Here is a 72,089-nt window from a genome sequence, read left to right as displayed (position 1 = left end):
GTCTAATTTAAGTAGTACCTTTCGCTCAAGTGAAAAAAAAACCACCCTCCAACCCCCCCTCCACCAATACCACCTCCTACTCCTCCTCCCTCCTACCTTCTCCCCTCCTCCCACCCTCCTCTCTTCTTAGTCATCCTTCGCTTCTCTCCTCATTAACCTTTGCATTATGTTGCCCCCTCCTCCTCGAAAAAAGGTGGGGTTAGGATAAAAAAGGATTTACTTAGGAGTCTCTCTCTCTCTCTTTATCTTTTATTCTCTCCTATTTTCTCTGTTTTAAATGGATCCTAATTCTAATGTACTGAGATTGTGTTGTGGTTCTTACTGTTTTTTTGTTTTTTTCATTATATCTTCCAGGGCCTGAAAAACGTGGGAGGGAGGAAGGGGGAGAGGAGGGGGAGGGAGGGGGGGAGGGAGGGAGAACACTTGTGAGATTGGAAGTCGGGAGATAAAGTATGAGAGATTGTCTTTGAATCTGTGTCTCTAGGAGAAAACTAAAGATGCCGTGTTAATTACTGTGGAGCTTATAATACTCTGATAAAAAGAGAGATAGAGAGAGAATTAAAAAGAGAGGATAAGTGAGAGAGATAGAGACACAGACAGGTATATAGAGCTGAGGAAAATATGTATCAGAAAGAGGTGCATCATTGTAGGGGGAAGGGGTGAGTGCGTCTTAGGAAGGGATCAGGAAGATGATGCGAGTGTATTATAGTCAAGAGAAAAACAATGTCATGATCTTTTACCTGTTCTTCAGACGAGATGGTGAGGGCCGGAAGGTAAGTAGACTACACCCATCGCCTCATCATATCTCTGGTAATGACGGTAACTCTTGAAGGAATAGATAGTTTACCTTGACACTTGATAGGGACATCTATATCACCTTTAGGTATAGCGTGATCCGATTAGTATGGATAAGAGGGTGTGAGAATCTTTCGTGAATGTATTTTTTTGTTTCGATTGATTTATCCTCCATCCATAACCCCCCCACCTCTCACCCCCACCCCCCACCCACCCATCCCCACCTCCCCCACCTCCACCAGTCTATAGTCGCCTCCTCCTCCATCCCCCTTACCCATTTATCCTAGTACATTCCTCTCCCCCTGTACATTCCTCTCCCCCTGTACATTCCTCTTCCCCCCCCATGTACATTCCTCTTCTCCCCCTGTACATTCCTCTCCCCCCTGCACATTCCCTTTCCTCAACTATGTCTCGCTCCCCACACATCCCCCACACATCCCCCACACATCCCTCACACACACATCCCCCCTTACACCAACCCCTTACACACACACACACACACACACACATGTCCTACACACACACACACACACACATGCCCCTACACACACACACACACACACACACAATGCCCCTACACACACACACACACACACACACACACGCCCCTACACACACACACATGCACACACACACACGCCCCTACACACACACACACACATACACACACAGCTGCCCCACATACACAAACTCTATATCTTAAAGCCAAGTATTTATAAGCAACATATAAGAACATCTGACCTATAACCAAATGGTGTTGTTAGAATGTCCTTCAGCTCTTTAACAACCAAGATATTAAGAGGGATACATCTGTCTGTTTTTGTTTTTTGTTATTTTAACTTGACTAAGACGCGACAAATACACTGAAGTCATTCCTGAGACGCAACACTTGGGAGAAAAGTCGTCGGTTGTCTTTTTTTTCACTCTTCCGCTGCTTGTCTCGTCGTCCGATCGACACACAAACCCCCGGTGTTATTAATAAGTTCCCCCTCCCTCTCCCTCATCCCCCCTCCCTCCCTCCTCCCTCCCTCCCTCCCTCCTTTCCTCCTCCCTCCCTCCTCCCTCCCTCCCTCTTTCTCTCTCTCTCTCTCTGGTTCTGAAGTAATTTTGTTAATGGATGTTGCGTTATAATGATGGAGGGAATGGGGAGTGAGGGTCAGTGTTTTATCTCAGTGAAGGAAAGTGAGGTTTACATCACATTCATTACATTCTTTGGAGAAAATTTAGCGGAATTAGTCTGTGTTGAGTTTGTTGAGGGAGGGGAGGTGTGTGGGTGATGGTGGTGGGTGGGTGGAGATGTGTGGGTGGAGATGTGTGGGTGGAGATGTGTGGGTGGAGATGTGTGGGTGGAGATGTGTAAGTGGAAATGTGTGGGTGAGATGTGTGGGTGGAGATGTGTGGGTGGGGCATGTGTGGGTGGTGTGTGGAGTGATGGTATGTGTGAGTGGAGACAATGGAGGTGGAGATGTGTAGTGGAGATGTGTGGGTGGAGATAATGTGGTGGAGATGTGTGGGTGGAGATGTGTGTGAGTTGGAGGGGAATGTGTGGGTGGAGATGTGGTGGAGGTGCACAAGTGATGGAGGAGGAGGTGGGGAGGGAGGGGTGTATGTGGGTAGTTGTTATAAACTTGTCGAGAGGTTCAGTTAGTGTGGGAGGAAATATGTGGGTGTGGGTGTAGGGGTTGGTGGGGTGTGTGGGTGTAGAGTTGGTGGGGGTGTGTGGGTGTAGAGAGTTGGTGTGGGTGTAGGTGTAAGGGATTGGTGTGGGTGTGGGTGTAGAGTTGGTGGGGGTGTTGGACAGTGATATATGAATCAGTGTAAAAAGTGGATCAGCATCAATCACATCTATAGTTTGGATATAATGATAAAAATATAATATACCTTTTGTCAAGTGAACCCAGTCACATTAGCTTCGTTTTATGAGCAAGTTAACATAAAAAAACAAAACATGAATAAACAAAAACTATGTTAAACCAAACTAAAAAAAAATCCTTTACTAGTAGAAGCAAAAGACAATAGACAGGGTAGGAAAGGCAAGCATTGAGCTGACTAACGTGGTAATAAAAAAAACCTGTCTGGCTTGTGGTGAAGAAAGCAATTTACGGTGGAAACACAAGAAGGTAACCAGACACTTATATCTGTGGTGTGATCTGTGCTTGCCAACATGATCCTGTCTCTGTCTGTCTGTCTGTGTCTGTCTGTCTGTGTTTCTCTGTCTGTCTGTCTGTCTCTAATGGATGTCGCTTGTTGGCACAGTGTGTTTTTTTTGTGATGAGGAGGGAGATATTTTGTAGACAACAGGAGGTATGAAAGTTAGCTGTGGGGAGGGGGGAGTGTTGTGACGTAGAGAAGTGTTTTTTAATATTACACACACACACACACACACGCACACGCACACACACGCACACACACGCACACACACACAGAGTGATGAGAACACCTGATGAATGTAACGTGTGAGTTAAGCCTATTGTCACTCATCAGCCACTGGCCTGTAATCTATATCCAAACACTACCCCCACTTACACCTCTACACCCTTACACTACTCCAGGATAAGGTTTAGCATACCTTATACTACACCCACGACGCCCCTACACCCCATACATTACTACCAGAGGATGATCTACACTCACTACACCCTCACTACACCTTTCCATCTCTAAACTACACCCTGGGAAGAGGACCTGTTTCCATTACACTTCTACATCTCTACACTACTACACTCCCTTCTACACCTCTACACCACTATGCCACTACACCTCTCTTCCACTACACCCCCTCTACCACTACACCCCCTCTACCACTACACCCCCCTCTACCACTACACCCCCCTCTACCACTACACCCCCTCTACCACTACACCCCCCTCTACCACTACACCCCCCTCTACCACTACACCCCCCTCTACCACTACACCCCCTCTACCACTTTCATCCCCCTCTGCCACTACACCCCCCCTCTGCCACTACACCCCCCTCTACCACTACACCCCCCTCTACCACTACACCCCTTCTACCACTACACCCCTTCTACCACTACACCCCTTCCTGCACCCCCCTTCTCTCCCTTCACCCCCCTCTACCACCGCACCCTACATACCACCGCGCCCCTACGCCACCACCGCACCCTACGCCACCACCGCACCCCTACGCCACCACCACGCACCCCTACGCCACCACCGCACCCCTACGCCACCACACCCCTACACCACCACACCCCTACACCACCACACCACCGTCACAGGAAAATGTCTACACCCCTACACCAGACTCCAGAAGGCGGGTGTAGCAGGAAGTGGGTGTTGGGTCATTCATCTCTGCGCGTCAAACTTGTAGCAATTAGCAGAGCGTCAACGGGTGTGCCTTCAAAATACTGACATTTGGAGGGTAGTGGCTCAGCCGATGATAGATGACCGTATTTGGCTCAAGCTAAGATGAAGACGCTAGTGGTGGTAGTAGTGGTGGTAGTGGTGGTGATGATAGTGGTTGTTGTTGTCGTCGTCTGTGTTTTGTGGAGGTGGTGGTAGTGGTGGTGGTAGTAATCTGGAGTGGTGCTGATGATGGTGATAAGGGTGATGCTGGTGATAGTGATCTGTGGTGGTTGTTTAGTAACCACACTAACCCAACCTTAAGAAGAAATTTTGGTCTCATATTTCCGAAGTTGATATTTATAAACTCAAGAGTAACTTAATGTAATAATAACTATACGTCGGAGGTTTACATTGTCTTTCGTCTGTCATAAATTTTGGAGAAGGAACAAGTGTCACTCCTTGGCGTCTTGTGTATGTGTTTTTGTCTGACTGTGTTCAAGAGTCGTCTCAGAGGTTCTTGTTCTTTGTTGACAGCAGAGATAACAGCGGTTGTTATTAAAGCTAAAATATTTACATTGTATTTTTAGCGTTTGCTTACTTTAATCTGTCTCCTATTTCTCCTTTTCCTTACAGCTATTTAATTTTCCTCCTCCTCCTTCCTACTTTTACTTTTTCATTTTTTCCTCTTTCTCATTCTTCCCTTTTCGTGTGTTAATTGCTTAACGTTTCCCTTGTGTTCTTTTTACTGTTTGTGTACTTTCTTTAACTTTCTTCCTTTCTCCGTCTATTCTGCCTTCTCCTACTCTTTATTCCTTCTTTCTCTGTATCTATTGTGTTCCCCCCCTCTCTTTCACTTTCTTTTAACTTTCCTTCTCTCTCTCTCTCTCTCTCTCCTTCCTATGCGACCTTCCTCCAATCCTTTACGGAGAAGTATGACGTCACGTGTAACTTCCCCTGTAAGAGGAGAGCGGCGGCCTTGAGAGGGGAAGGGGGGTGAGAGGGGGGGTGAGATGGAGAGGGAAGTGAGGGGGCAGCTCATCTCTCTTCTGTCTCCTCTCCATGTTTTAGCAATTTTTCTTTGTTTATCTTTCATTAATTTTGTGTTTATCGTTTATATTCTTTTATCATGTTTTTTGTTTTTGATTTTTTTTTGCCCATTTCATTTCATGTTGATTTTGTTCTTGTTAGTAGTTCTCTTGATGGTTCTATTATATGCATAGCTCTAGAGAATATGACGTGCCCATTAAGCTGCCAGGGATCTAGAGACAGGGACGTGCCCAATAAGGTGGCATGGATCAAGAGAGAGGAACGTGCCCAATAAGCTGTCAGGGACGTGCCCAATATGGTGTCATGGATCTAGAGAGAGGAACGTGCCCAATATGGTGTCATGGATCTAGAGAGAGGAACGTGCCCAATATGGTGTCATGGATCTAGAGAACGTGCCCAATAAGCTGTCGAGACGTGCCCAATAAGGTGGCATGGATCTAGAGAGAGGAACGTGCCCAATAAGCTGTCAGGGACGTGCCCAATATGGTGTCATGGATCTAGAGAGAGGAACGTGCCCAATATGGTGTCGTGGATCTAGAGAGAGGAACGTGCCCAATATGGTGTCATGGATCTAGAGAGAGGAACGTGCCCAATATGGTGTCATGGATCTAGAGAGAGGAACATGCCCAATATGGTGTCATGTATCTAGAGAGAGGAACGTGCCCAATATGCTGTCAGGGATACAAGGAGCAGGAAGAGCTCAATAAACCAGAAATGTCTACAAGTGTTAAGTGTTGGGCGGCAGGTTATTGGACAGGCGAGGACATTTAGCTGATGGATGGTAGGCCGTCACACCCTTCCTACGATGTCACACTTTCTCCTGGTGGTGGTGGGCGTCTCTCAAGTAATACCCCCTCCCCCCACCTCCTTCTCACCCCCTCACCCCCTCCTCCCCTCCCCGTCCTCTGACCCTCCCCCCTCCCTGTCACCCCCCCTCCCTCTCACCCCCCTCCCTCTCCCCCTCGCGTTCATATATGAGTTTAAAATTGTTCATCCTTCACACAGGCTTCTTGTATACTTCACACTTAATTTTCCTCTCAATCATAATACTTAAGATGCTTCTGTGTATTTATCCATTCTTAATTTATTGTCCTTCCATTACCAATTTCGCTGAGCATTGACCTTCAAGTATAGCAATACACCTGAGGAGGAGGGGGGGCGGTGCCTTGAGGAGGTTCTACGGTATTATGACTAAGAGGGAATTTAGGTCGAGGGTTTGTTTACCTTCTTCAGTATACCGACGAGGATGTGCTGAGTGTCCCGATGACTCCTGAGTATAGTGGTCCCGATCAGGTTTCAATAAGAAGTATTGTGTTGGAAAATTAAGCAATGTATGAGCAGTTGTCTGTTGTCTAAATGAACAGTCAAGGATCGTGTGGTTTTTTTTTACTATGCAATTTTTGTTTATTTATATTTTCATTATTATAGTTTGATGTAACTGTGTTGGTGAAAATCATTTTATTTATTTTTTTTTAGTTTTCCAAGAGTGCGGTGGCTGAGTAAATACAATACTCGTCTCCTGTCCTAAAGGTTCACTAGTTCACGCCCGGTGCACCGCTAGTTTACCCAGCTGTGGATAGTTAATTACTTTTTATGGTTAAGGAGGTAAAGGTGGTTGAATACTTTGCTTGTCACTGTTTCATTGTGTACCGGAGGCTCAGTTTAGGTTAAGTGTGTTATACCTACGCTGTTCTTAAACGACTTCCACTAGTCATAAAGTCCACCTATATTCATTCTCAGTATTATTCCGTTTCACCTCTACATATTATTAATCTATTTCTCTGTTAACGAATTAAAATACCTTAATAAACTAATAGAAATAAATAATAGAAAGACTACAGATAATATACACAATGATTACTCCTTCGTCTACTAATTACAAGAATAATGATAACTAAGATAACACTACCTGGAGTTTGATGACGAATTATGTTGTGATAACCGTCTGGGAAGGTAATATCGCGAGCCATGATGACCTTCCCTAGTGAGTCTGTTGAGCACATAAGAAACCAGGTTGATGAGGCAGGTGAGCGGTTTAGCACAGGTATAGGGAGGCTCAGAGACTCATGTAAGTTAGTGTAAAGGAGGAATGGATGAGTATTAGTTGTCATAAAGGAGGACTAACGCAGTGTGGGAGTGAGAGTGTACCAGTAAACACGGGGATATACACGGCAGCCGTAATCCTCGTCCAACCCGTATATGCTTCCTCTACCTTACTGGCTGCTATACGCCATATTCGCCGCCACACCCAACTCGCTACACGTTATTCGCCGCCACATCTTACTCGTCACACGTTACTTGCCCCTCCTACCGAACACGCCCTCCTACCTTACATGCCCTCCTACCTCACACGCCCTCCTACCTCACACGCCCTCCTACCTTACACGCCTTCCTACCTCACACGCCCTCCTACCTTACACGCCCTCCTACCTCACACGCCCTCCTACCTTACACGCCCTCCTACCTCACACGCCCTCCTACCTCCACGCCCTCTACCTCACACGCCCTCCTACCACACGCCCTCCTACCTCACACGCCCTCCTACCTCACACGCCCTCCTACACTCACACGCCCTCCTACCTCACACGCACCTCCTACCGCACACGCCCTCCTACCTCACACGCCCTCCTACCTCACACGCCCTCTACCTTACACGCCCCCTACCTCACATCAGTAACAAAATTGTCCTCAAGTCCAATATTATTTCCAACAGAACAAGTACACTGTTTTTGTTTTCTTTTCATTATTTTTAAAGATTTTGTTATTATTAGTTCAGTGTTTTTGTATCCTGTAAATTGTAAAAAAAACATTAATAATAAAGAATACTAGAATGAGTTGTTGATACTGTATGATTTTTTTTTTTTTGGTGTTTTTGTCATTGGTTGGTTCCAAAAGGTCCATACATGGAATTTCAAGAATACAAATGATTCTCTCCTGCATTAATCCTTTCAAACTCCCTGAATCCCGAACTTCATTTGAATCCGACATCGGGAAGGTAATTTTCAGAGAGGGATGTCGTAAAGGGGAGGAGGGGTAGGGGTGAGGGAGGGTCAGGGGGTGAGGGTTAGAACAGGGGAGTGAGGGAGGGACGATCACCTGCAACTGCTCATAGAATTCCCATGGTATGACCAATCTTATCTTAGTGGTAATTGTAAATAGAATCAAAAGTATTTCTAAATATAACTCCGATAGCCGCCCCCTACCTGATGTCAAGTTAACCACAGGTGATGATGAAAGTCTCACCTGTACTCATTAGGTGATGATAAGTCTCACCTGTACTCATTAGTCTATGGTGAAAATATTGTGTTATAAAAAAAGTCTGATTATTTATTGGTGATGATCAGGTGGATTCTTTTATGGCTGGGGTCTATTAGGACTGGGGTCTATTAGGACTGGGGTCTATTGGGACTGGGGTCTATTGGGACTGGGGTCTATTTGGACTGGGGTCTATTAGGACTGGGGTCTATTAGGACTGGGGTCTATTAGGACTGGGTCTATTTGGTTCAAGAAGGGTCTATTAGGACTGGGTCTATTAGGACTGGGGTCTATTAGGACTGGGGTATATTAGGACTAGGGTCTATTTGGACTGGGGTCTATTAGGACTGGGGTCTATTAGGACTGGGGTCTATTAGGACTGGAGTTCTATTAGGACTGGGGTCTAATAGGACAGGGTCTGTGGGACTGGTTGGGGACAGGGGGTTTGGGTTGATCTTAGGACTGGGGTCTATTAGGACTGGGTTCTGTGGGACTGGGGTCTATTGGGACTGGGGTCTATTTGGACTGGGGTCTATTAGGACTGGGGTCTATTAGGACTGGGGTCTATTAGGACTGGGGTCTATTAGGACTGGGGTCTATTAGGACTGGGGTCTATTAATAATGGGGTTTATTTGACCTATAAACACAAGACTAACAATGTAGAGGAAATACAACATGGCGTTACATAACCACACTCTCTCTCTCTCTCTCTCTCTCTCTCTCTCTCTCTCTCTCTCTCTCTCTCTGTTCCACCTTTCATCCCTCCCTCCTTCATTTTGTCTCTTCCCTTTACTTGTGTCCTTCTCTTATCTTTTCCGTCTCTCATCTCTTCTCCCTCCTTCCCTCTCTTTCTCTCTTTTGTCCCTCTCTCTCTCCTTTTGTCTTACCCTCCCCTCCCTCCCTCCCTCCAATACAAAAAAATTAATCTATTCTCTACGTCAGAAGTCTTCGGATTAAAGTTGCCATTTATTCTTTAAGATTAAAAAAAAAACATCCTAATTCGCTCCTCCCCTTTGCCCGTCCACCTCTCTGTCGGTCCGTCTGTATCTGTCTCTCTGTCTGTCCGTCTGTCTATCCGTCAATACAAGGGGCGAGAAAATAAAAAAGAAAGTTAAGCCAAAGTAGAAAAATAAAAAGTATAACTGAATCCCTAAGGAAACGGAGATTATATTTTTCTACGCCGCTTCTGTGAATCAAGACACAGCTCCCTCAAGAAGTCCGGATGATGTACTTTTATGGCTCAGGATTCCCCAGATGTTGAGGGAATAAGAGGAGGAGGAGGAGGGGGAAGAAGAAGAAGAATGGTGGGAGGTGGTGGAGGAGGAGGAGGTGGAGAAATAGGTAGGTGTGAGTGGATGGAGGTGATGAGGTGGTAGGTGTGTGCGTAGAGGAGGGAGGTGTGTGTGTGTGGAGTAGGTGTGTGTGTGTGTATGAAGGTGTGTATATGTAGAGGAAGATATGTGTGGAGGGAGCTTATGTGGAAGAACCAAGTATGGAAGAATCAGAAGTATGTAGAGGCATGAGATGTGAAAGAGGCAGCAAGTGTGTGTAGAGACAGCAGGTGTGGAAGACGCATGACAGGTGGGAGAGGGACAGGTGGAGGCAGGAGGTACAGAGAGCTCTCAGATGCGTAATGTGGGGGAAGCAGGCGTGCATGACAGTCGTAATGAAAGAGAGGGGTGGACGGGAGAGGGTGGACGGTATGGGAGGGGATGGACGGTGGAGAGGGGGAAGGGGAGGAGGGGGGAGAAGGGGGGAAGTAAACATGGGTGTGCGTCTTCAAACATCTTTTTAATAGGGCGTCTCAGTATTGAGCCTTGCACGCTGGTATCGAGTGGTCGGGAGAGGCAATAAATGAGCAGGAGATAAAAAGATAACAAAGTTTGGACATTTGCCAATTAATTTTCCCTGCAAGAGTTGATTCTTAATTAATATTGGCGGTAAACAGTATATTTCAGTTAATATTTATTTACATATTAGCTAATTTCATTATTTTTCTCTTATTTTTAGTTTATTTTTATGTAAATTCAGTCTAATTGGGTTAGCGCCTCATGGTTCAGGTATCAAGGTATGTAATGGCTGGCTGGTCTCGTATATACTCCTATGGACTAATACGTAACATCTTTGTATCATACAGGAATTCTCAGTTCAATTTAATGGTTTGTCTGTCGTTCCCAACTCGAGTCACAGATACTGATAAGTCGTCCTTGAGGTTGTTGTTGGAGGGATAGTTAAGGTTATGAGGGTAAACTAAACACACCGTCTCTCTCAATGAATACCAGACTCATTCGTTAACTAAACACTAGATTAACTTATACTTTATACCTGATCTGACTTAATTAACATGGAAATTAATCTAGTTCATTATTTCTGAGTTATTTATTAGAGGTGTTTTTAAGCTAAGTTTCCTCCTCAAGGGTCGGGTAATTTCTCCTCTTACCTGGCGCATCATTACCTGTTGAGTGTAAAATTATCGCAGGTGAGTTTTCTTACAAGATTAAAGCTACAGTGTTTGGGAGTTGTCTTCGCTACCTTCTTCTTTCTTCCTTCCTTCTTCTTCTTGTTCTTCCTTCCTTCCTTCCTTCCTTCCTTCCTTCCTTCCTTCCTTTCTTTCTTCTTGTTCTTCTTGTTGTTCTTTCCACTGTACTTTGCCCCCTGTACTAGTTTTGTCTAAGAGCTACTATTGTCATCTCATGTGTGTGTGTGTGTGTGTGTGTGTGTGTGTGTGTATGTGTGTGTGTGTGTGTGTGTGTGTGTGTGTGTGTGTGTGTGTGTGTGTGTGTGTGTGTGTGTGTGTGTGTGTGTGTGTGTGTGTGTGTGTGTGTGTGTGTGTGTGTGTGTGTGTGTGTGTGTGTGTGTGTGTGTGTGTGTGTGTGTGTGTGTGTGTGTGTGTGTGTGTGTGTGTGTGTGTGTGTGTGTGTGTGTGTGTGTGTGTGTGTGTGTGTGTGTGTGTGTGTGTGTGTGTGTGTGTGTGTGTGTGTGTGTGTGTGTGTGTGTGTGTGTGTGTGTGTGTGTGTGTGTGTGTATGTGTGTGTGTGTGTGTATGTGTGTGTGTGTGTGTGTGTGTGTGTGTGTGTGTGTGTGTGTGTGTGTGTGTGTGTGTGTGTGTGTGTGTGTGTGTGTGTGTGTGTGTGTGTGTGTGTGTGTGTGTGTGTGTGTGTGTGTGTGTGTGTGTGTGTGTGTGTGTGTGTGTGTGTGTGTGTGTGTGTGTGTGTGTGTGTGTGTGTGTGTGTGTGTGTGTGTGTGTGTGTGTGTGTGTGTGTGTGTGTGTGTGTGTGTGTGTGTGTGTGTGTGTGTGTGTGTGTGTGTGTGTGTGTGTGTGTGTGTGTGTGTGTGTGTGTGTGTGTGTGTGTGTGTGTGTGTGTGTGTGTGTGTGTGTGTGTGTGTGTGTGTGTGTGTGTGTGTGTGTGTGTATGTGTGTGTGTGTGTGTGTGTGTGTGTGTGTGTGTGTGTGTGTGTGTGTGTGTGTGTGTGTGTGTGTGTGTGTGTGTGTGTGTGTGTGTGTGTGTGGCCATGTGTGTGTGTGTGTGTGTGTGTGTGTGTGTGTGTGTGTGTGTGTGTGTGTGTGTGTGTGTGTGTGTGTGTGTGTGTGTGTGGTTTTGAGAATATTGGCTGGAGTGATTTGAAACTTAAAAGTCATCATCATCATCATTTTAGATTGTAATGATATATGTATAATGGCTCAAGGTGTGTGTGTGTATAGGTAGTCGTATTACAAGATGGTAACAGGTGATCGGTACATAGAACATACATCATATATTATAGGGGATTAATTTAGGGGTATAACGAGATATATAATTAATCTACCATAACTGATAAGATTATAGAGATTATTATATAAATTTAATATATCATTGTGTTATATAAGGAGGTTGAATTATATATATTGATTTTTTTTTTTATAAAGGTAAGTGACCCAGATGTTATAATTTGTATTTTAAGAACATGATATGGCGTCACGGTATGTATAATCTGAACTTGATGTGATAAAAGGGATGATATTGTATTAGTTTCTGAAGGATAATTTTAAGCCAGGGTGTTTATAGCTGGGCGAGGCTCTCAGGTTGGTCTCGTTCGCTTGTATACAGGAAGTCCTCGCAGCCTTCCTCCTCGTTCTCCTCACCCTCCTCCTCGCCCTCCTCCTCGCCCTCTTCACCCTCCTCCTCGCCCACCTCCTCGCCCTCCTCCTCCTCGCCACCCTTGTAATGTATTCTGGACGGATGGATTACTGCACCTGGCTTATCTATCATACTGCCATAGTTATTGTTCTTTTGTTTTTAGTTATGTACAAATCACAATGCACACACATACACACACGCAAACACACACATACGCACCCGCAAACACACACACACATACGCAAACGCACATACATAAAACATTTACAAGCACACACACTCCCCCAATGCCCCTCCCCCCAATGCCCCTCACCTCAAGGTTTCTCATTGGGCATTTGTCATAGCAGCTTTGATTGTGTGACTTCAGGCATATTCCTCATTCAGGGAGTTATATGCCTTTATTATCAATTTATCTCATTGAAAGTTTCCTGTTGTATTATTCATTGTGGTTCGCCTTTATTTATTTGTTTATCCTTATTTTCTCTTATTCTTCCTTCGTCATTTTCTTGTTAGTTGTTATTATCCTGTTTTCCTTTTTGTTTCATTTTCTTAGTTTTATTTTTGTTCCTTCTCTCTGATTTGATTCCCTCTCGAACTTATGCTATTACTCTCTCTCTCTCTCTCTCTCATCTCATCATCTTCATCATCTTCTCTCTCTTCTTTCTCTCTCTCTTCACCATCTCTACCATCTTCTCATTCCATATCTTGTCGCTCTACGCTCCCTCCCTCTGCATCTCTATTTTTTACTTGTTCTTCTTCGCTTTCCCTCTCCTCCTCATCATCACCATTTCCTCTTATCATCCTTTTATATTATTTTTTTTAGTTCCTTCCGCCATGTCATAATTCCCCTCTTCTTTTATTCCTTATTCTCCTTTATTCGGTTCTTTCTTTTTTATTTGTTATCTCCTTGTTCCCTCTTTCTTCCCTCCTTCCTTCTCCCCCAAGAGGTAGATAGGTTATGTCTCCCCTTTCCCCTCTCCCTCCCCCTTCTTTCTCTCCATTAGGTAAGTTTAGATGTATTCCTCTTCTCCTTCGCCTCCCCTCCTCCTCTCTTTCTTCCCCACACTCTCTTACTTCCCTGTCTCCCTCTCCTTTCTCTTCCCCCCTTTTCTCTTCTCCCTTCCTCATCTCCTTCTCTTCTTCCCCTTTCTTCTTCTCCCCCCATTTCTCCTCTCCCCCCATTTCTCTTAGCCCTGCTTCTTCTCCCCTTTCTCTTCCCCCTCTTTCTCTTCCCCTCTCTCTCCTCCCCTCTCTCTCCCCCTTACTTCCTTACCCTTATCCCCACCCTTAGTGTAATGGGGTTTTTCACTTGTATTTCATCTTCCTATCCTATTTATTACTCCTTCTTCTTCCTCCATCCTCCTCCTCCCTCCCTCCCTCCCTCCTCCCTCCTCCCTCCTCCTCCTCCTACCTCCTCCTCCTCCTCCTCCTCCTCCCTCCTCCTCCTCCTCCTTCTCCTTCCTCCTCCTCCTCCTCCTTACACTTGTTCTTCTTCATTTCTTCCCTTATTCTCACACTTAACCTTTCTTTCTCTCCTCCTCTTCCCTCATTATTACATTTAACCTTTCATATAGCTATTTCCTCTCTTCTTCTTCTTCTTCGTCCTCTTCCTCTTCCTCTTCCTATTCACTTCAACTTCCTTTACCTGTCGCTCTTTCCCCTTCTGTATCACCTTTTTTATTCCTTTTCTTTCCTATCACCTCTTCCCCTTCCTTATTACCTTCTCCCCCTTCGTATTACGTCTTTCCCTCTCACCTATTACCTCCTCCAGCTGTTTTTCCATCTGTTTCCCCCTCCCCCTTTTCCTTCTATCTTCCTTCCTTCCATATGAGTTCCTTCACTTTACTTTTGCCCTTTTCACTTCTTTATTTACTTTTTTAATCCTCATTTTTTGTCTCCTTACCATCTTTATTTCTTCCTTCTTTTCTCCGTCACTTCCTCCTTATTCCCATCACCACCTTCCCTTATCCCTTAATCTCTATTTACTCATCCCCATCTCTTCCTTCCTTTACCATCACCACTATTCCTCTCTCTATTCTATCGTTTCCCTTTCTTCCTTTCCTGTCACTTCCCTTCCTTCCTTTCTTCCTTCCTCCCTTTCCCATCATTTCCCTTCCACACCCCATCTTTCTTTCTCCACTAACCCTCAGAGTAAAGACGTTTGCTTCCATTTAAAATCTTAAGTATATTAGTCATGATAAGAACAGAAAGTCGCGGGGGAGTTGTGGACATCCTGACCTGACCTGACCTGACCTGACCTGACCTGACCTGACCTGACTTGACTTGACTTGATTTGACTTGACTTGACTTGACTTGACTATGTATAGGGATGGTTAGTTCGTGTTTAGGATGGATGGATAGCTCATGTTAGTGATGTCTTAGGTTATTTTTGGTTTGGTTACGGGTCCTGTTTCTGTAAGTTACGGAGTCTTGTGAATCCATTAGACACTATGCTTGGCTCTGTCTGGCGATGGACTTGTTGAAGTCCTCTCTCCCTTCCCTTCTCTCTTCTCTTCCCTCCCTCTCTATTCTCTTTCCATTCCTCCCTCCCCTCACCCTCCACTTCCCCCTCTCTCCGTCGCTCTTTTGTCTTCTTCCTCTCTCTGGCCACTCCCCTCTTTCTTTATCCCTCTCCCCTAGCTCCCTTCTTGACCGTCCTTACGGCATCACCCCGTTTATCCGATCAGGTCCTCGTGGAGGTGTGTGCAGGCCAGAGAAGACTTGCCGTGGGCCCCACCGTCTCGTTCACCAGGGCAACAGGGAAGAGTAGTGGGTCAGAGTGAGGTTGTTAGAGAAGAAGGGGGACTCCGCCGCCCGTTCGAGGGAAGACTGTGCTATACTCAGGCCAGCGGAGACGATGTCCATTCCCCAATTCCATCAGTTTCCTATTGAATTACGCGGCGCCCGGCCACCCACCAAAGGGAATTTTGAATAAATGGAAAACTGACGCCGAACAGTCTTGGGATTTTGCTGGAATGAGATAGATTATTGGGCACGTCACCTGAGGGGTAGCCGGGGAGGGGAGTGGCAGGGAGTAAGTGGGGGTAAGGGGAAGTATGAAGGGTTAAGGTGGTAAAAGGATTAAGGTGGACACAGTCGCTCAGGGGAGCTAAAGTCTGACATTTAATCTTGCCTGTGTTCACAAGGAAAATAGATAGTCATACATAAACAAAATATTCTGTATACGGCTTAATGTTGCTTTATGTTACCATTAATGTTTGTATATGAAGAAAATAGTCAAAGGGCAGTTAAACATTTCAGAGGGGACGGTTCCCTCATGGAAATAATCGCCATATAGGAAGCCAATTAGACCAAAATACGCTCGTCTTCAGGCTTACGGACGCACCATTAAGCTGTTGTCTGTCTATTCCGAATACTCCAACGGATCTCCACCTCGCCGTACTACTCTTCAGCTCGCTGCCTTAACGCTAAATATAAATGTAACTCTCCCAAAGTAACAGCTTCCGAATCAATCACTGGAACCAGGAATCACTTCCGGGTAATTTTATTTTAGTGAGTTCTACTCCAAGGTGACTGACACAAACACTGAGAGTTCAACCGGCTCTCTGTTTCAACACTCTAGTATAGCGATCCAACAGGGAATATTTTAGCTCTTGTTCTTAGCTCTTAACTCGACTTACATGGAGCTGCAGGAGATCTATGACTTTTCGTTCTCAAAAATGTCTTTAAATTTTTACATGACTCGGTGTGTAGAATCAAAACAAATGATGGATGACAGAAGACTACCACAAACGACCATAGTTCATTGGATTACATTTTACATTTACGAGTTATGTTTTTTTTTCGATGTTCCCAAATCTACGGAATGTGAAGGAGTTGTGGTGTGAATTACTGTATGTTGTCTATGGCATCTGGGTCTATATATGTTTTAGTTACTTCCCTATGTTTTTGTTATGGAGGGGACGTTTTACAAGTGAATTAAGAGATTGATAACATAAGCTTATTTTCTAATTGTAAGTTTGCTTGTAATCAGTGTGTGTGGGGGTGTGAGGGGGGGTTGTTGTTGTTGTTGTTGTTGTTGTCTGGACCAGAAATATCAACATAATTACTTGGGCTTGTAAGGGTGTTGACACGACTGGGACTTTAAGATAAAAATAAGTTTTGCTGAGGAAGTGAATGTGTGAATCAGACCAAATCATAACGTGATTATTCATAGAGGGGATGGTGGGCGTAGAGGGGGAGGAGGAGGAGGAAGACGAGTAGGAAGAGAAGAATGAAGTCGAGGAAGACGAGGAGAAGGAAAGAATAAAAACGATATATAATAACCTTGACAAATTTGGAGAGTTTTCCACCTCCTCTTCATCTTCCCCCTCTTCTTCCTCCTCCCCATCTTCCCCCTCTTTCTCCCCATCTTCCCCCTCCGCCCCATCTTCCCCCTCCACCCCATCTTCCCCTCCTCCCCATCTCCTACTCCGCCCTATCTTCTCCCTCTCCTCCCCATCTTCCCCCCATCTTCCCCTCCGCCCCATCTTCCCCCTCTTCCTCCCCTTCCCGCCTCCCTACCCTCCTCCTCCTCCCCTCCTCCTTTTCTCTCCCTCCTACCCTCTCCTTTTCCTCCCTCCTTCTCATCTTACCCCCTCTTCCTCTTCGCCACCACCTTTCACTACTGTCACCATCCGGCATCTACTACTTCTCAACAGTCAGAGAAACTCTACCACCACCACAACCACACCCACACACACACCACCACCACAACCACCACACCCACCACCACACCCACCACCACACCCACCACCACACCACCACACCACCGCACCACCACCACCACACACACCACCACCACCACACCACCACCACACACCACCACACCCACCACCACACCCACCACCACCACACCCACCACCACCACCACACCCACCACCACCACCACCACCACCACACCCACCACCACCACCACCACCACCACCACCACACCACCACCACCACCACACTTTCTACTACTACGGCGACTACCACCACTACCTGACAACCACTTTCTACTACTACGGCGACTACCACCACTACCTGACAAGTGAGTGTCTAAATCTAATCAACTTTTGGCGTGGGAGGTGAGCGTGTAGGCGTGTCACCTGGGCTACGTAGTAACACGTCACAAACCTGTAGTATAGACGTGACTGGAAATCTATACGTGTCTCCTGAAAACTTAAGGCTTGTTGTATTCTGGCCTCTGACTTTGTATGTTTTGATTCTGTTGAGAGAGAGAGAGAGAGAGAGAGAGAGAGAGAGAGAGAGAGAGAGAGAGAGAGAGTGTTTTATGTGTGTTTTAGCGTGTGTATATTTCAGTGCATGTTTCAGTGCAGTCTGTACTCACCCCTGAAGATGTGAATTACACGAAAGCGCTTGGGAACTTCGTGTTTTCTTCTTTCCTTGTGGTTATCAGCATATACCTAGATCACGCGCACCTACAGTGATTTACTTGCATGTTTGTGTTTTTTTTTTGTTTTTAGTATTTTTGTAATTTTAGTATGTTTTAGTATGTGTGTGAAAGTGTCTGTGTGTGTGTGTGACTGTGTGCGCTCTTTCCTTCCTTATGTAACCTGGAAATACCGAGCGCGTTGACCCAGAACACAACTTTTTGATCTAATCTCATCTGGAAATTCTCGGTAAAATTGTCTCCTTAAATGAACCGTATAAAATTCACTGTCTCTATTAGTTTTTATTGGTTAATGACACGTGTGTATTAACCCAACGAGAATACGCGTTTAAAGACCTTAGTTGTTAAAAGTGTAATAATAGATTGTAACATAAACGTCAAGGGTACTGCTTCTGAGGGTGGTGACGAAGTCGTGGCCTGCAGGAACACACACACACACACACACACACACACACACACACACACACACGAGAGATCTGAGAGAGGATCATTTAGAAGCTGGGAGACACAACACCATAAGGAGACCAAAGACTCACCAGAATATACACTAAGACAACAAGCACATCCAAGACCCTGTTACCTCGAAGCCGTGGACGGGCCATTTACTACACACACACACACACACACACACCCTCCCTGACAGTGGGCTATGAATTGACCATTGAAAAAAAAGAAATTTGAAATATATGTGACTGGGAGAAGCCCAAAACCTCCTAAAATTGTTAGTTCGTAAAGGCAATGTCAGTTTTCTCCCGTGCGTTTGTTTTCGGCGAAGCTGGAAAATCAAAAAGTGGTTTTAGATATATATACGGGCAGTGGAAGAGGGGTGAGAAGGGGGGTGGGATGGAGGTAGGAGGGGGAGATTGAGGGAAGGAGGGAGTGGAGAAGGAGTAGGTTGAGGGAAGAGGAGAAAGGGAAGGATAGATGGACGAGAAGGAATGTAAGGATATTGAAGGAAGGATGGATGACGAGGAGGGTGAGGGAGGCAGGGAAGGATGGAGTGAGGGAGGGAGGGAGGGAAGACGAGGAGGGTGAGGAGAAAAAGAGTGAGGGAGGCAGGGAAGGATGGAGTGAGAGAAGAATGGGGTGAGGGAGGGAGGGAAGACGAGGAGGGTGAGGAGAAAAGATTTGGGGATAGGAAGGAGGAGGAGGATGGAATGTGAAGAAAGGTATTGTTGATGAAGGTAGGAAGTGGTAGAGTGAAGAAAAAAGAATGGAAAAGGGTAAGAGGGTAAAATTTTATAACGAAGATGGGAGTAGAGGAATTAAGAATTAAGCTTCAATAAAATACAACGAATGGATGGAATTAGAAACAAAAAGAAAATAAGAAAAATAAGAAAGAGTAAATAAAAGTATCATAAATATAACTAATAAAGATAAAATAAAGAATAGGATCGAATTAAAGGAATATTTATGAAAACATTAAGTCAAGGAATATAAAAAAAACCCTGAAGGCAACGGTAAAGTAAACACGATAAAACAAAATAAACTAAATAAATACAAGACGAAGAAGAAAATAAAAGAAAAGAACAGAAAGAAATCGGTAGTAAAGGTATGAAAGGGAGGAAAGATAAGTGAAGAAAGAATAAAGAGGGAAGGGTAACGGAAGGAGGAGGGAGGAGGAGGGTGGTGGAGGAAGAGGGAGGAGGAGGGTGGAGGAGGAGGAAGAGGAGGAGGAGGGTGGAAGAGTTTATGGTCGTTGGGGCGTTATCTGGAATGTTGAGTCAGGGGGGCTCCTGAAATCCTCTCTCTTAACCCGATTTCCAGCAACACTTGAGGCGTTTCCATAATGTTTCGTTCCTCCTCTGTCCTTCGTCTCTCAGAATCACCGACACATTGTTTACATTTCCTCCCACAAAAAATATAGAATTAATGTTTGGTAATTTTTTAGTAACTATCGTTGTAGGGTGATAAAGGTTTGTGATTGAAGTATGTGTACTGTATATGTGTTAGGTAGTGAAGCCTACTTGTGTTTTCTTGTGAGAGTTAGAGCAGAGAAGGGCGGGCCAGTTCAGTTTTCGAAGTGCATATCGGGACAAGTTATCTCTAACGAGGTATTACCCAAAATTGCGCTGTTCAAGCATTCACAGCGTTGGGTCGACCATGCAGCGCCGGCAGTTTCCCCCCCGAACATTGAGGGAGTTTTAATGTGTGTATTGTGAGAACAGTACGCTGGCCTTAACTTGCAGTCGATATCTTACTTGTTACTTGGCCGAATTAAGTGCATTACTCTCTGGGAAAACTGCTTCCGCGCGGCCGCTTCGTTAGCATACAAGAGCCGGTTTAACTGCAACGAGCTTATTTTAAACTCGTTCCTTCAATTGATTATCAAGCCAGGATTCCCGCTGCTGGGATATTTTTGCCATATTCCAGGGAGAGGGAGTCAAGTTTAAGTAGAGGTACGAGAGAGAGAGAGAGAGAGAGAGAGAGGGGGAGGGTGGGAGGGCCGTGTTAATGGTAGTGTGGGCTGCGTCTCACTGCCTCCCACGCCCACACTCACCGCTTGACAAGGACTTCGCGGAGCACCGGAGACCATTCCCACCGTTTTAATGACAGTTGCGACAATTTTGGTCTCGCTTTCCGATAAATGTTTTGATTGAGTAGGGGAAGGATTAGCGTGGTTACTTAAAACTGTGGTGGTGTATGTAATGTATGTATGTATGTATGTATGTAATGTATGTATGTATGTATGTATGGTATGTATGGTATGTATGGTATGTATGTATGTATGTATGTATGTATGTATGTAAGTATGTATGTACTGAACTAATAGGAATTATATAAGTGATAAAAAAGACTAAGAATATAATGATTTGATGTTTATTTGACACTTTCATTATACCTGGTTTATCTGGGAGCCTTTGGGATGATATGATATGATGAATAACAAGGATGATCCCGTGTATAAATAAAAGCCGCATGATAACCAGGCTTATTACGTGTAAATCAGATTTTCATCAGTAAGGCAACAGTGAACGCGTATAAGTCCAGTTCAATACTCATTATACAATCAGACATCAACGTGTACTCAATGATTTCAAAACATTTCTCTCGCTAAAGGATACAAACACAAATTGCAATCCATGTTATTGAAAGGGAAAAGTGTATGTGTGTGTGGGGTAATTACTGACACGGTCAATGTATGATGATATTTTTGTGTGGTGGTAAAGAGGAAGAGGAGGCTGAGGCTTACACTGGGATGGTCGTGCTGTGTGTAAGAGGGGGTGAACTAAGGTATGTGTTCGTGTGTTTATGTGGCCATTTAAAATATATCTTGATACTCTTTTAATCTTTACTACATTGCTAACTTTAAATCATTAATATACAATAATGTCAATTTTATATTCGTTACTTTAGTTTTCGTTTATATATTTTTTTTTTATTGGGAGAATACTGTGTTCCCACAAATATGGAGACATCACACACTCACATACACACACACTCTCTCACAGCTGGGTGACACATGTCCAGTCGCCCACCACCACACGTGTCCAAGTGTCCAACACCCAACGACACTGCTGGAAACTTTTGCTGAAGACAGTGATTTTAGTCTGACTGTCACCTCGGTGAAACAGTCCTCTAGTCACTTGAAATGGTGTAAATTATTGCAGTATATACATAGCTTTATTTATTTATTTATTAATATATTTATTTATTTATCGAGTACAGATAAAATCCGTCGTCCGTTATCATATTGTTTCACACAAAATCGTAATGATACTTTGTGGATCCAGTACACACGAGTTATCAGGTTAAATCTTTATGAAATTATTACTCTTTTTATTCCGGCTTTATTCGTGTCAAGCGCCTGAGTGTGTTGATGTCACACTAAAAGATGGTGGTTTGTGTCCTCCAGATAGTCAATGTCTTAATCAAACTTGTGTAAGAGAATAAAGCCACTGTAACACCCCCAGACGTGTAAGATGAGGAAACTCTTGCTATGGGGTATTTGTACTCTATAATCCAAAAGCCTCCAATTGTTGCCTTTAACGCTGTCTGAGTCTTACAAGTTCTTCAAGATTACTTCTAGAAGTTCCTTGTGTTAGAGTGAGGTCGGTCAAAAGTCTAGGTCTCAAGGCTAAATGTTACTCAGCCGGCTGGGACTTGCTGCCGTTAGACTTGTAGATAAGACTGAGACCTCCAGCTGAACACTGTCGGGTTAGCTAGCTTCTTGAGGGTTATCTCGGGGAACCTCATGTTTAGATGAAGTCAAGTCAAAGGTTAAAGATCACTCCTCCTGCTGTACATTATTGCGTTATAACTTGCATGAAAGATCCCAATGTCCTACTGAAGAACATTAATAGAAGAGAAGTTGTGATGTTGACCAAGTGCCGACCAAAAGAACTGTTTCCATGTATTAATTGAAGAAAAAAAAGCCAAACATTTGAACTGTTGATGGTGTTACTTGTCATTGAATATTATGAATAACTAAAGAAATTTCGAACCATTGTCTTGAAGTTTTAACATCGTCATTTTGAGGATTATTCTTGATTTGTTTATAAATACAAATCACTTCGAGTTCGCCAGGTTTCACTCCTCCATATTCGTACTTTGAGTGCCACTCCAACACACCGATTAGTTTGGCCGAAATAAGTCGTAGGTCCAAGGCAGATATTGACCGTCGAAGCCAAGGGACCACGATGGAAAATTGGTACATTATGTCACAGACTAATAGTTATTGTGTACAGCTTTGATAAGAGCATCTTGAGGTTTATATTGGATGGTGAGGAGGTCAACGGCGACGTGTTATAAGTTCAAAGGTCATTCCAACTTTCATCTAAGGTCATCTCCTCTACGACTTATGGCAGCTCTTTGTCTTTCACCTTTTCTGACTCGGTCTTTTCGTTTTTTATTTTGTAAAATCTCTTGATATGACGACTAATCAACTCTAACGAGCTATCTGTTTTATGTGGTGTAGCGTTCTTAAGACTGACCCATGACCTTCATAATTGTAATATAATACTTTGTTGACCCCTGTGTTGGTCCTCATCCACCACACCTCTTTGGATCCAATTCGTGGCCTTGAGGAGACTGCCGACAGTGGCTCGTACAAAAGAGCCATGAGAGGGGAGAAGACCTTATCTCACAGGCGTCCTAAGATCACTTTAAACTCCAGCAGATTTTGGCTCAAGTTTATCCTTCCAATTTATGCCAAGCTAAAGTAAACAGTGTTGCTATGATAAATAATTCTCTGTTGAGGTTATTTATCTCTTCGACATAAAGTATCACACCAAACTGAAATATTATATACGTGAAATAAGAACATACTTTTAAAATCTTACCAACTAAAAGGGATATTTCTCTGTTGATTCTTAGTAGATTCTCTCCACTAAAACCTTTAATTCAGTTTGTCCAGAAGGAACCATTATTTTGTTTTTTTCGGGTCCTTCGTGTTGGCAGTGTCGTCAATTATTTTTGTGGGGAGGTTTCTGGTGTTGAGTGGAGACAGTTGTGACAGTCACGCAGCTCCGGGATTGACGTTACCAACTGGCATGAACGAGGGAATATTGTTGCTTTATATCTTCACCTCTCACAGCGGACGAGCAAATATTCGGTGAAACTTTGCCTCTTTCATGACTTTCACAATTATAATATATTTCTTTTGATTTTATTTATTCTTACTTTCTTGCTTTTATCGTAATATTTTAAGAGTTTATTCTGATTTAGATATTTATTTAACATAAGTATATACTGTATATAGGTGTACATGTAATTCTCATGTTGTAACAGTATTATAGTTAATGTAGTGATGTAGATATAAGAGCACTGTATCTAAGAACAACAGTATGTAAAGTGAACTAGTTATGTACAACACACCTCTTTCAGGTTTAGTTAACAGTCGGGTTCAGAACAATTAAAAAAAAGTGAATTTTAATCCCTATCCACACAACTGAAGGACGTGTGCGTGCGTGCGTGTGTGCGTGTGTGCGTGCGTGCGTGCGTGCGTGCGTGCGTGCGTGCGTGTGAAACCTACCTCAAAGTCAAACCCATCATCAGAAAATCCCCCAAAACACTACAGAAATTAACAAAAGAAAATATATTAATGTGCGAGAAAGTTTATATACCACAAGAAATCAGCATCAGTACCTCGTGTTTCTTTCGACAAACGTAACAAAAAAGGTAATCAATCTAAATCAATGAACACCACCAGAACAAAACTGCCATTCCTCTCATCTCACCTACAGGCTCACGTAGCATCAACAATCATTTACATATATACAGCAGATGAACGACTACTTCCTGTCACCATACCTCAGTGTCATTCCACAGTCAAACATTCCTCCTCTCACTCCTCGTGCTGCCCCATCTAGTAAAATAAATAACCTGGGTCACTGTACACAACCTTGTCGCACTCCACCCCTCAATAAGAAAAAAAAATATTAAAACAAACATTCAAGCAAACAAACACAGGAGTATCGACGTTATTCCTCTCTTACAAACGGACACATATTCTATTTTGAGGCGATTGGTCTAATGGGGTCCCAGTCATAATAGACCCCAGCCTAATTGAAACTTTTCCATTAGATTTCAAACCCAGTCCTAATGTGTTATAGTATTAATGGGTAATTAGTCCCAGTGGTTCGGTGAAGTCAACATATGGTCTATTAGATATGGGACCCTATTAGAATTGTGATCTATTAGTCCTGAGGCTTATTAGGGCCTGGGGTTTATATTAAATTCTATTAAGATAAGGATCCATTTAGAGAAGATGGACATGGTACACTCACTCACTCACTCACTCACTCACTCACTCACTCACTCACTCACTCATTCACTCACTGTATGGTGTATTGGATGATTGTTTATTTACTTTTAAATGATCACAGAGACAGGTAGAGGAGGAGGAGGGTAATAATGAGGTGTGAAGGAGGATGGGCAGAGGAGGAGACAAGAAGGTGAGAGATAAAGAAAGTGGATGAAGGGGAAGACGAGAGGTCTGATGGTGTGTTAATGCTCAAAAGAGGGGAAGGTGGAGAGGGTGATGCTGATATCTCTCTCTCTCTCTCTCTCTCTCTCTCTCTCTCTCTCTCTCTCTCTCTCTCTCCCTCTCTCTCTCTCTCTCTCTCTCTCATTATCCTTCTCAACGCCACTCGGTCATTGACTAATTCACTTGCTTACTACCGGAGATATATTTACTCTATGCCTCATGATAATTTGCCATAACTTATCAAGGTCATTTTATTGCCTCTCTTACGCTATATAACTTCACTCGCTCGGTCACTCACTCACTTACCACTTACTCACTTACTCACTCAAGAGAAGTCGTTTTTCTACACTGTTTTAGCGAGTTTAGCTGCACTTGGTTCTACTTAATTTGAATCGTAAGGTTGTGGGTCCTTCAATATAGTGACGTTGGCATCCTCAATCTTATAGAAACGCCCCTAGCTCCCTTTCCCCCCACACACACACTGTAGCCTTTCCCTATCCTCCTCCCCACACTGAAGCACTTACCCGCTCTCCTCCCCACATTTTAGGAACTCCCCACCCCCCTCCTCACACTTTAATAACTCCCCACTCTCCTCCCCACACTTTAGTACCTCCCCACCCTCCTCCCCACACAGAAGCAGCTCTCCCGTTTCCTACCCCACGCTGAAGTAGCATCTACTTCCTTCAGTCTTACAGTACAGAAAGTTCAGAAACACTATCCCCCCCCCTCTCATATTGTACTGTCTCTCCCTCCCTCTCACTTTGTGTGGTCTCTCCCGCCCTCTCATATTGTTCTGTCTCTCTCCCCCTCTCATATTGGGTTCTCTCTCTCCCCATCTCATATTATGCTCTTTCTCCCCCCCTCTCATATTGTGCCGTCTCCTCCTCCCCCTCTCATATATTATGCTCTCCCTCTCCTCTCTCTCAGGGTACAGTCCACACTCACCATCTTACACTCGTTAAAAAGCAAGGAGTTGTCTTGCTGTGAGGCGTAACGTCATTTTCTTAACTGCGGGTCTGGGCCAGCATCCTCGTACAATGGTAGTGTTGGCACCCCCTCCCGGTTATTGTGCCAGACCCTCCTGCTCCTCCTCGCAGCCACTTAAGTCAGGTGCCACCGATGGCCAGTGTATGCAAATTGCCGGTGATGGCCCGCGCGTTCATTATGCCCATTGTCAGTCGGGTGTCGTAAGAGGGGAGGGGGGCGGCGGCCGAGGGGGAATAAGGAGCGAGTGAGGGAGAAGTGCGCCACATCTGAGGAAGCTGGACCTCACTCGTATTCTTCTTCTTCTCTATTTTTAATTTTTTAGTCTCAAAAAAAAATGGCCAGGGATGTGTAAAGTCTCAGGTGCTTTTCATCGTAAATGGATTTGTTTCGTTTTGTTTGTGTAGTCGTGAGGAATGTTGGCTGTGACAGTGAAGGTGTCAGCCTTGCCTGGCACCCCTTGAGAATCATACTCGGCTAACAGTCGTCATCGATAGTAGACAAACAATCCCGATGGCCCAGCTAACCCTTGCCGCCGCTGGAAATTCCTTCATTCCAGCCATGCTTGACCAGCGGTGGGTCCAGCGACGGTGGACATTCCAGCTGCCACTTGGTGCAGGCGGGCGAGGGTGCAGACGAGACCCACCATGTTAATAACCTTCAAGATTGCTGCCTAGATGGCCCAGTTGTCGTCCAGTCGTCCAGTAATTACGCGCGTCCGGCCCACTGGACGCTGGCCGGCGGAGGGCAGCCACCTGGAAAGGACTAGAAAGGACGCACTATTGGAGACCTGTCTTGGCTGTGCTTGCTCAACGCTGCCCCCCCAAGACGGCGTAATTAAAGAGCTGAAATAGATTATTAAGACGGTCTTCACGTTTTCCTTAATATCACATAATCTTCATCAAGAAACATTTACACTAAAATAGTCTTAGATAAAGATAAATTACCGGTATAAGATTTACTAGTCGTTCAGTAAATAAAGTGATAACTCTACAGACTGGAGGGAATTGAATTAGCTGTTTATATTGAACGAACGTCTCTGCTAAATTTACCCTCATAGTTCTTATCGCTGATGGCATTTCTGGAGAACGTGTACGAAGGTGGAGTGTGATGAGACCTTATACTGGCGAGACATCAACAGAGACACTGACTACCACTGTTATGTATGGGAGTGGTGAGACATCAACAGAAGCCAATAAAGCCTCCCGTCTATGCATCGCCTGCAGGGGGGGGGGGGCAGGCATTTTAAACGGTCGAGCCCAAAACCATACAATATACCGGATCTGAAATCGAATTTGAATATTTATGCTAAAACAGTATATTATGGTTAGGTTTGGTTAGGTTAGGTTAGGTTGTTTTAAGGATAAATGAGACTAGGTAAGTAATAGAATGGGTTAGTAATAGATTAGTTTAAATTATGTTGAGTTAGACTAGCTTAAGTTAGGTCAAGTTAAGTTGGGTTAAATTAGATTTGGTTAGTTTCTCTTACATTTGGTTGAGTTAGGTTGATTTAGCTTAGGTTAGGGATCCGGGAATACCTTAGTACTGACTGACACCTGGGGTGGGGGGGTAAGGGATGTAACCTCGGGTAAAGATTAGGATGCAGAGGAGGATGCGTTTAACAATCCAGGATATTAAGGATAACCATAAAGGATATTTGAGCATAATGCTATAGATAAGGGTAATATATGAAGGATAATGGATATAGGTGATGGGTGTGGATGGGTGAAGGATGTGAATAAATTATGGGTGTGGATACGTTAAGGGCGTGGATGGATTATGGGTCTGGATGGGTAAAGGGTGTACTCAGATGAAGCATGTGATTGGATGAGTGGAGTAGAAGAGAAACAGGTTCGGTTCAGGTGAGTAAAACTTGTTGACGGAAAACGGTATTGGGTGATTGGAACCCAAGGTAACAGTAGATCACACCGCAATATCACATCACTTCTGTCTCAAACTTACCTGAAGGAAATTCGGAGAAGTAACAGATAAGATACAAGCCTTGTTGGATCATCGAATAAACAACTTCATAATGTACTTCTACCATAACGCCTTCGACAACCAGACAGTTTCACAAGTACTACAGCACATATATTAGTACACTACGCCCAACAAACTGGTGGCAGCGGTGGGATAGAGGAAAATAGGGCATATGTAACCATGATACCTGCTTGACAAACTTGGAAGACAATCACAGCATTAACGAAACACTAAACATTATTGTAAAAGAAAGACAATAAAAGCCTCAAGTTTTGCCCCTATAGAGAAGAAACATAAATGGACATCAGGTATATATTAGAGAACTCAGGTTTAAAGGGAAGGAAGAGGTAATTTGTGATTGATCTGTAAGCAACCGCCAGACCAATGTGTAGTGTCAGTTTAGTGACTATTAAATGAATTAAAGTTATAAATGTCATTAATTTTAGCAGTGTCAAAAGGAGGGAGATGTATCATTCGTGTGGTCACGCTCAGATATCAAAACCAGATTGACGAGACAAAATAGTAATAGTCTACGTATATGGACTATCAATATATTTAAAACAAAGTCCCATGGATCGACTACTTCACCCCCCCGGCCATCACAACAAAGGCAGGAGTAGGATGTAGACGATCAGGCGTTACAGATCACCTGCCAGACTTGTTTATAATAATAGTTAAGAACGTCATTATCTTCCCGGTAGGAATCAAAACAGCTGACAGGTGCTGTTTTGAGGAGGTCATGGGAGTTGGTGGTGGAGTTAGGAGGTGTTCAGTCAGTCCCAAGTTGGGTAGGAACACGAGCGCTTGTCAACAGCAAAACATTCGGTGACATCTTCCAGGCTGAGGGCTTTACTCACAACTCAATGGAACTTATTTACTAATTATCTGATACCGTAGAACATTGGAAGTTATAGAGCATGACGCTAGTAAACCTATATAATAATCATTGTAGGTTATAGGTGTATGTTGCTGATGTTAGGTAAGTGTATGTGTATAAAGGTGTGTTGGTTTGTGTAGGTCGTCTTTAGGTGGGTTTCTCACTATCGTATGTCTTATGGGTTTGTTATGGTCTTTGTATGTCAGGTGTGTACAGGTAGTAGTGTTTATGTTGTGTGGACTATTTATATCAGTAATTTTTTAGTTTGTTTGTAAGTTATTTATGTCGCGAGGTACATGTTCCTTACTAAAAAAAAGAAAGAGACCAAATTAAGTTTAGTCTTGATAATTGAGGTTTCAGTTCTAGTAACGTTGTTAATAACTCGAGTATAACCTTCCAAACACATTCAGCCATTGCTTGTAAGCTATAGGTTCTTTATAAACAACTTCTGCCAAATCAAACAAGTCCAGAACTAAGGTCACGGGGGTCAGAGTTCCAGCTGGCAGATACCAACCTCTAATCTCCAAATTTTCCCACAACATTATCTAGTTACTCTTAAGAGACTCTGATCATCTTTGTAAACAAGTCCATGAATCAGTAAAGGTTAAATGGCTGGTCTTAATAGTGTATAAACAAGGAAAGAGATTCTCCTGGTCGACAGTAAGGAGTGTAATTACCGTGGTGAGCCTCATCAACGATACCATCATGAACACAGTCAAAGGCTTTCGGCGATTCGTGATGAAGTAAGGAGAGGCGAGGAGTCTAGTCAGCCAGAAGACACTCTTGGTCTGCTGGGTTGGGCGTGTGTACTCCAGACGTCTGCCGTGGGAGACGTCCTGCCCAGACAAGAGCTTTATTTCCACCTTCAGAAGTGGCTCAGGTGATGAAGAATTCCCTTGCAAGTTTTTGTTAACTGATGAGGAGTGAAGATCAAGGAGAGAGTAGCCTTACTTATTTTCACTTTGGATTCAATTTGCTTTTTAAATATTACTCATCTCACCCCTCTCCTCTCCCCCCACTTGAGCTGACTGAACTAGACTTTAAATATTGCTTAACTTACTGTCAGTCCATCAGTAGCAGCGTCGTTCTTTAGCAGTGTAATCATCGCCTTATCAACGTACAGCGGCTGACCAATCAAAGATGCGAGCGATACATTATGTAAGGTCTCTGTTATGATTGATTGTCAACTTCCACTGCCATTTATATTGAATAAGGAACATAACAGTATACTCCTATTGAACGATGTCATTAAGAACATGTTACACGTATTATAGTGAGCAGTGAACATGATATCCTCCACTAAACAGGGAGTCTGTACACATTCTGAAGGAGGGGCCACCATAGGACATATTCCTTACACTTTCACTCACCAGACGTCCTGGAGTGAACAATGAGATCTTGTTGCACTCCTTATATAGACGGAGCTACTTAGAGTGAACAGAGTGGAACATTTCTTGACAGTATTGTAGCGTGGATATGTTATGTTGAGTTACATATACTGTCTATTTAAAAAAAACTGGGGAGTATAAGAATAATATAATTGATACTAACAGCAAATTTCAACCAGTGTTCACAATACCATGCAATGTCGAGCAATAACTACTGTAATTGTAGATATTATATAAAAAGGTAACTGCAGGTATCAGGTGTGTTATTGCCATTTAGCAGTGAAGCACTTGATAACCCAGGGCTATAGTGTAGGTTACCTGCCACTGATCACACAGCCGGTGGTGGAGGTGTCGCCAGGTGACAGCTCTCTCACACACGACACTCACTCAGCGAAATGTACAGCTGCCCAACACCCCCACCCGGCCTCCACCCACACACCTGTCCTCTTGATCTCCTCCTTCTCCTACTGCTCCTGCCCTTCCTCCTCCTCCTCCTCCTCCTCCCTTCTTAATCTTGACATCCGGCTTTTTTTTTACTTCTCCCTTCTTCTGTCCATTCTTCTTCCGTTTATCGTTCATCATCCTTCCATCCTTTTCAACATTCTTTCTAATCCCTTTTCCTTGGCCACTTCCCTTCTCTCGTCTCCCTCTTGTCTCTTCATATCACTCTTATTTCTTATCTCCTGTAATCATAACCTTCTCCCTTATCCTTTCTTATACCTTCCCCTTCCTTTTCCCCCGACGCTTTCCTCCTCAACCCTAACCCCCCCCGCCCCCTCCTCACACCCTTCCTATACACCCCCTTGCCTCACCTTCCCTCCACAAGAAAACTTGATGAACAAAAGACCTGTAAACCAAGAAACTCAAAGACGTGTGAAATATACCTCAGTAGTACCCAGTCCTTACGGTCACCAGTTGCAGGCATGAAAGTGACACGTATACCCCTCAAGTCACGACAGGGACGAAATGCCCATAAGTACGACGTATTAAACTGATCACAAGGAGTCACTGGTTCGTATCTCTGTTTATCCCGTGATGATGAGAGACCTACAGACTGTCTAGACGTTAGGTTGCGGGGTCGTTGTGTACCTTCCTTCCTTGCTGCTGTGGCTCGACTCCTGTCTGAAGCAGCGTCACAAACCAGACGAGACCAACAGTAGGATTAATGTGTCATAGAGTGATTCGGTTCTAAAATATACTGGCGTCAAATAATTATCTCGTCTAAGTGTTAATTTTAAGCCAGTTTAAGATTGTGAACTATAGGAATAATACATATCCTAGTTGGCTACCCTGGTGGACGGGTTTTGAAGCTTACCTTGAGTCATATTCACTAGTCTTTACTCTTGGTGACGTCTTCTCTTACGTATGGTTTACCTTTTATGCCTTAGGTGAATGCTCAAACCTTCAGCTGTCATGTGTATAAAAAATGACATCAAGTAAGTCACTGAAATGTGTCTTTTATGTGTGTATATTGAGAAGCGTTTAACCAGAAGACGGTGAACGACAGGACATCACTCTGAGAAACCTATTGTAAACAACATTATAATACTCGCACTAACACAGAGTCTTCAGGTTATTAGAAACACACCTAAGCCTACCAGTGTTTTGTATATCTCATTGTTTATTTTTAATGACTTGTGTAATTACCTATGTTGTATAAGCACGTAAAGACCTTAGCTGTTGAAGAGAAGTAATGAATTGTAGCTGCAATGATGTGGTTTTCATGGCGATGGAGAGAACGGCGTAGCAACAGTCCCTGGAAAAAATACGGGATTTTTTTATTTATTTTGTATATTTTGCATGATTTCTGCTTCTTTTTTTTTTTGGGGAATTTCTGAGGTGGTTGTATGATTACCAAACAAGTAATATTAAAACTGTACGTGTCTGTCTGTCTGTCTGTCTGTCTGTCTGTCTATCTCTCTGTCTGTCTGTCTGGGTTATGGAGAGATCCTTTTTATGATAACCAGTTACGTCAAGTCCTTTCCCTTACAACAGGCCGATCAACATTCCTCTCCCCTCCCACCCCATCCCATCCAGTCCCCTCCCCCTCCACGGGTTGGGTCGCGAGCATCACAAGACACCGGAGATGAATAGCCGAGATAGAGAGGCTGTAATGACTGCTTATACCGCTTAAGTCTTCACCCTTCACGAGCTTCTTATAAAACAGGGACCATATATAAATCTCCCTCTCCTCTTTAATCGACCCTCTTTAATCGACCCTATTTAATCGGTCTCTTTAATCCACCCTCTTTACCTGTCTCTTCCCGTTTATCGTGTTTTATCCCCGGTCTCTAAACGTTTTCAGATCGTAAACGTAGATTAGGTACGATACAAGAGGTACAGTAAATAAAAATAATACCAACATTTACACTTTCCAGTCACCTTCCTGGAAACTGAGAACTGGACGGGAGAAATGATCTTTTTTTTCCAATATATTTTGTTCTACAGGAAAGAAAATCCCTCACACAGGAGGCCTCGTCAAGGATGCTAGTGTCTTCAGTTAGTTCCCTAGTAATCCTTCTTCCCTCAATCCCCTACCTCCGTTCACCCTCCCTCCCTCCCTCTATCTCTCCTCCCCCGTTCTTCCAACCCCACCCCACCCCACCCCACCCCACCCCACCTACCGGCCCTCTTTGTAAAGGTATTACCATATAATCATACCTGGTTGTCATATCTGATTTGTGTATGTCCATCTGGTTGTCTTTGTTGTCATCTGTTTATCCCAATGTTCGGTGAATGGGAGAGAGGAGAGGAAAAACCTGTTTAGTTTGCGAGTGTGTGCGTGCGTGCGTGCGTGCGTGTGTGCGTGCGTGCGTGTGATACTGTAGATTCCTATGCGTGTATCTGTGTATATGTTCCTTTTTATGTGTATGCTCGTCTTTGTGCTTGCGTGAGTGTGTGTGTGCGCGTGCTTGCCTGTTTCCCTGAATATCAACCGATGAATATGTAAGCTTGAATGGCAGTCCAAAATGTACTCACGTGGTAGAGGTGTTGAGTGTGTAGAGGGCTTGTGTGTTGTGTGTGTGTGTGTGTGTGTGTGTGTGTGTGTGTGTGTTGTGTGTGTGTGTTGTGTGTGTGTGTGTGTGTGTGTGTGTGTGTGTTGTGTGTGTGTGTCCTGGTGACTTCCTTAATTAACACAATGACACACACACACACACACACAGGCAGCAGCAGTTTTGTAGCGAGGAGCAGCTAATGCCCGAGATGACGTTTTACATTAAATATTATCCCCGATGGTCTTATAAAAAAGTGTTTAAAGGGAGATACATCAGTAGAGAATACAGTCTTCCTTCCTCCTCCTCCTCCTCCTCCTCCTCCTCCTCCTCCTCCTCCTCCTTCTTCTTCTTCTTCTTCTTCCTACCAGTTCCAGCTACGTCGCTTCCCTAAGCCTCTCTTCTTCTCTGCCTTCCCCCACCCCACCACCACCACCATATTCCTCTCTACATTAACTACTAACACCATCACACACACCTCATAATCATCACCCTCATCATCACTCTTGACTCTTATCACCATCACCCATTACATTCCTAACCATCATAACTTTTATCCACACCATCATTCTCCCTTCCTCTCTCCCTCCACTCCAACACTTTCTCTCATTTTTCTTTCCACACTATCACCACCTCACCATCACTCAGTCACAGTCAACTAAAACACACACTTTCCCATCATCACTTTCCCTCTTTCCCCCTCCCTCCCTCTCTCCTTCCTCCCTCTACAGCCCTCTCCCCTCCTTCTCCCTCCCTCCCTCTCCCTCTCCGTCTCTCCCTCCCTCTCTCTTCCCATCACCTCAGAACATCGAACGCGGTGGGTGGTGTGTAAAGGGTTTTTCAGAACTCTGTGAATGTGGTGATCAGAGTTCAGAATGCGTCTTTTCTTCCCCGGCGACGACTTTATCTGGCAACCCTTCGTGATTAGTCAAAGGAATTCTAAAACACGTTGGAAAGGCGGTGAATAGAGGGAGTAATGGTGCTGGATATTATTGGCTCAGTGTGTCGGGCGCCATCATGTTACTGTGTAAATGGTTTGTGTGTTTAGTGGTGTTTATTTGTTTGTGTTAGTAAGATCTGAGTTGTTGGTGCGTCATTAGTAGGTCCTATATAATTATCTTAATTCTCTTACTAGTAAATAATCAACTTAATTAACTCACTAATACATATCTCAGCTCACTAGGTCATAAGAATCTTAATTAGCTCACTAGTACACGTCTTAAATAGGTCAATAATGCTGTTGGTTTGACGGATAGCTACTCTTGTATCATCACCAAGATCAAATTTAACCACTGACGAATGAGTGATGTTTTTCAAGTCTAGAGAACAGATAATAACAGCAGCTAAAACACACGAGTGATTTAAGTAAGTCAGGTGGTGGCGAACGTCGCCTTGTTACTGACGAGTCAATCACCCAAAAGCCTGGAGGTGAGGCGAATATCCGGTCAAACTGTCTGGCTGGACGGACACCTACCTGCACTTACGGTGACCTGCCACTTATAGGCGTCTAGATATCCGCATGACAGACAGACAGGCACAGACAGACAGACAAACAGGTTGGTAATTTTTACAGAACTAATGCAAGATGTGTGTGTCTTGAGGCCCGGATGATTGTTGATTTACTTATGGTGTGAGACTTTTTGAAGTGAGAAGTTGGTGAGATTATTTTATCCCTTGTAGTATTGTGTTTATACAGGCAGTAGGATATAGCTAGCGTATGTTGGGTTATACTCGGGATTATATCATGAAGCTGACTAATAGCGTTACTAGTAGTCTTCTAGGAGTGTCATTGCCTAATAGTGTATCCTGCCCGGAGGTTTATCCCTTGAAGTATAGTCCTGAATTGAATTGAGAGATCCTTACAGTAAGCAACTGCCTTTTCAACTAGATTAGATCAAGAGATGAAACACTTATTAATTACAAAACAAAACTAAATTAAAGCAATACAGTCACGACACTTCACTCACAATCCTCTTCTTCAGTTGTGACTCATAACACCGTGAGGGGATAACTCTTTCCAAGTAGGTTATAGGTGATGCTAACGAAGGGAGTGGTATCTGTATGGTGATGGCCTGGAGGAACACCCGACTCTGGTTCTGTAGGAGAGAGAGAGAGTCGTGTTGGTTTGGGCTTGTCATAGGCATTACCTCTTCCTCAATATTCGGTAATGTGATCTTGTTTGTCAGAGGATATTTATTATTTTTTAGATTTTACATAATTTCTCCAAGACAGTTTGTAATTTTGGCGAAGTTTGTCCTAAGTATCAAAGCTTACACTAATTCTCTACATATACTGCTTCTTATTTAACCCCTTCAATATGATGCTAACCCACTTAGTACAATGATTAGCCTCATTGAGTAAGATATCTTAACCCCCTTGAGTACGATGATTTATGTCCGACACTAAATTAACCTCGTCCCTTGAGGATAATATCTTAACCCTGATTTTTTTTCTTAGGTTAATTTTCATGGGAATTTCGGGTGATTTGTGTTGCTTCGTGTCATAGGGTGGGGGGAGGTGATCACCTGAAGATTAACCACCCTAACTCAGACTTAACTTAAACTAACCTAAGCTAACCTGAAGATTAATCACCATAACGCCAATCTATCCTAACCTTAACTCCCCCAAGTAGCGTTAGGGGAGTTAATCTTCAGGTGAAATAAACTTGGGGGCGAATCTTGAGGTGATCCGTGAGAGTGTTTATTTTAGATAACTGGTCCCGGTAGTGGTGTTAATTCCTTTGGGTGTGATGACGTGGCTGGGGTAATAACGCGGATGGTGTGGTTGAGAAGCGGCCATCACTCCTCCCTCACACTCACTGCGTCACTCAAGTACAGGTGTACCTAAGCTTGACGGCACAGAGCCAGCAGGTGTCATGATGAGTGACAGGTGTGTGGCACTCGTGTAGTGTGGGCCACGCCCTGGCACTCACTCCTCTGGTGATGATCTTGTAAACGCTGCCACACACAGACACATGGTCACCCCGCTGGCGGACACACACACACACACACACACACACACTCGCACGTAGCTGCCACTCTGAGTAAACGCTGGCCAGGCAGGTATGAGTTGTAAATGAATTCACACACACACACACACACACACACACACACACACACATCTGAAAATACAAAGGGAATTGTACTTTACGGTGTATGTACTACTACGACAACTGAACACGTGCCTGAAGTGAGCTACATCACTACAAGTAAACAATCAGGGGAGTAGCGGAAGTAGCTGAATAAAGTCGGGTAACTTTAACCAAATAAATAATTAAATGCCATCTCCATAGTGAAGGGATAAAGCTACCACTCGTGGCTATAAATTAGTCAGGCCATTATCTTCCGTTCTATTCCTGCTTCACAACTCTCACCATGAACCTTTACTTCACGTTCACTCATCACTTCTTTACCTTCTGGCTCACTGTCTGTACCTTCACAACCAAGATCACAGAAATGCTTCCGTTTCGAGTGACATTCATCCCATTATTATTTTTTTTAAGCGAACTGTGTCAAAGGATTTACTCCAGTCTTCTTGGCGTTTCTCATTTTCCTACAGTACTTCTTTAATCTCCCTGAACCTCGCCAGCATCCAGACCGTCACAGCAGGGGTGTTAGTATCACCCATTAGCCATGTAGCCAAACTCTCAAGTACAAGTAGATTTCACACACGTACGATAAGTTTTTTCTCCAATGTACTAAACTCAATTCCCTCAAGATCTTTACTCAGTTGGGATGAATCCTGCAACTGTCTACAACTTCAGACAGTTTCAGTATCATTTCACCTCCTGACGGCTTAGGAGATTTTCTGAAAAAGTTTACGTTAGTATCTTCTTGCTAGTGTTACCTTCCTCCCAACTTAGTCAATCTCTTACCTCATGTATATTGTCTCTCAGCTGTCTGACTCCTGTGTTTGTGCCCGAGTGGACGACTTCCAGATTACTTCATTTTTTCTTTCGATATTGATGTGTTCTTGTGTTGTCTTCACTGGAGTTGTGTTTTTGTGTTCTCTGCCTCCACGGGGATGTGTTCTTGTGATGTGTTCTTGTGTTGTGTTCTATGCCTTCACGAGATGTGTTCTTGTGTTGTCTTCACTGGGGTTATGTTTTTGTGTTCTCTGCCTTCACGGGGATGTGTTCTTGTGATGTGTTCTTGTGTTGTGTTCTATGCCTTCACGAGATGTGTTCTTGTGTCGTATTCTTGTCTTCACTAAGGATATGTTCATGTGTTCTATACCTTCACTCAGGATGTGTTCTTCTGTTCTCTCCTTACATACAAAATATTTTTTATCTTTACAAGGGATGTCTTTAGTAATACCTTCAATTAAATAGAATAATTAACGGGAAGAAATAAGGAAGACGTAGTTCTCATCTTAACTTAATAACTTGAGTAGAATGACTATAGTTATTCTTCCGTAAACACTGAACGGTTTTTTTTTCTAATAGGTGTACTAAGAGGAGGTGGATTAGGTGATTATCTTAGAGTAAAGGGGAAATTAGATATATCATTACTACTATTACCTTGAGCTTCAGGTATGTATCTCAGGTATGTCTCTCTCTCAGGTATATCTCTCAATCACTGTATCCTATAGGCGATAAAGGACTAGAAAATCCTCTTTCCTCAAAAAAAAAAAAAGTTGCTACCCATTCCCCGTCACCAACCACACGTATAAGAACCCTTCTCCTTTATCCCATATCCCACCCATCCCACCCCCCCTAGCCCACACCAAAATGACTAGCGACCACCCTCACTGTCCCATGGGATTCAGCTTTCCCCGCTCTCCACTTGTAAGAATTCTGCGACCCTCTCCCTCCCTGTCTTCTACGGATTCACCTTTTATAAATCTCTTCCCTTGGTGGTAAATATCAAAAATTTATCTGGTGTCGTGTGTGGTGAAGGGATGTATCTATCATTTTCCAGTACCGATGACCACAGAATTATATCATATTTTTCTCCTTGTTCTTCGTAAACCCATTTCATTTGATTTTTGTTTTTGTAATTTTCTTAAACCTGTGATCTGTAACCTTTTTTTTAATTAATTCCACTTAATTCTTCTTTATTAGTGTGTATATTTTCTTTAGTTAGTCTTGTTAAAGTTATGAATCATTCTTAAAGGTATCTTAACACTACCGACCTGTAATTAGCTCAGGTACAGGTGTATTAGAAGCTTGAAGGAGATATGGACAATCTTAACCAGATAACAGCAGGTGAAGTCTTATCCTAAACAACGAGACAGACAGAAAGACAGACAGACAGACAGGTGAGAAGACCGTCACAAATGCTATCTCATCCCTCACAGATGGTCTCAGTTGTAATGTACTTCACCTTCCCTCCTTGTAATTAATACCAGATCAAAGTCTACAAAAAGTAAGGTTACATAAGTGTTACCTCCATACACACCAGTCTACTGTCTGTAATTACTTCCCTTAACACTGTACTTAATGACGAATAACGCTATTAAGTAATTTCTATTGAAGCTTGATTATATCTCTCTCAAATTAACGAAGTAGTGGCATATGTAACCGCTGTTGTTTATTGTAGGAAAACGGGTAAACTATCGAGCAATAAAATACTCCTGTAGAAATGTTGTTGTACTCGTAATACACACTAGTACTATCTTAGTTTACACACACACACACACACACACACACACACAGTAAATTAAAACAGGTACAAAGAAACAGTGTGATTATGGCTGCTCTGAACTGCCTACACTTCACCAGCGCTAATTCCTCAGTGACGATCCTCATTTTTCACTTGATGATACTGAACAAATTTAGTGGAATAATCTTGTACAATATAAGGAGTGAATGAGGCAAGAACAATATGATATCATCCAGATAGTTGGTAATTATGTTAATATTATGACATTAAAAAGGATTAACAATACACAGGAAGGTCATCTGAGTCTTATTATAGTTTCATGTTAAGTCAGCTCGTGGAAATCTTTAGATGGGAGTAGTTGTTGACAGGTAGACGTGGTAGGTTGATGGGTAGACGGACGGATAGACAGTCAGACGGATGCCACCATGACTATGCGTCTCCCCTCCAGAACATCTCTCTCTAGGGGACAACTAGACTGAGGCGATGGTACAGCTGTGAGAGATATTGATGGCCTTCATATACCAGTTTGTCTTTCTTTTTTCTCTTCTCCCAACTTCCTCAAGACTACCGAAGTATCTCCTGAAGTGATCGTGTGAAGTATACTCGATTATTAGTTACGTTATACTCAGTGTGATATGCTGGGATGGGTGTGGAACGGATGGGGGAGGTGGGAGGTAGAGAAAAGTGTTCTTGTCTCCCGCCCCACCCATCACCCCTTCTATAATTTATGAAGGGCCTCTCCCAGTGGGCGTCGTTGCCTGTATTCTTACCTCTGTTTTATTATGGAGGAACACAAGCACGGACCTCGACACCCGCCAAGGTGCACTCTTTTATGACTCTGTACTTGTCCTGCTGGGGTGCGGTGGTCGAGTGGATACAGCGCTCGTCTGCCATCCTAAGGGTCGATTGGTTTGATCACGGTATATTTCTCAGTCTGTAAGTCGATTTTATATTTTGAGGTAATACTTAAGATTAGATTCTGTAATACACAACTAATAAGAATACAAAGATTATATCACGTGGTTAATGGTCACGGTAGTTAAATTATATATCAAACAATGAAGCCACCCCTCCCCCCCTTACTACCTCCACTCCCCACCTCCTCTCTACTCCCCCCCACTCCCCCCTCCTACTCCCCGTAAAACATGTCAAATACTGTCTGGTACAAACGCTCACTCATTGGTTCTTCTTCTCTGTTTTTCTTCTCCTTTTTTCACCATTATCTCCTCACCATCTCCAGAACCTTCAAGAACCTTATACCATTTGGCCTTAACTGCAAATTCCACACCATTTGGCACTTGTGTACGACTGACTCACATGAACTCCACCAATTTCTATTCATTACCTGCCTGGAATCTTATATCACTCAAGGTTCCCAATTTGTGCCGAAAAATAGTATATGGTTAACTATTATTTTTTTTTAAGTTAACAATTTATTTCATTTTAACTTATTCTTTGGGAGTCAACAATTTATTTGCACTCGTTGAGAATTTTGATTTTTTGTGGTTGAACTGATTATGATAGAGAGTTAAATGGATCTAATTTAGTTTGGTTTAATTAGAGGAAAGTTAACTTAGATGTTAACACTTACAAGAACATAAACTTACCCCAGCGTGATGATAGAGCTGTGTGATGTATTAACACAGCCAAGAAGCTGATGTGTATTCTGAATACTATCCCCCATCTAACCTAACCCCTTACCTCCTATCCTCTGACCTACCCCCTGACCTACTCCGTAACCTCCTACCCCATGACCTCCTACCCCATGACCTCCTACCCCCGTGACCTCCTTAACCCCTCACTCACACACTACTCCTCCCACTTACACCACCCCCTTACATCGCCATCTCCCCCCACTGCCCCACTACAACTAAGATTCCAAGAAAATATAGCTCTATATGGCTCTATGCGTCCTAATATTCAGCTCTAGAAATCGGGTAATCGTCTCCTCCTGCATCACAAGCCCTGACTCCAACCTTATCCTAATGTCTTCCCTTAAATTCTATGTTTAGCAGCGGTTTATCTTTTCTCTGGTTCCTGGACCCCGACAAAACATTTGCTCCACCTCGCATTTCACTACTAAATTCTGGAGAAATGTCCCTCATAATTGTATTTTTATTTTTTGTTTTTACGTTTCATTCCTATTCCTTTATTCCTAGTACCTAAATAATGTGTCTGTAGTTGTAAATGACATTGGATTTCATGATACTCTTCTCTTGTAGCTATTGTTAACCTTGTTGTAGTTCTTCTACTTGGGGAGATGTTTTGATCTCACTTTTCTACCCTGAGTTAACTAGTCACAGGTGTTAAGCTCGCTAATAGACACAGCAATGGTACTAAACATCAGTTGGAGGTGTTGTTATTGTTGTGATTATTGTATTTGTGTGTTAGTGACAGTGAGGGAGGGAGGGGAGGTGGGGGGTGAGGGGTGTAGAGTCCATGACAGGCCCAGGAGCAAGAGTGAGGCGATGGGTTGTGGCAGTGGTGTCTGTGCTCTCGTCTAAAACCAATGAAGATGCCGAGGATTCTTCAACATTCTCCCGTAATTAATCCTTAAGGTCGCTGCCTGTTTCTTCAGCCCGGCGCCACACTGCCATCGGGGACCAAGTCACAGCAGGAATGTCGTATTATTTGTTACTGACGCCCACTAATTTCTCGTCTCATTTAAAGTCTTGCCAGATCTTCTACAACTAAGACGTTTAATTTATTTAGTGTTACAATGGCTACTCTTAGGTGAGGGTAAGTATACATACGCCTTTAACACCAACAATGGAATATACATTGTAGTTATTGTTGTTGTTTTTTAGAAGAGTTTGACCTGTAAATTCTCCGTTTACTAAGCTGCAGGTAGTATACAGAGAGACAGGAGGGAAGGAGTGTATAGTCTTATCTTAGGTGTATTCATTGTGAATAGAAACGTTTTAATTGTGTAGGATTTCCAAGTATTCATCACGTCTACGGGTCATATTTATCCTAGTATTTTTACGCATCGATTTAGTTATGACTTGTTGGGTACGAGAGTGTCTGGTGCGTATTAACGTGTATGATACTCGTCCAATACATGTACTTATTCGATTTTCCGTATCTTTCCCTTGGCCATTTAAACCCACAAGCAGTCTCAGTTCTCCTTATTCATATCCCGAGTAAACAAGTTGTGTTTAGTGTGTGAAAACTGTACAAGTATAAATAGTTTCTGTGTTGTCGTAAATGTTGGGAGTCGCTCTTTCCCGATATGGATTGGCTAAGACCGATCGAAGCTGATAAAGGCAAAGCTCTGTGTATTTTAGCTGCTCGGTTTAACAAGTGTGAAGACGAGCTCGGTTTAACAAGTATGAAGACGAGCTCGGTTTAGAAAAGTGTGATGAAGTCCAACTAGTTTTAACAAGTGTGGAGAACTAGAGATGTGGTTTAACAAGTAGTGTGATGAAGCAAACTAGTTTTAACGAGTTTGAAGAACGAGAGAGATGGGTTTTAACAAGTGTGAAAACGAACTCGGTTTAACAAGTGTGATGAAGACAAGCTAGTTTTAACAAGTGGAGAGAGAGAGAGAGAGAGAGAGAGAGAGAGAGGCGGGTTTTAACGAGTGAGAGAGAGAGAGAGAGGCGGGTTTTAACGAGTGTGAACAAATGCACAACAACAACGCGAATCTGGACAAGGGAAACAGCGCCTCGGGGGAAACACAGGCCTGAAAGACATGTGTTATGGAGCTTGTTTTTAAGCCCGGGATCTGTTGGGTGTTGTTATGGTACGTCTCTCTCTCTCTCTCTCTCTCTCTCTCTCTCTCTCTCTCTCTCTCTCTCTCTCTCTCATTTATCGACTCCTTCCCTAAACTAGATTTTTATTCGACTATACTGTATATATTGTACAGGGTGTTCCAAAATTCAACCCGGATGTGTCAGTAGTGTAAACAAACTTAAAATTTAGACACCCTGTATTATTGATATTTTGTTTAATGATTTACTTGGATGAATTTACAGCTGATTTTGGGGGGTTTTTTGTTCATGATTTTTTTTGTTTTTTTACTTTGGTCATTTGTGGTTTTGTGTTATGTCCAGTTACCAGTTATTGGCCCTTGTCTTGACTGTCACTCATACCTTGACTGTCACTCGTACCTTGACTGTCACTCGTACCTTGACTGTCACTCGTACCTTGACTGTCACTCGTACCTTTGACTGTCACTCATACCTTAACTGTCACTCATACCTTGACTGTCACTCATACCTTAAACTGTCACTCATGTTTTGACTGTCACTCTTACCTTGACTGTCACTCGTACCTTGACTGTCACTCATACCTTGACTGTCACACTCTCTCTGTCACCTCATGTCACTCATACCTATACTGTCACTCATACCTATGTCACTGTCACTCATGTTTCACCTGACTGTCACTCATACCTTGACTGTCACTCATACCTTGACTGTCACTCGTACCATTGACTGTCACTCATACCTTGACTGTCACTCATACCTCTACCTTGACTGTCACTCACCTGACTGTCTTACCTTGACTGTCACTCACCTGACTGTCACTCATGCCTTGACTGTCACTCATGCCTTGACTGTCACTCATACCTTGACTGTCACTCATAATCCCACTCTCTGTCAATTAAGTGTCTGGTGGGGCGAACCTAAGATGGTCAACAACATCCTTTTCCTCCTCTTCCTCCTCCTCTTCTTCCTCCTCCTCTTCTTCCTCCTCCTCTTTTTCATCCTCCTCTTCCTCCTTCTCCTTCCCTCCTCTTCTTCCTCCCATTCCTTTGTGCTAATCTCGTCTGTAAGTTGTATCTGTAGTGTGTGTGTGTGTGTGTGTGTGTGTGTGTGTGTGTGTGTGTGTGTGTGTGAAGTAATCTGATGGGATTCTATTTAATATTACAAAAATATTAATAATTTCCTCACCTCAGCAATTAATTATATTTACTTAAGTCTTACACTGAAAGTAAACAATAAATTCTATACTTTTTACATAATCATACTAAAAGTATATAATATTTTTTATAGGTTTTGCTATAAAATTATTCTTTGGCTTAATATATGATCATGAGGCTATATTAATGTTGATATATATATAATGGATTAAATATTTATCATAAACATTGTAGGTATTTAAACATTTAATCTTGAAATAGATAATAAATAATAAAATAAATCATAAACATGTAAACAGACAATAATGACAATTTTAAACGATATATTACTTTAGTTTTTGAAGTGAGTTTAGTGTAATTTCCTGTGATTTCTGGTGATTTAAATGACTCTCGCAAAATACTTTCATTTTACTCCAGCTGATGAATAATCTCCTCGAGTTTGACCTCCACCCTCTCAAGTAGACCAATCCTGAGAGGTCACGCATCCTAGTTCGTGACGTCACAATCCTCTTATGCTTAACTAAAGACCTGTGTCATTTAGAGTTACATAGGCGTCTCCTTGTTAAAATTACCATCTTTTTTTGGGTGGGTGGGTAGGTGGGTGTGGGGTGGGTGGGTGAATGGGTGGGTGTGGGGTGGGTGAAATAGATGGGGGTCTGGGAATTAAGTCTTAAAAGAAAAATCTGATTTAAAATGTTGACGATTTTTTTTTTTGCTTTTTTATATGGAAAAGTTTCAATGCCAAAACTGTCGTTATTGTCTGTTTTATTTATTTAGTGTGTGTGTGTGTGTGTGTGTGTGTGTGTGTGTGTGTGTGTGTGTGTCCTTCCTTTCAGTTGCATATTAAGTAATTGTTGTCTCCTGGGACTGAACACGTATTGTACTTGACTGCTCCAAGTCCCGCCCTCTTTTCTTATTATTTATCCTCTTTTATTTAGAATTCTTATTTATTATTCATTCTCTTCTTTATTCCTTCACCTTTATTTTCATTTCTCCTCTTTCTCTAATTGTGTTATTTACTGTTCTTGTCCTTCTTTCTTCACACTTAATCATCCACTTTACGCTTATTCCCTCTTTCTTAAGTCTGTCTTCTTAATTGTCGTCTTTATTTGATCCTTTATTTTCACTCTTCTCAGTTTTATTCATTATTTCACTTCCCAATGTTTGTTCTCAGCTTCGTTTTTGTTTCTTTTTGTTGTTGTTGTTTGTCTTTGTGTTTTTTATTTTGTTCATCATCATCATCATCATCATCATCATCATCATCATCATCATGTCGTTTTAACACCTCTGATAATCGTTTGTTTTCTTAACCTCATTTTAAAGTCATTATATTTAATCTCCTGCAATTCATTATTTTAACCCAACCGTCTTTTTTCTCTCTAGTGACGAGATGAAAGAGGAGGTGGCAGAAGAGGAAGAAGAAGAGGTGGAAGAAGAGGTGGAAGAAGAGGTGGAAGAAGAGGTGGAAGAATAGTCGGTAAGTCGGAGTTTGTTTTCTAAATGTTCTCTCTTGTAGGTTAATTATTCCTCACAAGGTGTTTAAGCTTATGTCCGTACGTATTATAATCTGTGACAAGTGTTCGTGGGGGAAAATATTTAAGAGATTCAATGCTATTTTATAAGAGGATTAAATTCTCTCTCGGGATTAGATTAAGATTCTTGTTGACGTTGGGTAAAATATGTTAGAATATTTATATTTTTTTTTAAGTTAATTTTCGATGTTAGTTTAGTTTTCGTACGTTAATGTTATGGTGTATTAAGTAATTTGTTCATTTAATACCATATTATTTTAAGGTAAGTTTATTTAAAAATCCTTACAGTTTTAGGTAGTTTTAGGTCAATGTTTAAAGTTAGATTTATCACATACGTACTTTTGTTATTGTTTAATCTTATATAAATCTGGTTTGTCTGTTAATCCAGCTGTTTCACTATAAGCTATACCCAGTAAACAAAAGGCGTTACCGTACTCTTGCCCTCTGTTTGGCCGTGTACTTACTGGGGTGGGTAACACTAGTGGGATGATGAGTGAAGCGGTCTAGGAAGGTGGAAAAAAAAAGTTGCTGATTGGAATATAAAAGTGAAATAATAGTTTAAAATAAAATTAATAGGGATATAATAAAATGCGTGTGTGTGTGTTTTGGTGTTTGGATATGTTTATTATAAGGAATTTAGGTACATCATTATTTGAGGCATCTTGTGACGACGATAAGTTAACTGATGTATATGTACTGGTGGGTCGTGTTGTCATCGCTGTGGGGCGTGTTGGCACCACCGTGGGTCATCTTGGCACCACCGTGGGTCATCTTGGCACCACCGTGGGTCATCTTGGCACTACCGTGGGTCATCTTGGCACTACCGTGGGTTATATATGAGCTTCCTGTGGGTCATGGAAGAGTACCAGAGGGAAGACCTTTTAAGATAAGGCCTAATCATATCTTTATTCTTCATGGTTGACCTGTAATAGCTCTTAATGATGTACTTTCGTGTGAGTACATCCTGGTGACGTCATCATTGTTATTGTTGATGGCTTAACAGGTAACATTGATGATGTATCACTCTTGTTCAGTTGCAGGTGAGGTAATCACGTTGTCATCTGGAAACACCTGGCCTCGTTATACCTGTATCTTATTAATAGTGTGTATGCAGCTCTATGAATACCACATCTATAACTAACTGATCGACTGACTGAAATAACTTTTTTGTCGACGATTTAATGACGCAATATATAAACACTACTTGATTATCTATGTTTAAACTCGTCCAATCTTCAGTGTACTGCTAAACATTTATATGTCTAGGGAATCATTGTATTTTTCTGTACTGCAATGTGGTTAAAATTTAGTTAAGTAATGCTGAAGAAATTTAGTACATGCAATAACACCTAAATTTTTTTGTAGGCCTATTTTTATTGAGTTTTAATTAAAGGAATATTATCCATATAGTAAATCCACATAATACTGTACCGAGTACGTGAAGTTAGCTTTCATTTTTCACATCATTCAGAATTTGACCCCAAGCAAATTATACTGTAAGTTTAATGTCTAAGAGAAAATAATAAAATAGTGTGTTAGTATTGGCGGAAGGGTATTGTCATCACCCATGCTGTCTGTGTGTGTGGGGGAGATGTGGGGAGATATGGGTGGGTGGTGGGTAAGAGAGATGGGTGGGTGTGTGTGTATAAACGTGGTAACCATCCTCAGTAACACTATAAGACACATCCATGTAAGGTCAACATAAGGTGAATAAGGTCAAGGAATTAAATACAACTTGGGTCAAACTGCCCTTCGTTATCTGCACCGAATAGTATGTTTAACGAGTGCTGGAATGATACTATACCCAGCTCGTTAACCACTTGGAGGGGAGGGGGGGGGGTGCATACTTGTCACTGTGTCTTGATCAAATAGGCCCTTAGTCTTATTAGGCCCCATTCTTAGTAGGTCCAAGTCTTAGTAGGTCCAAGTCTTAATTGGTCTCCCAAGTCTTAGTAGGTCTCCCAAGTCTTAGTAGGTCTCCCAAGTCTTAGTAGGTCTCCCAAGTCTTATTAGGTCCCCAGTCTTTTGTAGGTCCCTTTCTTAGTTGGTCCCAAGTCTTAGTAGGTGGCAATCTTAGTAGGTCCCCAGTCTTAGTAGGTCCCCAGTCTTAGTAGGTCCCCAGTCTCAGTAGGTCCAAGTCTTAGCAGGTGCCAATCTTAGTAGGTCTCCCAAGTCTTAGTAGGTCCCCAGTTTTAGTAGGTCTACTAAGTCTTATTAGGTCCCCAGTCTTAGTAGGTCCCTTTCTTAGTAGGTCCCAAGTCTTAGTAGGTGCCAATCTTAGTAGGTCCCCAGTCTTAGTAGGTCCCCAGTCTTAGTAGGTCCCCAGTCTCAGTAGGTCCCCAGTCTTAGTAGGTCCAAGTCTTAGCAGGTGCCAATCTTAGTAGGTCTCCCAAGTCTTAGTAGGTCCCCAGTCTTAGTAGGTCCCCAGTCTTAGTAGGTCCCCAGTCTTAGTAGGTCCCCAGTCTTAGTAGGTCCTCGGTACTTCATAGTGCACAGGTCACCCTTCACATGACCTGTAAATATATTGTTTTATGTATCATATGACCTGAAAGTATACTAGTCTTTTTCCAAGTTACCTGAAAGTATATTATTCATTATCCAAGTTACCTGAAAGTATATTAGTCCTTATCCAAGTTACCTGAAAGTATATTAGTCCTTATCCAAGTTACCTGAAAGTATATTAGTCATTATCCAAGTTACCTGAAAGTATACAAATATATTTCTCATCGTTCATATAACTAACACCGCATCAGTCTTTCCCTTCGTGACTTGAAAATATGGAAAACATCGTCCTTATGAGATGACCTGAAATTTACTGGTCATCATTCGTGTGACCTGAATAGTATGGTAAGTGCAGGTACATTGTTTATCTAATATGACCATAAAGTGTACTGAATCACCATCTACGACCCTTAAAAATGTAAAGAAGAAAAAAATGTATTGGTGAATTTATTGTAGTTGCGTGGTTTGAGGTATCTTGTCACGTAGAGTTGAAATTATTGAAAAATATTAACTATTTTTAATGTGACCTGAAAGAGCATCAGTTATCAGGTCATCTATACACAGGTCATCCTCCAGGTGACCTGAGTATTTTTAGGACAGTACTGTATATATACAGTTTAACTTCTGTGACCTGAAAGTTTTACAAGTTACTGAAATTAATTACGTTTATTGGTTTACCTGTATAAATGAATCGTATAGTGTTTGAGTTACTATATGACGTGTGGGTGTGGCGGCCAAGTGGATACAACACTCGCTGCCCGTCACATTTGCCCTTGGTTCGCACCCAGGGAACACCCCACAGTCAACCGAGCTATAACGAGTACCTAAGTTTACAGTTGAGGAAGTGAAGGTGGTGGAATGCAGTGCCGGCCATGTTGCCTCCTTGTGTATACAGTGTACTATATCCACACTGCTCCTGAAAACTAATAACCACGACTATTTTCAGGTCATTAATCGTCGAACCTTAAAGTATACATGGAATACATTAGTTATACCTGAAACTTGGCACCTGTCTTAATGGTTTCAGGTCATTATCCACGTGACCTGAAACCATACAAGTCATCAGCATTTTGACCTAGGAGTAAAGGTTGTCGTCATTGTCGTGTTCATCTGCAGCGGTCATCAGCCTTAGTGCTCTCACGTCCCACGTGGCCACGATTGTACAGATTATCTCTATGGTGGGAGTTCACATCAGCTAGGTCATGTCAGGTCACGCCAGCTTGATCATGTCAGGTCTCACCAAGTGGCCCATGACAGGATGGACCAGCTGATCCAGTTCATGTCATATCAGCTGGTTCAGGTCATGTCAACTGGTACAGGTCATGTCATACCAATTGGCTCATGTCAAGCTCCACCAATGGGTTCATTTTAGGTCCACCAGTTGCCCTCTTGGCAGCTGGCCCAAGTCAGGTTATAGTGATTGGTCATGTCAAGCCACACCAGCTGGGCTCTCTTAGGATACCAGCTGGATCATCTCAGGTCAACCAAGTGGTATGTTTTAGGTAATACCAATTTGTCATGTCAGGTCAGCAGCTGTACCATACCAGGTCACCAGTCAGGCTGTCAGCTGGACCACATCATCTACCTGTGTCACGTGATGTCACACCAGCAGACCTATATGAGGTCACACCAGCTGAATCATGTGAGACCACACCAGCTGACTCATGAGGTTGCTCCAGCTGACTATTGTGAGGTCACACCAGCTGACTCACGTGAGGTCACACCAGCTAACTCACGTGAGGTCACACCAGCTGACTCACGTGAGGTCACACCAGCTAACTCACGTGAGGTCACACCAGCTGACTCATGTGAGGTCACACCAGCTGACTCACGTGAGGTCACACCAGCTGACTCACGTGAGGTCACACCAGCTGACTCATGTGAGGTCACACCAGCTGACTCACAGGTCACACCAGCTGAACGTCATGACTCATGTCAGGTCACACCAGCTAACTCATGAGGTCACACCAGCTGACTAATGTAAGATCACACCAGTTGACTCATGTAAGGTCACACCAGCTAACTCATGTGAGGTCACACCAACTGACTCGTGTAAGGTCACACCAGCTGACTAATGTAGGGTCACACCAGTTGACGCGTGTAAGGTCACACCAGCTGACTCACGTGAGGTCACACCAGCTAACTCACGTGAGGTCACACCAGCTGACTCACGTGAGGTCACACCAGCTAACTCACGTGAGGTCACACCAGCTAACTCACGTGAGGTCACACCAGTTGACTCATGTGAGGTCACACCAGCTGACTCATGTGAGGTCACACCAGATGACTCATGTAAGGTCACACCAGTTGACTCATGTGAGGTCACACCAGCTAACTCATGTGAGGTCACACCAGCTGACTCATGTGAGGTCACACCAGTTGACTCATGTGAGGTCACACCAGATGACTAATGTAAGGACTCACACCAGTTGACTCATGTGAGGTCACACCAGCTGACTCATGTGAGGTCACACCAGATGACTAATGTAAGGTCACACCAGATGACTAATGTAAGGTCACACCAGTTGACTCATGTGAGGTCACACCAGTTGACTCATGTGAGGTCACACCAGTTGACTAATGTAAGGTCACACCAGTTGACTCATGTGAGGTCACACCAGCTGACTCATGTGAGGTCACACCAGCTAACTCATGTAAGGTCACACCAGCTGACTCATTCACACCAGTTGACTCATGTGAGGTCACACCAGTTTGACTCATGTGAGGTCACAGTACTCATGTAAGGTCACACCAGCTGACTCATGTGAGGTCACACCAGCTGACTCATGTGAGGTCACTCCAGTTGACTCATGTGAGGTCACACCAGCTGACTCATGTAAGGTCACACCAGTTGACTCATGTGAGGTCACACCAGTTGACGCAAGTGAGGTCACACCAGTTGACTCATGTGAGGTCACACCTGCTGGTTCACGTCAGGTGACACCAGCTGGTTCACCTTCAGGTGACACCAGCTGGTTCATGTCAGGTGACACCAGCTGGTTCATGGCAGGTGACACCAGCTGGTTCATGGCAGGTGACACCAGCTGGTTCATGTCAGATGACACCAGCTGGTTCATGTCAGGTGACACCAGCTGGTTCATGGCAGATGACACCAGCTGGTTCATGGCAGATGACACCAGCTGGTTCATGGCAGATGACACCAGCTACTTCATGGCAGGTGACACCAGCATGTTCATGTCAGGTGACACCAGCTGGTTCATGTCAGGTGACACCAGCTGATTCATGTCAGATGACACCAGCTGGTTCATGGCAGATGACACCAGCTGGTTCATGTCAGGTGACACCAACTGGTTTATGGCAGATGACACCAGCTACTTCATGTCAGGTGACACCAACTGGTTTATGTCAGGTGACTCCAGCTGGATAACAGCTGGGTCATGTCAGGTGACACCAGCTGGTTTGTTAGGTGACACCAGCTGGTTCATGTCAGGTGACACCAGCTGGTTCGTGTCAGGTGACACCAGCTGGTTCGTGTCAGGTGACACCAGCTGGATCATGTCAGGTGACACCAGCTGGTTCATGTCAGGTGACACCAGCTGGCTCATGTCACGGGGGACACTAGCTGGGTTATGTCAGGTGACACCAGCTGGTTCATGTCAGGTGACACTAACTGGGTCATGTCAGGTGACACCAGCCGCTTTTTAGGTGACATCAGTTGTTTCCTGTCAGTTCATACCAGCTTATTCATATCAGGTTAGACCAGCTGGACCACCATCTGGACTATGGGTTGTCACCAACTGGACCACATCAGAACACTTGTTAGACTATGTCAGGTCACCAGCTGAACCACGTTAATACACCAGCTCGAGCACGTGAAGTCACCATCTGGACCATGTCAGCTAACCAGCTCTCCTATTTGGTGTTACACCACATAGGTCACATCAAGTCACATCAACTAATCCACAAGGTTACACCAGATGGCCGGCCTCAGGTCACGCCAGCTGACCCACTTCAGGTTGCACCAACTTGATCACGTGTGAACTCGGCAGCTAGTCCACGCCAGGTCACACCAGGTAGCCTACACCAGATCACGCCAGCTGGCTTACTTCAGGTCACACCAGGTGGCCCACATGAGAGCATCAACTGGGCTACAACAGGCCACCACCTAGCCTCAGCGAGCCACCTGCCACATGTGAGCCGCCAGCTCGAGCATGTGCGTGAGTAATCCACAGGTCGTGGCCAGCAGTGAGCAGAGCCAGCAGCAGGCCAGGCCAGGCCAGGCCAGGCAGTAGTGTGGTGGCGGGGCAGGTAAAGCCAGCGTGTGCAAGCATCACTGCTGGGAAACTGACAGCAGCTGGGATCGTGGGAGTTAAGTCCCTGGCGTCAACACAAACGCCAAGCATTGCTAGCAAAACCCAGTGCTTGCTACTCTGCGTTACAACATGTGCACGCCCATAGGCCTGGCTAGCCCAGCTGTTCCCTGATTGGCTGCCAGTCGTAGGCTTACAGTAGATACAATGCTACTCATTACCCCAGAACTAGACACAGCGGTGGAATATCCCGCTATTCTTTGCTCCGGCTGGCGTACGTAAGGGTCATACTGCTGAAGGAAGCAGAGGCCATTAAGATGAAGAAGGCGTTCAATATATTTGGTAAGGAGGTCGAGATAGCGGGGTTGGTGGTGGGAGGGGCCAGGAGGGCGGCTGCGCACTCTGACTCCGCCCACCCACCGCGCCGTTTAAGGAGCTCTCTTGCTCAGCCAATCAGCGTCACCCGATACTCGGCCTATCCCAGACGGCCTATCACCAAACTTTTTTTTAAAACTGGACGTTATTACTTGGGGGGAAATGAGGCTGAAAACTGAAGTAGATGCTTGCTAGTTGAAATTCTAATTACTTCTTGTGTTCATCTAGCAAACAGTTTGACCCGTGGCAAGTTTAAAATGAATAAAACATCATTCTATTTGAGTGGTCACCTAGTGGTCATCACACCAACTGGACTGCAACTAAACTGCAGGCGGGCCTGGTAATGCACTTACAGCAGCACTGCACTCCCAACAGCCTTTACACAGCTTTGATCCCCCTCTCTTTGCAACTGACCGTTAAGCGCGTCCTTTCCCGCGGTATTATGATGCAAACTAGGCCGTGCATTGTGCCTGCATGCCATGGGAGGGCGCAGCTTGTGGGCCAGTGTCCAGCGCGGGGACGTCCCGGGAACACAGTGCCTCCGTCACGTGCCTGCTGCTGGCTACTGCTGGACCACCATCACGGCTGCCTACTACAGCGACGCTCCCGCCACGGGGCTGCCGTGGTGGCGTCTTGAGGCGCTGCTGGAGCTGCCTGCCTGCCGCGCCGCCCAGCCACGACACCGCCCGCCTCCTTAGTCACCTCCTCCTCCTACTCCTCGGCCTCCTCGGCGTCTCCCCAGCACCCGCGCGCCCCCGCCCGGCCGCCAGTGGGCAGGCCCAGCACCGCTGGCCGAGATGAGTGCGCTGCAAAACACGGGCGGCTGCGTCTTGAGGAGAAAAGGCCGGCCCCTTGCTCGCTGGAAAACAGGAAATGATCCACCTTGCTGCGTCGTCGCCCCAAAACTTGCGCCTTTTTGGCGCTGGCCGGCCCAAGAGTCGGCACTCGTCGAGACGGGCCTAAACTCCCCAGTCGCTTCGATCGCTCGGCCAGCTCAGCTCGCGGCCTCAGTCTAGCTAGCGTGGCGACGCGTGCAGTCTTGTGTTGGAGCGCCACCTAGGACACCGCCTCAGCCCCCGGCACCCGCCACTAGCGATGAACCCCACTTGACCCGCTCGCGCCCAACTGAACTGACCTCACCTCTTGCAACTTGGTGACCTCGATATACATTGCCTGACCTCGCCGCCCATTACGGGCTGACTTCTTCCGAATAGTTGGTGACCTCGCAAGCCTTCACGCTGGCTACCCACGGGTGTGACCTCCCACCCGCCACACTGGCTCCCCCCAACCCCATAGCCTCGCCTGACCTCTCAACGCCCATGCCCACAACATCTGACCCGGACGAGCCGCCTCCTAGAGCCATGGATTCTCCCGCGTATCCAGCCCCGTCTTTAGGGTCTCCTTCGTCTTACCCCCCACGGACTCTGGCTTCACCCTCCTTTACACCCAGACTCATGGAGTCTTCAGCCTTCCCCCCGCGGACTTCAGACTCTGCCTCGCTCTCAGCCAAGTTGGAGGCGCCCCCTTCCCCGCCAGTCTACCCACCAAGGAATATGGAGATGCCTTATGGCCAGCGACCTCTTCCAGAGCATCCTATGGGATACTCAAACTACTCGCCAGGATCATTCCCACCGTCTTCCGGGCCCTACGGTCCCCCTCCAGTGTCGTTTGCCTCGCTACCTCCCTCCTTCACGCCCTCATCTCTGGCGCCCTCGCTCTCCTCTACACCAGGATTCCCCCCATCAGGAGCTACTGGATCGCCTCCTCTGGAAGCTTTTGTACAGTTGCTTCTTGCAATGAACGTCGAAGATCAACTGAAGGTAGGTTGTGGAAAGTGTCTTCTGTGATCATTGTGTTGTGCCATGAGATAATTATGCAAATTGTCTGATTAAGACTTAGTGTTAAAGGGTGAAGAGTGAAATTACCAGCGATAAGAAACATTTTAGTCTGGTTTACAGTTCCGAAGTCTTAAGCAGTGTGTGTGATTCAAAGAAAGTGTGACCATGAACTTAAGATATAATAAAATAGAAGTGAGATTACTTTGTGATCTAGTACACATGAATGAGGTGTGTGCAAGTGACGCTCGATGCTAGTGAGTTGACTGGCACGTGTAGCTTGCCTGGCCCCACCCGTCAGCCCGCGCGCCAATTTTTAAACTTCGCGCGCTTTCTTCAGGTAGACACGGGCCGCCACACACAGTAGTGAGGGGAGAAATTGGCGCTCTTTTTTTTCTCATAATGTGTGTGCAACTAATTTGCTAGGCTTGGCTGATTTGTTGAGTTGTCCTCAGTGTTCCCCGGAAGATGACGTACCAGCAAGGATTTTTTCAAGTGATCTAGAACGCTACCAGTGTGACTTTTATGATGTAAATGTTATGTTTTTTCTCTTCTTTTATGTTGATAAATCAATACTCTGAGTAATAACACACACATGTATGTAAACACGGAGGATATTACTGTATTATGGAGGTAGTGATGAAAGTTGTGGTTAGGATGGATAACCCAAGATCAGTGTTTTCTTTTTTTTACATGTTTAAGGAACGCTTCTCCGACATAACACAACGGTGAATGATCGTCAAGTTTATGATATGTTTTTTGTAAATACTGGTTGACAAACATCCGTAAAAAGTAATCGCAGTTAAGCTTACCCTCTCTCCCCTTATCCCGTCATAGACCCTTCTGTAGCTACCTCATTTGCATATGAAATCTTAGCCTTTTTCTCCCTCCTTACCCAACAAAGACTCCCGTCCCGGGGACTCCAACCTCGCCCAGCAGGGACAGTCAGACCGTAGATTAAACAACCGTAGCCAAAAGAGAGGTAGAAGCTAAAGCAAGATTCCACCATTGAACATGCAACCATTAACCCTTAGCCATTACTGACAACCAGTTACCATTGAGGTCCCTACCATTAACTATTCGCGTGACCCTACCATTGTCTGTCTCAGGTTACCATACCTTCCCTTCTGTTCAATGAAACTCCATATGTCACTGTCAAGGACCCACAGAGTACAGGTCGGAGGTTAGTGCGTGTACAGTTATACACCTCTGTGGCTACTAATTTTTTTTCTTCTTCTTTTTAGCTCACTGTGAGATGTATTTAGATCAGTATTCGTTTAAGTGAATAGTAATAGCAAAAGCACTAGTGGTTTAAGGATGACAGATGGCAAACTAGATAGAATCCTCGGTCTGTGTGGATGACTCACCGAAATAATGTTGACATGCATTTTTTCCCTTCCTTCCTTCCTTTGATATATTTTTTGGGGGGGTACCTCACGACCAGGGATTTTTATCTCTTTTCTTTTCCTCTTGTTTATTCTTGCTATTTATCCCATCGCTTATTTATCCTGTATTTTCGTTATCTGATTCATTTGTGTTTTAATTATTTTTTATTTTGCTGCCTTTGTTATGATTGTTATGGTAGATTGTCATTCAGATGTGCATGATTGTTTACATTACCATCGTATTTTTTTTCTCAGCAAGTCTTTTGTTTTTGTTTATTGTTTATCTTTTTGTTTTCCTTGTTTTCTTTTGTCTTACTTGTTTCTTTCAGTTAATTATCTTTGTGTTTTTGTTTTTTGAGTTTAGTTTTAACTTTTGTTTTTTTGTTTTGTTTTTTCATGTTGGTGAAATGTAGAGGCTCTTGTTATTTTGTTTCTTAAACCTGATCTTTGTTTTATTTCATTCATTTGATTTTCTTTTAATTTCTTATTCTTTAGTTTCTTTCTCTTCTTGTTCTTTCTTTTTTTTCATTATTTGTTTATTGTTATTTTGTTTCTATCAGTGTTTTCATTTTCAGTCATTGTCATTCACACCACAGCTAGAAAAATTATCTTATTTTTTCTTGCTTCTTGAGTTTGCTTCATCATATTCATAATCATTGTCATTCACATCATCATCCCCATCATGTCACATCATCATTATCATTCATATCATCATTATCATTCATATCATCATTATTATCCTTTTCTGTTTATTGTTTGGTTTCGTTTTTTATCTTTTATCATTATCATTCATATCATCATTGTCATCATCACTATCATCCTATTATCATTATCATCACCATTTCTGCCTTATTAACTTGTCATCTGTGTATCATCCTCATCATCCTAATACCGTTTCTCCTTATTCTTCTTCATTGGGGTTATTACTGTAATTATTAATTACTATAATCATCCTCTTCACCATTTTCTTTTTCATCTTTGTTTATTTATCCTTCATTCATGGTTTTCTTCACCATTATCATCATTTTTGTTGATTTCTTCTTTACATCTTGTACTTCTTTATTTTACTCTAATTCCTCTATTACTGCTTCTTCGTATCACCTTTTGTTCTCATGTTTTTTTCATTTTCTTCATCTGTATTTAATTCTTCTTCATTATCCTCATTGCTTTTTTATTCGTCCTCTTCACTATCTTCTTTGTAAGCATTATCATTATTTTCGTAATTTTTCTCCATTTTTTCATTTCCTTTGGTATTTTCACTACTTTCATCATCATCATCTTCATCTCTGTTCTTCCTTCATCATCTTACTCCACGCCTATTACATTATTTCTCCCTGACATGTCATTTCATATTTTCTTGTATCCACTTCTTTTAACAAGCTTTCTTTCTCTTGTTTTGGTCTTTCTCTCTCTCTATTCTTTCGTTATTATTTCGTTTCATTTCTCTATTTTATTGACCTATCATCCACGTGTAGACTTGTTATTTATCTCATATTGTTAATTATTGTTCAGGGTTAGGTTAGGTCAGGTTAGGTTAGGTTAGGTTAGGTTAGGTTAGGTTAGGTTAGGTTAGGTTAGGTTAGGTCAGGTCAGGTCAGGTCAGGTCAGGTCAGGTCAGGTTAGAGTTAGAGTTAGTGATGTTCTGTATTTTGTTTGTGTGACATCAGCTGGTGACCCTGTAGCAACTGTAGGTTATCTTGCTGACGAGTACAGTACTCCATATCAGGTAGAATGGTGTACAGTACTTGAGGTAGAATGACATACAATACTTTATATGAGGAGGTAGAATGTTGTACAGTACTTTATATCAGGTAGAATATCGTACAGTACTTTATATCATGAGGTAGAATGGTGTAGTACTTCAGGTAGAGTGGTGTACAGTACTTCACATCAGGTAGAATGGTATACAGTACTTCAGGTAGAATGACGTACAGTAATTTATATAAGAAAGAATGTTATACAGTACTTCACATCAGGTAGAATGTTGTCATGGAATCATTCACATACACCACAGTTAAAACAAAAACAAAAAAAAGTAGTCACTGTGTTGCCTCCAGGATAGTGACTCCATTTTCTTGGTAGTGGTGAAGACGGTGCCGTAGTGCCAGGCAGAGAGAGGAGGTATAGACTTAATCTGTGTCCATATATTGAAGTTGATGGTATAGGCTTGTGTTGTATATAAGAGCTAACACGTGTTTCTTATAGAGAGTTAGTGTGTCGAGGGCAAGCAATGATTGTCTTTTACTCAAGGTGTTTGGGTGTCTTGAAACGATAGATTATTGAAGATGGTGAATTCGTGTGCATGTGGAGTTAGTCATTTGCTTGTTGTATAGAACCTGACTATTAGGGAGATGATGAAAATTGTCATTCATTAAGGATGTGTGTGTGTGGGGGGGGATGTGTGTGTGTGTGTTTGTTTAGGTTAGGTTAGGTATGGTCAGGGTCTTACCATAAAACTAAAACACATTCTGTAGCCATGTATCATAGTTAGTGGACAACTGTAGCTACATGTGGAGGTGTCACTTGCTTGTTACAGATGATTACAGTGTAGAGGAGCTAAAGGAATTTTTGTTTAAGAGTTAAATCTACTTGTCCCAGAGGCAGAGGTGTTCACTATACAAACTAATATATCTGTCCACTGTTGAAAGAACCTGTACTATAACCTAACCTAACCTAACCTGTCTCTCTGTAGTTCTCATTGCTTACTAACTAACTAAACTGATGAGGAAATAAATAACTTATAACAATTTGTTTACTTGTTACAGAAGCTAAATTGAGATCTTTGTAAGCAGAAAGATTTATGTAAACAGCTTGTTGAAGGAACTGTAGAAGTAATACCGAGAGTAAACTAATTATGTCCTTATGATATATTATATCTAGCAGTCAGGTGAACACACATCTACACGTCCAGAAAATACCTCGAATAATAAACGAGTGAAGAGTAACCATCAGTACCACTGCTTGTGTACATAACTTAATGCTAACTCCTCCAGTACATGACAACACAGTGGTCCACCTGTACAGTTGAAAATAACTTATGGTCACACTGCACTAAAATGTCGACATATATAGACACACACTTTGTGTATATATATATATTTATTTTTTTATATATTTATTTATTTATTTATTTATATAATATGAACAGAACTTCCCTGCAATTCGGTTTTAAATTTCCTGTACATTTTTCTCTTTCTTTAAAGGGGAGGAAAGAAGGGAAGGGAGAGTAAAGGTTGTTAAATTAGTTTAATTCCCCCGTAGTTTTCTCTAGGGGACACACACACACACACACACACACACAGGTCGGGGGACGTCTGGAGAATAGGCTCTGCCTTATTGTTGGGGTCTGACTGTCTATGCAAATAAGTTAAGGGGCCTCGGCATGTTTTCTGTGGACAACAGAGACCTCAGTGTGGGGTGGAACTCTTTATATCCATCTGTTATATTTTGTCTATGTAACAGTTGTGTTATGAATGAAAGAGTCCACACGGCGCCGCCTCCATAGGAGTGTTGTGCACATGGGGGCATAGATTTAAACTTGACTATAGTATTGATTTTCATCGTGACTTGCCTCTCACAGAATAGGTCGATGGGGGTAGATAATTTAGACCATTTAATACCGTTGTGTCCCATTGACGGTGTTTTGGGGCGGAGGAGAAGTATGGTATACATGAGGTGTGAGAGGCGAGAGATCCTCACCCCAACATTCTTTGCAAAAAAATAGTCTTAAATATTCCTCACAGGGTAACTGCATCCCGTTCTTGCCTCGCCCTCTTCCTCCCTCTCTTCCTCCCTCCCTCCCTCCTCGCCACAGAGAAAAAAATCCCACCATCGGAGAACAAATGACTGAACGTGTTACAAATGCAATCGTTCTTCCTTTGACACTCCCCCAGAGCGAAAAATGTCCGCATCTACCCCCCCCCCCACCTTTCCCCCATCCTCCTCTCCCTTCTCCCCTCCCTCCCCTCGTTCCCATCATGAAGGATCAGATGAGTGAGCGCGTTAGTAATGTTGCTGCAGCCCCAGTTTGTTTCCCCTCCTCCCCCCATCATCTGTCTCCTTCCCCTTTCTTTCCCCCCTTCCCTCATCATCCCTCCTCTTCCCTTCCCGCTCGTAAAAACAAAAATCCCCGCTACCCAAGTCCCCTTCATCGGTGATCAAATATCTGCACGGCGCTGCACCAGCCTCTAACATACTCACTCCACCTGCCTCTAACACACTCACTTCACCTAGTGTGTTCTGCCCTCAGTTACACACTTAACTTGCACCTCCTCCCGAGATGGCAGGCCTCTTGAGGAAGGGAGGTCGGCCACCCTCGTAGGCCGGGATGTGAGAGTGAAGGCGCTGGCTGCAGGAACTGCAGCTGTCGGACACCCCAGTGACGGCGGGAGCGGGCCCTCTGGGGGGCAAGAGGACCGCTACTCACAAACCACACCCCTGTTAGCCGAGTTTTGCTGTTTCGGGGTGAAGACTGATCCCGGGAGGGGGTAGGTGGTGGGGGAGGGGGTGAGGGAGCCTCCCCTCGCACGCCACGCTTACTGAGGGTGACGGTGGGGAGGAGGCTGGGGTGGGTGGGTGGGGAGAAAGGAAGGATTTTCTTGCTCTGTTAGCACTTTTCTATCGCTGATTCATCATCGTGTTGGGAATTGTTATGGAGGGCAGCAGCACTTGTGTGTGTTAGTGGTCGTTAGGATCGCCACACTGAGGGTTTTATCGCCTGGCCTAGCCGTGTGCTGCCTGCCAACTGTCCACTCTCACTATTTTAAGATTTATTGTGAAAGGCTCCTGCAATTTTCCTTCTTTACTAGACTGTGCCTCACCCTTAATATTCTTTCTATATTCCAACTTGTTAAAAAAAATTTCATTCAGATTAATGTCTTGATTCTTTATCAATCTTTTCATAGTGATGCAGTTTTATGTTGTCTATACATCGACCTTGTTGTAAGAGGGAGTTAGATGCACCTATAGTAAATAAAGTGTACAGTAAACAAGTACATGGTGAGAGAGGAGGGAGGGAGGGGAGAGAGAGAGAGAGAGAGAGAGGAGAGGAAGACTTGTACAGTAACATGCAGCTGCTCAGACCTCGTGTGATCCATCTGCTACAAGCTTCACCCTACAAGTAATAGAGAACTTCATTACATAACTACTTTCCAGAACTAATTTTTTATATACTTTCATTTTGTATTCATAGTAACAACAAGGCTGGGACACAGGTGATCATTTTGAGACTTAATATCGTTTGAGTTATCGCTGTAGTCATCATCACAACAATCTGTAGAATAGAAATAAGTGTTTAGACAAATGAAACACGTATGTTGTAATATTAAAAAGGAAACGATTGAAACAAATAACAAATTCAAATGCACATACATACATATCAAAACCATACCGAGATACATACCTACCTACCTACCTACCTACCTACCTACCTACCTACCTACCTACCTACAAACATAAAACACACAAACACACACACATACATACGCATACAATATTATTTAGTCTATCTTGATATTTAAAGAAAGAAAAAAATTACCCACAGTTCAAGGGTTTCTCGTTTATCATATTGTAATAATAATAAATGCACACAGTAAATAATTTTTACGAGTAATATTGTAGCACCGCGGCAGAGGTTCCTGAGCCAAGCGAATTTTGCAAATCCCTCCAAAAATGTGAATAATATTATGACAAAATATACCACCAGGGATATTTTCTTAGGTAGCTGTTGGTTTTATCCCCCTCAAAATATCCGATAGATTATGCCAATAACCTATACACGTATATTGTCAGGTAATCATTATGCCTCAATTTTGTGTAAAAAAAATTCTCAAAATGTGATAGTGTTGTGCCGGCCGCTGGACACACACCGCGTAATGACAATCTAACTTTTTTTTTTAATTTTCTTTTCCTGTGACGTTATTTTTGGTGTTTTATTTTGTGTTCGTACATATGTGTGTTTATATACCTTATATGTATATGATAGTTATTTTGTTTTGTTTTTTGTAGCTGTAAGAATAAGATGCTTTTGTATATTAATTTTCGATTTATTTTATTTTGCTGTATTTGATCTTTTTGTAGTTGTTATATTGATTTTGTTATACGTGAGATGTTGCTTCTTTATCCTGATCAGTGTCTTGGTCTTATTATTATTAGTTTTGCTTTTAAGTTTTATATGATCTTGTATGATTGAGATGTGTATTGATTTAGCATGTACATTACTATACACATCATCATGTGTTTATATATGTTATATAAATTTTGTGTACTTGCTGAAATTTGATTTATATTTTAAGGTTTATCAGTTGCTTTTTAATGCTGTTTTATAATTTTATTTTGTTTTTTTGTAAGTTTGTTTTTTTGTATATAATTTATTAATTTATTTGTATGCTTGTTGTTTTATTTTCCTTATTTTCTCTTATTTTATTTGCTTGTTTTTAGTTTTGTATTTTAGATGAACAAAAATATTAACAACATAAGAACCACATTATGATTTTCAATAATAACTAATGAACTGTAAAATTCAATAATATAAAGAAACCTTATTTACATTTTGGCAATTATTATTGCCTGTGTATGTAAATCACATATAATTAAAAACCACAAAAATATCTAGAATTTAGCTCTATAATGAAATATAAGATTCAACAAAATTTAAGGAAAAAATATATTGAAAACATTTAAACATGAAAAATATCAGAAAAAGTAAATATAACCAGTTTTAAAATGGCTTCCACCATCAATGACAAACCATCTTCATATATCAAGGTGTTTGTGTGTGTGTTGGTGTGTATATGGTGAGTGATGGTGGTCGGGATATTGTGGGAACAGCAGCGGTCAGCAGATGTCTTCTTGGCCCGCCGCCTCTTCCTCCTAACGCCAACTGAGGTGTATAACATGAACGAGAAGAAATCCATATTGAGAGTTATCACGGGAAGCTGTGGATATAAAGTGGATTAGTATGGATGCAATGCTCAGATGGCTTAGCTTACAGAGACATAAAGAATTGTACAGGAGAAGAAAAAAAATATTAGAAATAGATCATATTTTTATTTGTATTTCAGATAATTAAAATGATGATAAAAAATACTGAAATTAATGTTTTTTTTCTAATATTTTTAGGATGAAAAGGAAAAAAATATTAAGAAAAATATGTATAAATTTTTAGTAATGTTTATATATAGGCCAAATGTATATAGTTTTTGTATACATTATCATATAGACATTGTTACAAAATGAGATGAAATGCCTCAGAGTTGGTAAGAGTGTTGGATGCTGCCCCTCACATCCCCTCCCTTAGGGTCTTGTGGGGGGTGGGGGGAGGGTGGGAGGGAAGAAAAGGGAGGAAGGGCGGGGGGGTGGAAGGGCAGTACATTTTACAGAGTAGAAAGAGTAAGTGACGAGAGAGAGAAGATGAGTAAAGAGTAAGAAAAACGAAACAAAATGTAAAGTACAGAGAAATAGTGAGAGAAGGAACAGTAGAGAGAATAGAAAGTAATGATAAAACAGGAAATAATGTAAAAGAAAATGTAATAGGGGTTTTAGGGGGGGTTAAGCACAGTTAATAGAGTAGAATTGAAGACTATGCTGGAGCTGCAGGTATACAGTAACTTAATGAAGCGAGTCTACCTGTTGAGGATGTTTTTAAAAAGCTCGTTCCGTGTATACTAATGTTTCTTAACTTGAGATGTGGTGTAAGGGAAAAAACACACATGTACTGAAGAAATATAGGGAAAACGCACATGTACTGAAGAAATATCGGGAAAAACGCACATGTGCTGAAGAAATAAAGGGAAAAACGCTCATACACTTCAGAAACACCGAAAAAATGCACAATTATTTTAGAAATAGAGGAAAACGTACATAATCATGAAAATAAGAGGAAAAACGTACATGCATTACAAAAACACAAGAAAAACGTCCATGACCTTGAAAATTTGACTAATATAGCATACAAGTAACTAGGAAATACAGTAAAAAAAATACACATCAGAAAGAGGGAAAACGCATTTACGCTTCATCGTGGGGGAAAAAAATCAAACATTTTAGAAAAGGAAAAACAATTACATATCTCTCATCAGTCTTTTCTTCCTTATATTCTATGCCACTGTAACATAGAAAAATACAGAGTAGATAAAAACTTAAAGTGGGATTATTTTTATGTAACTGGAATCTAAACTTTGATGAGTATGTTTATTTTATTTATTTATGTTTTTATTTATTCGTTATTAGCTGAAGTAAAATATTATGTGTTTTTTTTTACATCGACTGAAGCTCGTGATTAAACTTTGTATGTATGTATGTATGTAATGTATGTATGTGTGTATGTATGTATGTATGTATGTAATGTATATATGTTTGCATGTATGTATGTATGTACAGCATAAGGGAAAGCGGACAACGCACAGTATATGCTTGTAGGCTCCGCTAGTGCTTTCTATACTGTGTTTGGTAGGGTCCATTTGTACATATATTAGTAACATGATAGGCTCCACTTGTACGTACAGGTACATATAGTGGTAACAAAGTAGGCTCCACCATTATAATACAAATAATGATAACAAAATAGGCTCCATCAGTACAGTACAAATAATAATAACTAAGTAGGCTCCACCATTATAATACAAATAATAACAAAATAGGCTCCATCAGTACAGTACAAATAATAATAACTAAGTAGGCTCCACCATTATAATACAAATAATGATAACAAAATAGGCTCCATCAGTACAGTACAAATAATAATAACTAAGTAGGCTCCACCATCACAATACAAATAATAACAAAATAGGCTCCACCAGAACAAACAAAGTACTATACCAAACTCCATAAATACAGGTTCAGGATTTCAAAGCGAATATAAAGAAAAAATAATTAGTACAGCTCCCATTATCGATTTGAAGTACAGTCCAACAGTGTGTGTGTGTATTGTTATTTGAGAATATCAATTTTTTTTTGGGGGGAGAGTTGCCCGCTATCAAGGTGCAAAATACCTATCACTCACTCCTTTGTAAGTGTAGGAACGAATTGCTTATGGTACGTACACATTTTACCTGTTGTGGAAGTTGTAAATATTAAGGTACTGTAAATCATGTGGACCAGGTGTTGTATTGTCATTGTTACCTTATTCTTCTTGTTAATATTTTAATTTTATATTTCATCGTACATAGACATTTTATTATTATTTTTAACTATTATTGTTATTATGAATAAGATGTAAGATCATTATCATCATTTTTATTCATATTTTATTAAGGTCATAATTATTACTATCATTTTTATTTTCTATATTACCTATTAATTACCGTCAGTATTACTTTTATTACCTTAATTGGTATATAATATAACTCAAAGATACTTATCAAGTTTGATGCTCATGATGAAAAGTGAATTCTAAGTGTCTAAAAAGTGTCGAGGGTGGGTGGGAAGGGGTACTAGTAAAGTAAGGTGTGGCTATTGGGGGAGGCTGGAGGCCACAATTTAAAAACGAAAAAAAATAGTAGTAGTAGTAGTAGTGGATGTAGTATAATGGTTGAGATATAAGAATAGAAGAAATAGTAGTATTAAGAACAGTAACTTTAGTAACAGTTGTGATATTAGTTGTAGCATTAGTAATAGCATTAATAGTAGTAGTAGTAACAGTAGTAATTGTTGTAGTAGTAGTAATAGTAATAATAATAGCAGTATTAGATGTAGTAATCATAGTAGTATTAATATAAGTAATAATAGTAATTGTAATAATAGTAGTACTTGTAATAATACTAATAATAGTAGTAATAGCAGCAGTAGTAGTAGTAGTAGTAGAATAAGAGTAATAGTAGTAGCAATAATATTAGTAATAATAGTAGTAATAGTAATAATAGCAGTAGTAGTAGAGTAATAGTGATAGAATATGAGTAATATTAGTAGAATAGTAGTAATAGTAGTAGAAATAATAGTAATAATAGTAATAGTACACATTACCACATCATATAATAACATAAACTCGTATCCCTGGGAGTTGTCACTATAGGTAGCTACAAATTGACACGGGCTTCAAACCTAGATAAAAAATGATAATTAATTTTAAAAGATTCCGATTCTCTAATTACATATTGGTACAACTGGAGCAACAGGCGGAAGAGTACTGTTACCGTACCGTGGTAGTAGTTGTTGTTGTAGTTAGTATTTGTACTCGTTGTTGCTGTAGTAGTTATAGTAGTAGTATTTTTTTATCGTTTTTGCTAGTTGTTGTTGTAGTAAGGACGATTGTTATTGTTTAAGTAACCGTGAATAGATGTACTTGTAGTTGTTTGTCTTGTTATTGAAGATATAGTAGTAATTGTGGTAGTAGTTAAGTTATAGTTGTTGTTTTGGTTGTGTGAGTATTACAAAAATAGTGACCGTATGAATGAGAGTATACTTTCCTATAATTGTAGTTGTGATGGTGGTAGTTGTAGTACTATGAGCAGTAGCCATGAAGTATAAACATCTGGATAGTATAGAAAATTAACTATTATAATTACGAATAGTAGTAGTAGTAGTAGTAGTAGTAAACCAGTAGAAGAATTAAGTGTTTGTTTGAGTTATAATATTAATAGTAATAAAGTATTGGTGTTATATGTGCTGTAGTGAAAATAGTAGCAGTAGTAGCATTGTAAATAGCTGTAATAGTAGTACCGTACTAGTAGATCCAGTGACAGTGATAAAGTTAATTGAATAGAAATAGTAATGATCGTTGTTGAATTGATGTTGTAATAGCATTAATTATTGTACTCATATGGACAGTAATTGAAAGACGTAGCAATACCAATAGTAGTAGTATAGTAGTAACTGTAATACTAGTAGAAATGAGATTAGTACTATTAGTGGTAACGATATTATCAAAGTAGGTGCTAGTTCTAACAGTCATGATAGTAGCTGTTGTAGTAGTATTGTAGTAACAGTAGAAAATATAATAGTGAAGGCAATAATAGTAATATCAAAATTAATGGTATTAGTAGTAGGAAAGGGAACAGAGATCGGTTGTAATAGTAACTGATAATAATAGTAGGCTACTCATAGTTCAAGTGGTCGTAGTAATAATAGCATTAATACTATTAGTAATCATAGTCGTAGTGGTAGTTGTGTCAATAATAATACTTTACATGCACCATCGTTAATAATAGTAGTTAATAGTAAGAGCAATAATAGTACTAGTTATTATTGTAATAGTCACAGAAGTAATTATTGATAACCAAATTAACTTAGCTATTTCTGCCTCAGTAGTGTTGATAGCGTTAAGGTATTCGCTAGATAATTTACGATTGAATTAATTACAATAACACTGGCTGTAATTATGAAGATTTATACGCAGTTTGGGTATTTCTGTTTAAGATAAATGTAATTAGTGTTATATGTATAAAAAAAATTAATTCCAATAAATGACAATAAAGTGAAGACGTAATAGATGGAAATACAAATGTTCATGGTGATTGTGGTTGTGGTAGTAGGGATGTTTATTATAGTGGTGGTTGTAATAGTGGTGTTAATAGTAGTAGTAGTAGTAGTAGTAGTAGTAGTAGTAGTAGTAGCATGAAGATTTTGTAATAACAAATGTCATAGATATTTTAGTATTACTATTAGTCAGTGAAAGTTGTGGTAATAATAGTCGTAATTTCAGTAGTTTTATGTAAATATTGCAGTGAACAAAAAAATATAGTCTTTGTAATAGGATTGTTATTAGTAGTAATAGAATAATTTGCGGAAATAGTGATATTAGTAGCAGTGGTAGTAATGATAGTAACAGTATGATAATAGATCATAAGAGTAGAAACAATATTACAAATAAAACTAGTCCAAGTTGTTGTTGGCTATAAAAAATACAGTAGTAATAATATTAGCAGTAGTAATGATATCAGTAATAGTAGTAGTAGTAGTAAAAGTAGTACAGCCATGTAACCACAATACTTAACCACATAGCTAGAGTCATTGATCTGTACCGTAACAGGAGTACATAGGACCGACCAGGAGGCTTTTTAACACCACAGGAATACAGCGTGGGGAATGAGTAAGGGAGTAACGGGGTGGGGAATGCGTTTTGGGTCCGTATCAATGTTATACAGTCCTGGGGAGGTTAGCATACGTAAGAGGTATGTGGGGGGGTTAGGGGACGAGTACAATAATGCCCAGGTAAGGAGCTTGGCTTGAGTTAATAAGGGGAAGCTACCTGATGCTCTACATATACAAGGGATTACCTGGATACAAAACGAATCATTGCGTACACCGAGGTATTACGCCTATCGAGGAAATCACAATATACGCTTAAGAAGATGGAAGTATTGAAGTATCCAGGTGATTATTATGCGTATGTGGATCACACTGTGTTTGGAAGGTGTTGATGTATTGTACTGTACTATAAATGATACATGTGTGGGGTTGTCATATGTGTCTGTACTGTACTATAGAAAAAAAATGTACAGTATAGTGTTGGTATGTGTACTATAGAACAGTACTAACCAAAAAAAAAATAGGTGTACTGTACTAAATCTAATATCTATTGACACATGTTTTATAATTCAGATTCCAGACAATAACACTTGACATTCACTTCTTCTTTTGTTTTTAAATCCAATATATTATTACATAGATGAATTAATTATGAGTCAACTTAGAACATCACTACACTCTTGATGTAATTATACGTTATTTATGAAGTTTTTAAGTTACTGGAGAAAACTATAGTAGGAAGGATAGAGATGAATTTTGAGTTTATGTACTAAGGCCCACCTTCTTTCTCCGTATGGCTGCCATAATAGAACCAAGTAAGTACAATACTGTTTTAGTTACACTTAGTCACTTGATGGAGGTATAGACGTGCCACTGTAGAAGGTTAGGGAGGTGAGTGTTGTGAGGTGTGGATTAGTATTACTCAGGTAACTATAATAATTAGTACAGGTAAAGTTGAGTATTGAAGGGAGGGAGGGAGGGAAGGGTTACAAGATATGGAAAAGTGTTTGAGGGAAGAAAATTAAGAAATGTCATTATATTAGACACTGTTTGTTTTTAAATGGTGGAAAAGTATGTGGTGTTGGGGTAATGACGAATGACGTCATTACATTACTGGGAAAGTACCTGAGGGAAAGTATTTTAGAGGGAAGTATATAGTGGGAAGGATGGTCTACATGAAGTATATTACCTGTGGAATTAATGATACGGTAAGTACTGTAAAAAAATATTATAAATTGAATAGAATAGTAATTAGAGAAAGTACTTCTTACCTGAGAAAGTATTTAAAAGAAAGTTTTGAAAGTTATTATAGGTGAAAAGGATAGCACGACTATGGGAGGAAATATGTTTGGGTGGGAGTATATAGACATGAAAGTTATTATAGAGAAAGTATGGCACTACATAACCTGGCACTTGGCACTATGCGAGAGGGTGAAACACAGGTAAGTTAGGTGAGCATTCTGAAACTTTTTTTTATCGCACGAAGCAATTTGGTGAAGATAGATTCAGTAGGGAAAAAAAATATGCCCAGGAAAAATCTACCAAGGAAAATAGTCTACCATCAAGGAAATAAAGTATTCAATCACGTATAAATTGTGACCAATATTTCCTCTTCACTTGGTAGTACAGTAAAATATCAACTACTTACGGGTTATATATGGAATTGGATTAGATATGATAACGTCACAATAGCAATACTAGAAACACATTGTGATATAATGAAAAAAAAATCTCGACACCTGTTTGTATATATATATGGCTTCCAAACTTAATGTCAGGTATTACCAAGTGTTTAGGAAATTTTGTTCACAGCTGTACATTGATAAATTGACGATACATAATATAGTGATAATACAAGAACAATAGACATGATAGTGATAATACAGGAACAATAGATGGGAATAAATATACGTAATACAGTGATAATACAGAAACAATATACGATATCAATTCATAATTTCAGAAATAGAAAAAAAAATAGTAACCAAGAAAAAAAAGTGAATCAATTATCCTGTAAAAGTGACCACAAGAAAACAGTGTAAAGTATTATAAGTAGTGATGATGTATAAGTAGTTTATGGGACAGCCACTAAACTGATCTATCTGGCTCGCCTGTAGACCGGATAGATTTCCAAAATAAGTCGCCGGTAAGTATATTATGAAACCTAATACGGTATAAGTAGTCAAGTAAATTTAAGGAGCATGTTGGTACCTTAAGATAGTAGTTGTTAACTGTGTTTAAGTGCTGAAGCCAACTTGTTAAGTATATACAGAATATATACAAAAGTACATGTATATAATTGACTGAAATTATAGAGATACATTTTTTCATGAACATTTTATATCTAGTGATTTTTTATATATATTTTATGTAGTTTGGTTTAATTAAGATAAGTTATGTTGGAGTAAGCTAGGTTGGGTGGCGTTAGGTCAAATTGGGTTGGGTTAGGTTAAGTTAGGTTGGTTTACATTACATTAGGTTTCGTTAGATTAATTCTGATTAAATTAGGATAAATTAACGTTTCCTACATTAGGATAGATTAGGGTCGTTTCCTACTTTCGTTCGGTTAATTTCCGGATTCGGTTACGGGTTCGGATATGGGGATTTACGAGTCTCCCTTCTCGGCGTCTTGGTCTTCAGGTATTCACGACAAAAAAATTTTATTTAGCCAAAAAATCACAAGAAAATTATTATAGTTTTAAGAGTATTACAAAATGGCGTTATTATTATATTCTTCACTATCTTTGTTATTCCTATCTTTATCGTGTATTTTCTTTATATACTTTCTATTGTATTGTATTCTCACTGGTGCTGTATTTACCCAACTATATGTATTCTATTTTTAATTGGATGTATTATCGTATTTTTCATCGTTTTTGTATTTTCTCATTTGCTTCTATTTATTGGTGTATTCTTATTCCCATTTGTTGTATTTGTTGTGCTTGTTATCCTGCTTTTGTCTCGGTGTTTACTGTATTTGTCATTATTCTTATTTTCTGCATTTGTCCTTTTCATTTTATTGTATTTTGTTATTTCTTATTAGCTATTGTATTTATCTTCCTGTTGTATTTTCCTTCTCATCTGATTGTAGTTTTTTCCTTCCCATCATCTTATTGTATTTGCCCTGTTCTACACCCCTAACGTAATGCCCTGTTCATATTGTTATTTTTTTTCTACGATTCTCATATGATTTATTGACTTAGTGCCATTCATCTGTTTGTGGTCCTTCCTTCCTTCCTCCTACTTTTATCATGTTGTGTTTGATTATTCTGCTTCATTCCGTGTGTTCTATGACTTGTTTATTGATTATAGTCTGGCACTATTCCTTATTGGCACTAATCTTCACTTATATCACGATGTTGGCACTATTCTTCATTGACACCATTCAATTCTGTCATCGTTTTACGTTGAGACTATTCAATGCCGTTATCATTTTATGCTGACACCATTCTACACCTCTACCACTCTACGCTACTGCCACCATTCTACACTGCCACCATTCTACACTGCCACCATTCTACACTGCCACCGTTCTACACTGCCACCATTCTACACTGCCACCATTCTACACTGCCACCATTCTAAGCTGCCACCATTCTAAGCTGCCACCATTCTACACTGCCACCGTTCTACACTGCCACCATTTCTAAGCTGCCACCATTCGACTCAGGTGCTATTTTAAGCCACCTATGACACCCTAACCCGTATTCCATCCCCTTATGGTACGAACTATACAGAACACATTGTCTCTGTCACACACTAAGCTGTCTTTGTACGTCTCTTACCTTCGGGTCTATTGATCACATAGTCATTAATCTCTGAAAAGTAATTAGAGGTTTATAACATAGATATTTCCCGTCTAGTACATACTGTTCTTGGTAAGTGAGTGTCGATGTTGTTTTAGGTAATTACAATTGAAAATGTAGGTGTTTATTGAAGACTAATTGACTTAGTGATACCGGTAATGTTTTGTTTCAGTAACGTCGCGAACACCTGATGATAATGTTAAATATGGCATTCTTTTTTATTTCCTGGTATGAGGCGACATTAAAATTTAGGAAGTGTAATTCAACCTGGGTTAAACACACACACACACACACACACACACACGTCCCTGAACACCCCTCCTAGTTAATTACATGGTCCATATGTCCTTGTGGCTCGGGGTGTTATCCCTTGAGCACGGGGGCCTTGTCATCACAATCCTGCTTCAGGTAATTGTCGTCAGCGTCCCCGTCAGCTTTCACGAACTTTCTATGTAAGGAGAAGCCATACCTCCTAGAATTACCTTCCTTAAGGATAACAAATTATGACAACTTGTACAAGAAAATGATGAGCAACTAGCGAGCAAGAGGTAGATAAGTGTGGTTATTAGCGGCGGTAATCATGGAGTTATTATCGCAGTTATCGGCCGTGATGGTGGTGGGTGTTGGTGTGGCTCCATGGTCGGGTACAAGGCCGGGTGGGTGTGGCTCCATGGTTGGGTAAGTGTGGCTCCATGGTCGGGTACAAGGCCGGGTGGGTGTGGCTCCATGGTCGGGTACAAGACCAGATCGCTGTTTATGGTGACGTCACTTTTCTGAATGGTCTTGGTGTTGATGCCTGTCCAGTGTCCATGGCGATACTGCCCCTCCCTCTCCCCTCTCTCTCTCTCTCTCTCTCTCTCTCTCTCTCTCTCTCTCTC

At 41.9% G+C, this 72,089-nt stretch overlaps 1 protein-coding gene across 1 annotated transcript; it reads left to right on the top strand.

Moving 5' to 3' along the window:
* Window positions 1-53,582: 53,582 nt before the first annotated feature.
* On the top strand, window positions 53,583-55,049 carry LOC121873620 (vegetative cell wall protein gp1-like). The gene is made up of 3 exons (XM_042377260.1): window positions 53,583-54,041; window positions 54,512-54,586; window positions 54,933-55,049. Exons 1-3 carry the CDS (start codon window positions 53,583-53,585, stop codon window positions 55,047-55,049), a joined length of 651 nt encoding a protein of 216 aa, XP_042233194.1.
* The last annotated feature ends 17,040 nt before the right edge of the window (window positions 55,050-72,089 follow it).

This window comes from Homarus americanus, unplaced genomic scaffold (assembly GCF_018991925.1).
Source record: "Homarus americanus isolate GMGI-L3 unplaced genomic scaffold, GMGI_Hamer_2.0 scaffold50608, whole genome shotgun sequence".
Classification (NCBI taxonomy): domain Eukaryota; kingdom Metazoa; phylum Arthropoda; class Malacostraca; order Decapoda; family Nephropidae; genus Homarus; species Homarus americanus.
Note: the sequence above shows the minus strand (reverse complement) of the source record. Positions and strands in the feature narration are given on the sequence as shown.

Coding starts and splice junctions, on each gene's coding strand:
- LOC121873620 (XM_042377260.1), top strand. CDS start 53,583: ATGGATTCTCCCGCGTATCCAGCCCCGTCTTTAGGGTCTCCTTCGTCT. Junction 54,042..54,511: donor ACGTCGAAGATCAACTGAAG/GTAGGTTGTGGA, acceptor AGTTGTCCTCAG/TGTTCCCCGGAAGATGACGT. Junction 54,587..54,932: donor ACCAGTGTGACTTTTATGAT/GTAAATGTTATG, acceptor ATGAAATCTTAG/CCTTTTTCTCCCTCCTTACC.